The sequence below is a fragment of the Cebidichthys violaceus genome, unplaced genomic scaffold, assembly GCF_023349555.1.
Source record: "Cebidichthys violaceus isolate CVI_PGR_0920_01 unplaced genomic scaffold, fCebVio1.0.p SCAF_13, whole genome shotgun sequence".
NCBI classification, from domain to species: domain Eukaryota; kingdom Metazoa; phylum Chordata; class Actinopteri; order Perciformes; family Stichaeidae; genus Cebidichthys; species Cebidichthys violaceus.
The window spans coordinates 10,806,944-10,879,032 of NW_027176296.1; the positions used below are offsets into that span (position 1 = coordinate 10,806,944).

General features: G+C 39.7%; 3 protein-coding genes across 3 annotated transcripts in view; 1 reads left to right on the forward strand and 2 right to left on the reverse strand.

Annotated features, from left to right (window-relative positions):
• Positions 1-3,462, reverse strand: part of LOC137870602 (inactive N-acetylated-alpha-linked acidic dipeptidase-like protein 2) — a 344,795-nt gene extending 341,333 nt beyond the window's left edge. Inside the window, exon 1 of the mRNA XM_068708006.1 lies at positions 3,294-3,462. Coding sequence (XP_068564107.1) covers positions 3,294-3,462 — 169 coding nt within the window. The remainder of the gene's footprint in view (positions 1-3,293) is intronic.
• Positions 3,463-33,281: 29,819 nt separating this feature from the next.
• Positions 33,282-36,914, forward strand: LOC137870604 (G2/M phase-specific E3 ubiquitin-protein ligase-like). The gene is made up of 8 exons (XM_068708007.1): positions 33,282-33,303; positions 34,050-34,150; positions 34,668-34,862; positions 35,046-35,132; positions 35,237-35,490; positions 35,571-35,696; positions 36,501-36,641; positions 36,783-36,914. Exons 4-8 carry the CDS (start codon positions 35,072-35,074, stop codon positions 36,912-36,914), a joined length of 714 nt encoding a protein of 237 aa, XP_068564108.1. The 5' UTR covers positions 33,282-33,303; positions 34,050-34,150; positions 34,668-34,862; positions 35,046-35,071.
• Positions 36,915-37,295: 381 nt separating this feature from the next.
• LOC137870451 (uncharacterized) lies at positions 37,296-40,045 on the reverse strand. The gene is made up of 6 exons (XM_068707741.1): positions 39,661-40,045; positions 39,419-39,552; positions 38,758-38,905; positions 38,406-38,654; positions 38,023-38,293; positions 37,296-37,696 (listed from the first exon to the last, which is right to left on the reverse strand). The coding sequence occupies exons 1-6, from the start codon at positions 39,678-39,680 to the stop codon at positions 37,496-37,498; spliced, it is 1,023 nt and encodes a 340-aa protein (XP_068563842.1). The 5' UTR covers positions 39,681-40,045; the 3' UTR covers positions 37,296-37,495.
• Between the last annotated feature and the right edge of the window lie 32,044 nt (positions 40,046-72,089).

Consider the following 72,089-nt stretch of genomic DNA (forward strand, 5'->3'; position numbering starts at 1 on the left):
TAAAAGACTACCAAAATCCCAGTCTTCTAGTGATAAGAGATTGAATAAGATTGAATTTTATACTTTTACTTTGTAACTGTCCCATGCAGGTTATAATCCCTTTCTTCAACTAGTCATCAAAATCTTGATGTATCATCAAAATAAATAAAAACACCATTTAAATACAATGAGTACAAACGTTTTAGAACATTTTACACCTCTTATACTAAATCTAAATTTTGCACTACAGTTTATTTTAGCTTAGGTAATGATACCATTCTATTTCATTGTATACACTACTGTGCATTTTTTTTTAAAAATATATTTTATATTTTTACTCTATTTTTATTGTATATATTGTGCATTTTTATACTTTAAACTTTTATTTTTTTTACTCTGTTACTTTAATTGCTTTAGTATATTTTCTGCTGCTGTAACAAACACATTTCCCCTTCCAGGATGAATAAAGTATCTACTATCTACTATCTAAACTCTCAAGATAACATGATGAGCTGAGCCTCTACATTAAATAATATAAATATCACTGTATTCAAATTAGTTGTTAACTGGCATTAAGGAATGTAAAAGAACTGCAGCGATAAATATTTGTGTTTTATTAAGTTATTATTTTAGGAATTCCAATACAATACGTTATGATGTATCACAGCAGGGATTTATCAGAATAGACTAAGTAGCATCATTCATCTGTAGATTTCAGGATTTTAAGACTAGACTTAAAGTAACGGTCAGTGGAAACAAAGCAAAGAAATATGGAATGTTATTGTATTAATTCAACATGGTACACAAAAGAGTGCACAGTTTTTTGTATTTTAAAGAAAATGTATTGTTTGCTAACAACTCATCAAGCACCTAAGTAATGGCGATGGAAGGCAGATCTCCAGCACCATGGCACACATTCCACGGTACGGGGGGGTGTGGCCTAAGAGGTTCAATGTGTTTTCTGTATTTTTGTGCAATAATAATTGTGTTTCCTAATAATTGATGCATGAGAAACCATGGCAACCAAATAACATAGAACCAAAAACCAGCAACCATCAGATTAAAGAAACGATTTGTAATTTAACTAAACAGCAAATAACATGTGATATGAATACACTAAATTGATTTAAATTGGCCCTAGACATGCTGTTAGAAAAGAAGGAAAAAGGCCAATCCTGCAACATGTGACTTGTTTTCAATGCCTGATTGTTTTCCTCCCTTAGATGAGTAGTACTTTAATAGTGACATTTCTGTGTAATACTTATGTTTATTATTACAGCTTGTTATCTGAGAAATATGATCTCATAAAACAGCTAGTGCTTTTGTTTAGTTTACCTGATAAAGTAATCGATTAAACTGACACTTGATTCTGAATGTGCATTATGGTAATATGATAGAATTTCTTACAAATCATTTAAGTTGTTTGATTATTGTTTGTTATGAAACTCACTGATATGTTGTCTTATGATACTGTTCAACAGAGAGGTCCAGTGTCTGTGTTTCACCTCATCTCAGGAGACTTATCTTCCCATGTTCATGTTAACATTCCCTAGCTTGCTACAACATAGATTTGCCTACAATTTAAAAAAAACAAACAGCTAATGCCTTAACCTTATTGATTAATGATGTGCATATATAAACCATTTTGAGTATTATGTGTTGATGTTTTGATATGCCCCTGATTGACGACAGGCTACAACGAAAGCTGTGTTTTCAACACCTTAATTATTCTGTCTACATGTCAGTCAACTTCTCTAGTCTCGCCTGCCAATGTTAACCAAACTAACTAGTGAAATATCCAGATGATGGTACGTGTCAATCCGTCTGTTAGACTGTCCTTTAGTGCGAACCATCAACAAATCAGTGTCCCATCCACTCCTCCTGTATTCCCATGAGCACTCTGTTCTAACGACTGCACAATTAGACACTTTTCCCAACTATGATAAAGATTTTGTTTCCTCCACAGGCTTGGTGGTTTCACTACTAATGATGCCCTTAACTAAAATCGTTATGAAATATTATTGACTTATGTTCTCACTTCTAGCAGAGAATATATACTATTGTAGTGATCTAATGTAATGATCAAGGGGAGGATTGTAATGGTAATTTTTTACGTAGTATATATTTCTACTCAGTGTATTGTATTCATGCATAAGTCATTTTGCTCTGGACTTTGTTGAACTTCACCGTGTCTCTGTTGTGCAAAAGAATAATTCTCCCTTGCCTGTTCACATAGATAACTAACTGTGTTGTATGAGAATGTTCCATGCCAAGGCCTTTGGGCCGCTTGTTTTGGTTGCTGGCCGTTTGTTTTCACTTGTTGTTCCAATCAGTCTGAGACCAAAAGTCTGAGACCGAAACGTCTGTAACATCGGCCATCGGCCCCCACCTTTGCTCATTCTGTATAAAGAAAGCTTGTTCACTTTTTTCGAGGTTCTTCCTCACTGAGACTGTACGCATTCTGTTGTGATGATTGAACCTTCTCTGCGCAGAGAATAAATACTTAAAAGACAACCTGGTTTTTGGTATTATGCATTTCAGCATTAGAAGACTCACGCAAAGCGGGTATAGGATTTTTTTTCCACCACAAGGGTTTCTGAAGTTCTGTGCAAAACAAAATCAAAAGCAAGAGATACATATTTGTTGAAAAACACTTAAGTCATACATGTATCAGAAAAAGTCAAACATGTGCATGATAAATCCAGCATGAAAAGGTTGTTTCCCTTTTACATCACAGCACAAAACGTCATATTACAAACATACACAACATAAATCAGATTTAGCATTGTCAACCAACTGATTTGAGTACTAATTTACTCCTCAAACTGTAATTAGTTTGACAGTTATAAGCTGTTGGATTCTCATTAATGCGGCAACATGTGGTATAAATAATTCACAAACTTATCATGTTAACTGTCCTGACACCAATTAGACAGTATTCATTTACATTGAATATGAGCTATAATTGTCATGTTAGTAGAGCAAACTAAGCACCTCCTCAAAAACACATTGTATTGCTTTAAGTTAGATCAGCGACATGCCACTACATACAATATGCATCTTCATGTATCATGAGTTGTAGAATACTGCTTTTACAACTCATAATACATGATCACTTGTTCACAGGGTTTTGGGAATAAATCTGTGAATTGATTATGTTTCGCTGCATGACCAGTTAATGTGCAATTTGGGCTCTGCAGGTCACTGTGGCTACACTGTTAGAGGTATTTCCTTAATTTTATTACAAAATTGTTTCGAAAAAATATATGGGTTATAGGGAATTGTGAGTGTATACCAGTTAAAGCAAACCCTACCTGATCTCTGGCAGTCTACGTGTTGCAACTGCATGCGGTCCATGCTGGGTCCTGGTTCCTGAAGCTCCTCTTTGTCTAGGTCCCAGTCAAGATCCAGACCCCCAGAGCAGTGCATAACCTCACTGACCATTGGTCCACCTTGGGCGTCACACACCTTCCTGTATGCCATGTTGTTACCTGGATTTCAAATAAATCAAATTTTAAGACGATAATATGGCCAACGCCGTGGTAGCGACCTATATGAATGAATGGGTGTGTGAATGGATTAATGTTGACATGCAGCGTACAGCGCTTTGTGTGGTAGCAAGACTAGGAAAGCACTATATAAATGCAAGTCCATTTACCATCACCACAATGTAGCTTTGCCCTAAAGCATACCCTGCTTCATGGTCTCCTGTGGTTTATTTGCAACCAAAGTAGTTGCCCCCTGGCTAGTAGAAAGAAGGACATTTTGAGGCACTTCTGCATCGGTTTCACTTCTCAGACCGGGAGGTTGCCCCTTGGCCAATTCCAAAACTACAAACATTGTCTCTACTCCCGTCCATATACATAAGGAGGTGCATAAGTTAAAAATAAGGCTTCAATGAAATTGTATCCTTTTGTTGGGAGCGAAAAGGAGCGTGTTTGAGTTATGAGCATATAAGAAAACTAAATTATTGATATCAATATAATTATTAATGTCAGTAAGATTATTAACGATTATTAATAATAACGGGGCACCACCCTGCAAACAGGGACCAATAACCAAACTATAAACTAAGTCTCATAATTAGTATTCACTCACAATGTCAATAATCAAAGTACTATTCCACATTCAGAGTGAAAGTGAAGGTGTTGAGTACGGGCACAGATCACATATCCAGCTATTATCACAATGCATGCACAAAGTAATCACAGACAGCTGCTCTTTAAAGTATAATAGAGTTTATTAAGTTCCAATAATAATGATCTAATCAACTAATATCTAAACTAACAACAAAACTATACATTCATGAGCACGCTATCTAAAATCAACAAACTATGGTAAGGGGAGAGTGTGTGTGTGTGTGTGTGTGTGTGTGTGTGTGTGTGTGTGTGTGTGTGTGTGTGCATGCAGTGTGTGTGTAAGGGGGAGGGGCGAGAGAACAGCTCAGACAACATATGATGTAATCTGAAACATGGCGACGTCTCTCACGAGACCACAAGATGACACGAGACTCTACAATGGCGATAGACATTAGAGCTCTCGTTTTACATGTGCCTGAAGCTGTTAGCGCAACCCCGGAGCTACATTAGCTGAAAGCTATATGCGTGTGTGGGTTAGTAAAAGAAGAGAGAAAGCAAACAAAACAAAAGGGGTCCTCCAAAAACCTACAAACGGACTATTCCTTATCAATATAATGCATGTTGACATTCACAATCCTTATGAAGACCTCTCTGTACCGAACCCAGGCAGTGTGTGCAGAAAGCCCGGTATCAGCCACCTTGGTCAGTTAAGCCTGCTCATTTGATTCAAAGTAATAGATGATGCATTAGTGCTGGATATAGAAGAAAAAAGAAGATACGTTTTGTTAATAGCGACTTGGGCTAAGTGACTGACCAGGGCCTTTCAGCACACAATTATGAAGACTGAAAGCGCCACAGGGTGCTGTGATACATTCACACACTTTAATGTGACTGACAGGACAAAAGTTAGGGCAAGCCATAGAGTTAAGTACTGGACCTGAGTGTGTGTGAGTGTGTATTTATGTGTTTGTCTCTGTGTATAGCTTCAGGGATGTGGTGAGAATGTGTTAACTGGGAGATGGTAAATGTGTGTGTGTGAAACCAGCTCTGGGTTCAATACAGCACCTAAACAGCATCATTAAACCTCACCAGGGCTGCAATCACATGCGTGAAGACTTTGTGTTTGTGCGTGTCACATCTGACTGGAGATCAGCTTAATAAAACCTCCCAGCTTGTGCCTTGGTATGTCATCAAGTTTAACAGTCCTTTTTACTTGCTCCATCATCAAAGTCCACCATGAATGGGCAAATGAAATGCGCAATCAATAACCACTTGGGTTAAAAAAAGAAAAGAAACACTACTAAATAAAATGAAATGCACCAAATGTGCAGCCTAATGTGTAGGCCATTATTCAGTGAAAACTTGTCACTTTACACCAACAATCAGTTGGTTGAAACCAACTGGAGTCAAAGCAAGAGGTAGGAAAAAACAAGCGTCAGCAGAAACTGTTCCCTAGCTTTGATTACACCATCTATCTATTCTCTTCCTCTTATTCTTAGCCGGGGAGTGGGAGCAGCAGGCTTTTACAGATGTCTCTCTCCACAGCAACAATTTCCAGCTCCTCCAGGGGGACCCTGAAGCGTTCCCAGACCAGGTGAGATATCAACCATAAATAAACTGTACTTGTATAGTGCTTTTCTAGTCTTCCGACCAACCAAAGCTCTTTAACACTACATGTCATCATTCATCCATTCACACACATTCATACACTGATGGCAGGGCTACCATGCCCAGGGCAACCCCCTTCGGGAGCAAGACCTAGGAGGGGAGCTAACTAGCGAGCGTCTGTTGGCTGGGATTTGAAACATGGGGCTTGTTCAAGCATAGTTCAAAAAATCTACAGTTGTGGTCAAAAGTTTACATACACTTGTAAAGAACATAATGTCATGGCTCTCTTGAGTTTCCAGTTATTTCTACAACTCTGATTTTTCTCTGATAGAGTGATTGGAACAGATACTTCTTTGTCACAAAAAACATTCATGAAGTTTGGTTCTTTCATGACTTTATTATGGGTTAACAGAAAAAGTGACAAAATCTGCTGGGTCAAAAATATACATACAGCAACATGAATTAGCAATTTTGGTGACTTAGAAAGTTGTGTCAATGAAATGAGCTTCATAGCATGGCCTCTTAACTTCTTGTGAGCGATTATGAGTGACTACAGCTGGTGACTTCTCTGAGGCCATTTAAATAGGGCTCATTGGATACAAACACCCACAAACGCTACAATGGGAAAGTCAAAGGAGCTCAGCATGGATCTGAAAAAGCGAATCATTGACTTGAACAAGTCAGGAAAGTCACTTGGAGCCATTTCAAAGCAGCTGCAGGTCCCAAGAGCAACAGTGCAAACAATTGTTTGTAAGTATAAAGTGCATGGCACTGTTTTGTCACTGCAACGATCAGGAAGAAAACGCAAGCTATCACCTGCTGCTGAGAGAAAATTGGTCAGGAGGGTGAAGAGTCAACCGAGAACCACCAAAAAGCAGATCTGCCAAGAATTAGAAGCTGCTGGAACACAGGTGTCAGTGTCCACAGTCAAGCGTGTTTTGCATCTCCATGGACTGAGAGGCTGCCGTGCAAGAAGGAAGCCCTTGCTCCAAAAGCGGCACCTTAAGGCTCGACTGAAGTTTGCTGCTGATCACATGGACAAAGATAAGACCTTCTGGAGGAAAGTTCTGTGGTCAGACGAAACAAAAATTGAGCTGTTTGGCCACAATGCCCAGCAATATGTTTGGAGGAGAAAAGGTGAGGCCTTTAACCCCAAGAACACCATGCCTACCGTCAAGCACGGTGGTGGTATTATTATGCTGTGGGGCTGTTTTGCTGCCAATGGAACTGGTGCTTTACAGAGAGTAAATGGGATAATGAAGGAGGAGGATTACCTTCAAATTCTTCAAGATAACCTAAAATCATCAGCCCGAAGGTTGGGTCTTGGGCGCAGTTGGGTGTTCCAACAGGACAATGACCCCAAACACACATCAAAAGTGGTAATGGAATGGCTAAATCAGGCTAGAATTACGGTTTTAGAATGGCCTTCCCAAAGTCCTGACTTAAAATCCCATTGAGAACATGTGGACAATGCTGAAGAAACAAGTCCATGTCAGAAAGTCATCAAATTTAACTGAACTGCACCAATTCTGTCAAGAGGAGTGGTCAAAGATTCAACGAGAAGCTTGCCAGAAGCTTGTGGATGTCTACCAAAAGTGCCTAATTGAAGTGAAAATGGCCAAGGGACATGTAACCAAATATTAGCACTGCTGTATGTATATTTTTGACCCAGCAGATTTGATCACTTTTTCTGTTAACCCATAATAAAGTCATGAAAGAACCAAACTTTATGAATGTTTTTTGTGACAAAGAAGTATCTGTTCCAATCACTCTATCAGAGAAAAATCAGAGTTGTAGAAATAACGGGGAAACTCAAGAGAGCCATGACATTATGTTCTTTACAAGTGTATGTAAACTTTTGACCACAACTGTACATAGAGCTGACACACTGTGGGCCCACCACTCGTATGGATATGCATTGACTTATACACAAGTCTCGAAATGCCTAAAAAGCACCGTCTCCAAATCCTTCCAATAACAAAGTTAAAGCTTTCCAATTGAAAATGGTAACATTATTTTCCTACGTCTGTGTTAGGTTTTAACAATATACAGATGCTAGCCTTGGTTTTTGGGGTAAAACATAAATTGTGTCAAGGAACTATGAGGGCTTTTTACAAGTATGACATGAGCAAAATAAAATTGATCGTCAAAAAGTGCCCTTATTGTGTTGTAGGCAAACATAACTGAGGCTGAATTATTTTTCGTTCAAACTGTAATTCGTAATGGTAATTACAAAGACAGATATTGATACTGCATGACTGTACTATATGATTGTTCAGTATGCTTAACATTATATGGATATGACTGTTTAAGATCATAACAGTAGTATTTACAGCATTAATTACTGAATGCAATTGGTCCTGTGCTTGCGTATGTACAGTTGTGGTCAAAAGTTTATACACTTGTAAAGAACATAATGTCATGGCTCTCTTGAGTTTCCCCGTTATTTCTACAACTCTGATTTTTCTCTGATAGTGATTGGAACAGATACTTCTTTGTCACAAAAAACATTCATGAAGTTTGGTTCTTTCATGACTTTATTATGGGTTAACAGAAAAAGTGACAAAATCTGCTGGGTCAAAAATATACATACAGCAGTGCTAATATTTGGTTACATGTCCCTTGGCCATTTTCACTTCAATTAGGCGCTTTTGGTAGCCATCCACAAGCTTCTGGCAAGCTTCTCGTTGAATCTTTGACCACTCCTCTTGACAGAATTGGTGCAGTTCAGTTAAATTTGATGGCTTTCTGACATGGACTTGTTTCTTCAGCATTGTCCACATGTTCTCAATGGGATTTTAAGTCAGGACTTTGGGAAGGCCATTCTAAAACCCTAATTCTAGCCTGATTTAGCCATTCCATTACCACTTTTGATGTGTGTTTGGGGTCATTGTCCTGTTGGAACACCCAACTGCGCCCAAGACCCAACCTTCAGGCTGATGATTTTAGGTTATCTTGAAGAATTTGAAGGTAATCTTCCTTCTTCATTATCCCATTTACTCTCTGTAAAGCACCAGTTCCATTGGCAGCAAAACAAAATAATACTACCACCACCGAGCTTGACGGTAGGCATGGTGTTCTTGGGGTTAAAGGCCTCACCTTTTCTCCTCCAAACATATTGCTGGGCATTGTGGCCAAACAGCTCGATTTTTGTTTCGTCTGACCACAGAACTTTCCTCCAGAAGGTCTTATCTTTGTCCATGTGATCAGCAGCAAACTTCAGTCGAGCCTTAAGGTGCCGCTTTTGGAGCAAGGGCTTCCTTCTTGCACGGCAGCCTCTCAGTCCATGGAGATGCAAAACACACTTGACTGTGGACACTGACACCTGTGTTCCAGCAGCTTCTAATTCTTGGCAGATCTGCTTTTTGGTGGTTCTCGGTTGACTCTTCACCCTCCTGACCAATTTTCTCTCAGCAGCAGGTGATAGCTTGCGTTTTCTTCCTGATCGTGGCAGTGACAAAACAGTGCCATGCACTTTATACTTACAAACAATTGTTTGCACTGTTGCTCTTGGGACCTGCAGCTGCTTTGAAATGGCTCCAAGTGACTTTCCTGACTTGTTCAAGTCAATGATTCGCTTTTTCAGATCCATGCTGAGCTCCTTTGACTTTCCCATTGTAGCGTTTGTGGGCGTTTGTATCCAGTGAGCCCTATTTAAATGGCCTCAGAGAAGTCACCAGTTGTAGTCACTCATAATCACTCACAAGAAGTTAAGAGGCCATGCTATGAAGCTCATTTCATTGACACAACTTTCTAAGTCACCAAAATTGCTAATTCATGTTGCTGTATGTATATTTTTGACCCAGCAGATTTTGTCACTTTTTCTGTTAACCCATAATAAAGTCATGAAAGAACCAAACTTCATGAATGTTTTTTGTGACAAAGAAGTATCTGTTCCAATCACTCTATCAGAGAAAAATCAGAGTTGTAGAAATAACTGGAAACTCAAGAGAGCCATGACATTATGTTCTTTACAAGTGTATGTAAACTTTTGACCACAACTGTATCTGTCTTCCCACAGCTAATCTCACATACTGCTGAACCCGTCAGCCTGATTATTTTTCTACACATTTGAGACTGTACGCTCTCCTCGTGGTTGCAGTGATTCACAACTTTGAAAAAAAACTATTTTTCATTGACCAATGTTTTATACCATTTATATCATTGACTGCTGACTCCTCACTACTCCTAAACGGTCGGTAAGGGTCGCAAGCGCTTCTGTATGGAATCTTGTTTCCAGTACGGATTACAAATTATTCCGGTTTCCAATTTGCACGGCAAGTTAAGACAGCTGGTTTGTAATCATTGAATCAAAATGTACAACAGTAGTCATTTAAGACAGGGCTCGATAATAGTATTGCCTTGTTGTCTCTGGAACAATAGAACATGTGTTTGGGATGCACAGAGATCTTCCTTGAGACAAAGTGATTTTTCTATGTGTATATGTATAACTATTGCTTAACAAATGGCAAACTGAACTGAGCCTTGATTAATGGAGTGTACTGTTACTATAGTTACTATCACTGGGAGGAGCGCTAGTTAGCTGTTAGCTTTTAGCAGCAGAGTCCAGCAGTATGTTTGGCTCACAGAGCTAACAGCTAACAAAGCTAAACACAGCATAACTGAGAGTTTCTGTTCAGAGGAACATGATGCGTTACACAGTGAACTGCAGTGTAATATAAATAAATAAATACATTTACTCCTGTTCTGTACTAATGTACACTGCTGACATACTGTACTTTGAATACAAACAAATGTATGTAGATGCTATTGATTACAAAGTGCTTCAGGAACTAAATATAAAACATTGAAAACAGCAGTTAACTCTGATATATTCTGGAATATGTTCAAATCAATCCTGTTAATCCTGTATCTTTTAGTGTGACATTTATTTTGCTAGCCCTATAGAAAAAAAGTTAATAACTTATTTCCTCAACCTTTTAATGCCGTTTGATAATGCCACTAACAACTGTAGATGATAATAACAAAGCCCTGCCCCAGACACATCTGACCCAGATCTACACTCCATGTAGTGCTCTTTTCGAAAATAATGTAGCAACAGCTGAGCAACTTTTCTTGCACAATTGTTTGTCGGTCATTACACCATTGTATTTGAAATCGTTCCAGTCTCCCTCCCCAAACCCATACAATTACACAAAAATATAATTATTACTGGTGATACTGATGACTGTTTATCAGACATTTTCCAATTCCAGATCAATTTAGCTCTGAATAGGTAAATGGTACAATGACATGCATTTATGCAGCATCTTGCCATGTCAACATTCATCCATTCACACACATATTCAAACACTGATGGCAGGGGATTGAAACATTGATCTACTGATTACTGGACGACCTGCTCGATCCCCTGAGCCGCAGCCGCCCAGGTAACAGATGTCTGAGCAATTGCTGAATTCTCCTAGTTTAGACAGAGGAGACACTTGTTTAACAAAGCAAATTCAAGAAGAAATTGAGATAGAAAGAGAGGGCTACACAGAGCAAGACAATGAGAGGAAGAGTCCTAGAGAGAAGGGACGATGGACACAGTGATGAGAAAAAAGACAGAGGTAGTGGCAGAGCCACAAAGCAAAACTGTTGGAAAAAAGAAGACAGGAAAGAATGTTTAAAGATGAAGGAGAATGGGTAAAAAGCAGAGGGAAGAGGTCCGGGAGTTCCCTGGCATCAATCTTCAATGCTCCACCACACTTTCATTACTTCAAGCTCAATGCAGATGAAGAATCCTCTCAGTAAAATGGAACAAAAGTTAATTTAACTGCTGACCTCCTGTTACAGCCACACACACTACATATACAGTGGCTTGCAAAAGTATTCATACCCCTTGAACTTTTCCACATTTTGTCACATTACACGCCACAAACATAAATATATTTTATTGGAATTTTATGTGAAAGACCAACACAAAGTGTCACACAATTGTGAAGTACAAAGAAAATTATACATGATTTTAAATTTTTTTCACAAATAAAAAACTGAAAAGTGCAGTGTGCAAAAGTATTCAGCCCCCTGAGTCAATACTTTGTGGAACCGCCTTTTGCTGCAATTACAGCTGCAAGTCTTTTGGGGTATGTCTCTACCAGCTTTGCATATCTAGAGACTGAGATTTTTGCCCATTCTTCTTTGCAAAACAGCTCAAGCTCAGTCAGATTAGATGGAGAGCGTTTGTGAACGGCGGTTTTCAGATCTTGCCACAGATTCTCGATGGGATTTAGGTCTGGACTTTGACTGGGCCATTCTAACACATGAATATGTTTTGTTTTAAACCATTCCATTGTAGCCCTGGCTTTATGTTTATGGTCGTTGTCCTGCTGGAAGGTGAACCTCCGCCCCAGTCTCAAGTCTTTTGCAGACTCCAACAGGTTTTCTTCCAAGATTGCCCTGTATTTGGCTCCATCCATCTTCCCATCAACTCTGACCAACTTCCCTGTTCCTGCTGAAGAGAAGCACCCCCAGAGCATAATGCTACCACCACCATGTTTGACAGTGGGGATGGTGTGTTCAGGGTGATGTGCAGTGTTAGGTTTCCGCCACACATAACGTTTTGCATTTAGGCCCAAAAAGTTCAATTTTGGTCTCATCTGACCAGAGCACCTTCTTCCACATGTTTGCTGTGTCCCCCACATGGTTTCTGGCAAACTGCAAACGGGACTTCTTATGGTTTTCTCTTTACAATGGCTTTCTTCTTGCCACTCTTCCATAAAAGGCCAGATTTTTGGAGTGCACGCCCAATAGTTGTCCTGTGGACAGATTCCTCCACCTGAGCTGTGGATCTCTGCAGTTCGTCCAGAGTCACCATGGGCCTCTTGGCTGCATCTCTTGTCTGTGCTCTCCTTGTTCGGCCTGTAAGTTTAGGTGGACGGCCGTGTCTTGGTAGGTTTGCAGTTGTGCCATACTCTTTCCATTTCCGGATAATGGATTGAACAGTGCTCCGTGAGATGTTCAAAGCTTGAGAAATCTTTTTGTAGCCTAACCCTGCTTTAAACTTCTCCACAACTTTATCTCTGACCTGTCTGGTGTGTTCCTTGGACTTCATGGTCCTGTTTGCTCCCCAATATTCTCTTAACAAACCTCTGAGGCCGTCACAGAACAGCTGTATTTGTACTGAGATTAGATTACACACAGGTGGACTCTATTTAGTCATTAGGTCAACATTCAATCATTCAGCAGTCATCAGGCAACTTCTGAAGGCAATTGGTTGCACTCAGAGAAAAGGGGGCTGAATAATTTTGCACACTGCACTTTTCAGTTTTTTATTTGTGTGAAATTTTTTTAAATCATGTATAATTTTCTTTGTACTTCACAATTGTGTGACACTTTGTGTTGGTCTTTCACATAAAATTCCAATAAAATATATTTATGTTTGTGGCGTGTAATGTGACAAAATGTGGAAAAGTTCAAGGGGTATGAATACTTTTGCAAGCCACTGTATATTGATGAACAGTGGGAGCTGCATTACATGCTCTGACTGTCATGAAAACAGAAGACAGACATCTTGCTGAAATGTGCGCGGAACATTTTATTCATGTTGCACAGCAGTGGAACGTTTCAAATAAAGTCATCACACTTAGCACAGATAGTGCAAGAAATATGACTGCTACTGTGTAAAGGGAATACTGCTGTTAAAAAGCACCTTATTTGTTTAAAGTGTTTTTTGCTAATATAGCAGTACTTTTAAAATAAAAGTGCGCAATACACTACGTTTTAATTCATTATTGAAGTTTGCGCATAACAATGCAATTAATCACAATTAAAAATTGTAATCGTTGCCGAGCACGATATAAAATATATAATTCTTTGGAGCATTCTTGTGCAGATAGAGTAAGGAATCAGCATAGTGTATAGAACTACATTTGAACGCAGCTTTCTAACCATGGAGTGACACCAGAGCAGCAAATCAACCCAAATGTCTCACATGAAGTCCCTGGACTAGTTCTAAACTAAGGTATTTGTTAGTACTCCTCTGACTGCTGCTCCACTGCCTCCTTGTCATTTCTGGTTAGATGATGATGATGGCTGATGGCTGTGACCCACACATCACCATACTTTAAAGCTCTTTTTCACTAAATCATGTAGTGAGGGGCGACTTGTGCCTGTAATCTCAGCTGGATGGGTCACTGAATTTTTCGCATCCTGATTTTAGGATATATACAAAATGTTGCTCCTTGAGCTCATAGCTCCATTCCAAAGTGTAACAACATTTGACAGTGCTGTTGTACTGCTATCTGTGCACTTTTTGTGTCTTGAGTAAGGTGACAGTCCCATCATCACTGGAGGACTGTGGTAGAGCCGCTGCAAATCTGCTGCAACTCAGAGCATCTGTGTTAAAATGTTCATTTTAAATACAATACAAGTACAGTAATTGTTAAGCTGTTTGCACAATTATGAATATAATTAATTAAGATTTTTAATACGTATCACTTTTATCCTAGGTTCTACAAGGAACCAAAAAGGGTATTCAAAATTTGATACTTCATCAAAAAACACTTTATCCTACATTTCTCATTTAAAACTTTACCCTAAATAAACTGTTTGCAAAAATCAGATTCTGGAAAAAAAAATCACTTAATTCACCTCCTTCCACTGTAAGTTAAATAAGGTGACCAAGCTTTTTTGTAGATCCTGACATCCAGGAAATTTGAATTTGCAGGAAGTCAAAGAAAGCATAGCTAGCTAGCTACCTGTAGGCTGTGGTAAGTATAACGTGTATTAATCGTGATTGAGCATAAGAACCACTGATGCTACGCGCTTTAGTTATTGTATTGTGTTAGCGGAGGGGTTATGCTCAGGATGCTGTGCATCATCAAACCATGGTTTGAGGCATTTATATTCAATTGCAGATCAAAGCATATTTCTCTTTTTAAAAGCAGTCATTTACAGAGCCAGACTTAAGAACAAATGCTGCATGAGAAATAAAATGGCTGGTATAACAGCAGCTCTGTTTGACCTTCACCGCTTTCTATTATTATTATTATTATTATTATCTCTCTGGCTTTGAAGAGGTGAGGAACAACAGCATTGGTGAGCCAACAAAGTCGCCCTTCAAATAATTTCTGTGATATCAAATACTCCAAACGGATTGACAGGTCATCTGATGCCTCTGCTATCTTTCACGACTCTACAGTAGATTCACCTCTCATTCATAAATGAATGCAACGCTGGCCCACTGGTGAGACTGTCGAACACATTTTGTCTGATCAGGACAGAAAAAAAAGAGCGAGAGAGGGGTAATATTTCACCAAACACTTCTCCTTACCAATCATTTCATTTGACACAACCTTGTCAGCTGCTGTAGTTATAGAACATGAAACAAGCTGTCAATCAAGGCTTTTCCTCTCTCCCTACAACAGAGAATTACCGGGATGGTAGAGATGCAAGGACCACAAGTTATTCATAATCCCATATATAAATTATACATTAAAACAACCTCAAAGTTACCATCCTTTGTATATTTTCACACCCATGAATAAAACACATGCTGATTATACAATAACTCCCCGATGAGTCTCTCGCTGGTATTCTAAGATAATGGAAGAAACGCTATGAATCACGGGGGAGAAATAGGAAAAGCAACCAGCAGTGTAATGAAATGATTGAGTGTCTCTGTAGAGACTGTGTTCATATTTTGGGTGTGTGATACAAGTCAGTATTAACACAAAAAAATGTAAAATGCATTTGCTAAAATTATGAATTATACTGCTATAACAAGATACAGTACATACCATCACAAATATGACATAATATTATATATAATTATATATATTATTATATACAAATAGTTTCAGACTTTAATATTTCAAAAGTAAAGCTGATATTATGAGTACATGCAACCCTCAGACAAAGCCCTCTAATAGAGTGGAATAGAATGCATTAAGGCCTTCCTAGTTCAGTCAGCTGTGCTATCTAACTGGCAGTCTGTTCATTTGCTATCTGGCTGTCATGTGTCTGTCTGTTTGCAGAGAGACAGAATCAACATGCAGCTTATTGGAATCAGCAGCCAAAGTTAGACTCATGTTCATTTTCTCATAAACTATAACCTGGGTCTCACAAGCCAATATCCATCTGTAACCACAACGTCAACATCTGCCCACTGCCATGCTGCTGTGAGAGTTTGTTACAGGCTGCAGGGCCTTCACAAAAAACCTTTATTTTTATAGTGTTCATGAATTAAAGATGGCTTCCCCTGGGGTGTAGAGGTAGAGTTGAGGCTTTATGGATCTCTCTCTCACTCCTCTGCATTAAATCTCCTGAATACCACAGGCATCGTATCAGGATGTTAGACACGGAAAACAATAACAGCAAAACATTCTTATCTAGCTTTTTGTTTGTATTTCTTCCTTTCAATATCCATTTCTTGTTTTCTCCCTTGCTTCTCGCTGCTTTCTGGAAGTTCAAGTCAGTCCATTAAAAACTGCATTACCCACAAGTCAACAGGTTATGTAGTCCATTACGGCTGAAGGTCAGGTTTTCATGTTCTGTGGCTGATGGATTTGGGGATGTGGATGGCATAATGGACAAGATCTGCTTCAGGAAGCATCAAAACACAATCTGAATTTCCAACTTGAAAATAGTCAGGATCTTGATGTTTTATTTTCACCTGTGAAAAACAACATGTATAGATTTAAATAGAAGTGGATTAGAAGTTGATTGATGTTGATTTCTGTTTTCATATCAGACAGATTTCAGGAAAGATTGGGAGTTGAAAAATAAAAAAAGCAGGGATCTGAACAAGAGAGTGAATAAAAGTGGGAAAGCTGCCTGAGAACAAAACCTGTTAGAACATGAACTGGAGAGGGCTCAAAGGTCATCAACCAGGATTCCGTGGATGAGCGGGGAGAGGTCAAACAACAGAGACCTCCGGGAGCAGAGGCAGGGATCCCCTACACGTACCGTTTGACCACCTGTTATCACATGACTGAACCATCTCCATGACAACTCATTTCATGGAGATGGTTCAGTCATGTGATAACAGGTGGTCAAAGACAACTCATTTCATTCATCAACAGATGAAGACCGTAAGATGTGGTTGAAAGCTTAGGGAAAATGAAGTGGACTCTGATTTAGGATGTAGGTTGACGTTATTGTTTCCATGTATGAAGTGCAATTTCACGCTCAAGAAACATATTGAAAAATGATTTTAGAGAATGTCACCTTTTTAGGGGAACCACGCCTATTTGTAAAATGTATACATGCTATTCCTATGTTTTAAGACAGTCCAAAAATATGAGTGAACATGATCAACTCTCTCTCAAATCTAAAAACTAGAGAGCTAAAATTTGTCATCAAGTTCAAAGTGTGGAACTGTTATAGATGGCTCTAAAAGCATTCAGGGAAATGTTCTGAGTATGTTGGTCAAGTTTCTGTTTCACAACTGGCAAAACTACAAAAAATTGGACAATGAATGTTTATTTTCTTTTTTATACCCAAAAAACAAAATAAACATTCATTGTCCAATTTTTTAATACAGAATAAGATTAAAGAACACTTACTTTACAAAAAAAGAAGAAAATACAGGAGAATATATATATATATATATATATATATATATATATATATATATGTAAAAACAAAATCAATGAGAGTTATTAGGGAAAAAGGTTCCATATTTCTCCAATATGGTTTTTCCTTCTTTTTTATTGTTTAGTAAACTAGTAAACTTTGATTTGAAGAGAAATGGTAAACACTTAAGGAGAGAATTAGAGAATGTCTGTTTATGACTGAAAAATGTGGCATACATTTTGGCAATAATAAATTTAATCAAATTGCCATCATCGGGTGGAGACTTGATACTTGGTAGCATTTTTTTTTTGCCTCTCAATGGCTCTTAACATGGAGACGGCTGAATCCGCAGCTAGCAGATAACGGTGGTAACAGTGCAAACAACGGCTAAAATGCTGTCAGGGCTAACAGTGAGGGGGGACCCGAGGGTGGATGCTATGCTTCTGCGATGACACTGTCGTGCACTGAAAACACAGCTGGCCCGGATATGTCAACAGAGTAAGGAGAAGCTCTGATAACAACACATACAGAGGGAACAGACTTCATTCTCTGTTCAGTTAGGCATTACTCCACTATAAGTTTTAATATGAATTAATGTTCTGAATATTGTATTTAGCACCTTTACCTCTCTGGTCACTGGCTTTAAAACAGAGTAGCACATTTTACAACTATTATTCCAAGGCCATGAAAATTACATATTGTAATTCTTAAATTAGGTTGTGTTCCCCTTTAAAGTTTGATCTAGTCTTGCACAATCAACATGTATGGTATTAGCTAGCTAAACATCTTATGCTATTGGTGTCATCTTGCTAATGATTACCATTACTTCAAGCTGCAGAACAACCTGTAGCTCATGGTAAAGGTTGTTGGACAGGATTGGACAGTAGCTGTGGTGGTAGAGTTGCAGCAGTAGCAGCTCACTGTCTAAAACCACTTTCATGGTGTTCTGAGTCTCATTACGATCTTTATGGCAAGGTTTGCCATTGCTGTAGATGAAAAGCTGTAGTTCAAAGAAATCCATTTGTTAGAACACACTAACAAAAAAAAGTTAATAGTTAAGAGGCCTAGTTAATTTACCACTACAATAAACCATAAACTCCAAATGTGTCACCCTTGTTTTCCTGTTCATATGTTGACAACTTCACATCCTTCTAACCTTCTCAACTTATTGGTTTTGCAGCAATAGTGTCTGCTTCAAATACACCTCTTTTAATCAAATGTGAAGTTATCAATTTTCTACTTGGGGTCTTTATGCTAAGAAATAAGGTTTTAAATGTGCCAAGTGTACCTTGAAAGCGTTGTAAACTACCCATCCTCCTGGCTAATCATCCAGAACACTGAATGCTTTACAGTCTGTTTGAAGGCTGTGATTCACACTGACAGAAGACAACAGGTAAACAAATAGTCTGATGCTCTCTCTTGGTCACTGCAGTCTGATCTAATATCCGTCAAACAATACAAATTTACATAAAGCAAGTGAAATTCAATGTTAACATCCATCAATTCTAAACATTTCTGCGTGAGTAAGAAACATCTTTATCACCCTAGTTAGTCCATTGCAATGGTGCTACCTGCTAGAAGGTGTGTGTAACCCCGGCTGTAACTAGTTACTAACTCTGTTATTTTTGCTGCTTGTAGGCTACTCTTACTCCCTGCCGCTAACAAAGCTCTGCTAATTTGGCAATGAACATTTAATTTCCCAATAATTATTCACAATGAAAGTCTCCAGTTTTATTATGAAGCAGCAAAATCAGGAAATGTTGGGTTTTCATCAGCAGTAACTTACACTACTTCTATACCGCTGAAAGCGAAACAGTAGATGTCTGAAAGTACAAACAGGGATGCTGAAGAGAAAATAAATTTCAGAGAAGCAATCCCCACAATCCATAATAAATAATCCATGGAAAAATATTGTCTCATTTTCGAAAAAAAAAAAAAGTAATTTTAGAGAGAAGCTGACAGAAGGGTCTAAAATAAGTGTTTGAAGGATATATCCAGATGTCAAACTGAATCATCAGTGAACGCTGGTTAAACACATAACGATAGAAACTAAAGTGTTAAAGTGAACCCCCACATCACCTGGTGATCGAGAACAAAACTGACGAGGTCTTTCTTCAATGTTACAATCTTTAAGAAGCAAAAGCAGCAAGTGCAGACATTCAGTATAGCTTCAGTAGCTAGCATAGCATAGAAGTGCTAATGCTAATTTATGATGCTCTATCATACTCTGCTAATGTTTTAGAAATGTATATCTCCTTCCAACCTCTCCGAGTAACGAGTACACAACGTTTAACCACGACGAGCTCCAAACCCACAAAACCAGCCTGAAAATGAAGATAATCTGAAACAATTTCAGTCTATGGAGCACAGCCAGAGAGTTGTCGGAACCTGGTCAGCGCTGGCCAATGCTACACTATGATTGGACAGTCTACAGTTGAGGGTGGGTCTTAACGAAGAGTCAACTTAATGTGGACTAATCACATCTCACAAGCTACTCTCATTCACAGTTCGTACATATACCTACAAAAATGTTTTCATTGAAATTAGTATGTGACCCACATAGTCATGAGTCAGAAGGTGCATGGCTGTCTCTGAGGAAGTCAGATGACGTAGTATAAAGAGAGACAAAGTCCGCACAGGGAGAAGGTTGGGAGGTGGAAAGATGCATGGGTCAAGCAAACACAGATATTCACCCAGGAGGCCACCGTGGCTTTCACTTACTTTCCACTTCGTTTAGCTTAATAAATTGGAAGTATAATGCAAGATATGTGATAAACTATAAACAAAATCCTATGTGTCTGTTGAGTGACTGTTTCAAAAGGCGGAGCCTCTCATGATGCAATCCAAATAAAAACACATTCTCTTTCCTCTTGAGACTTTTTAGCTGTCAATGAAATGTATCCCAAGGGCCACAGTACAGTAATTACAAACTTGTGTGCATCCCTAAAATATACACACACACACACACACACACACACACACACACACACACACACACCGTTTATGACAGCTGCCATCAGCCCCCTCTGCTACCAATCCTTTTATCTGACAACAGCATCATGCATGGCCAGGGGGAGAGCTACACTCACAAGCACATACACATTCTCCAGTGCAAACACGTCCATCTCCCCATCCCTCCAACTCCGCACACCTCTACTGTTTGATCTCTCCCATCCATTCCCCTGTTTAATCCATGTTTCTCCCCCGGCCTCCACTAAATGAAATGCAAATAGCTCGACATAACCTCGGGCATCATTTATCTAAATTAGAGCGACGAGTGTGGATCCCCATGGGGCACCCATATGCTAGCGCAGTTAGCGTCATTAGCTTCATTAGCCCATGTCAGACCATTAATTACACATCAAGCCTATCAGTTAGCTGGGGCTTGGGGTTCTCATTCACTCTGGACTTCAGTGGGCAGGAAGGAAAGAGAGACAACCCTTTATCACTGGGAGAGCTGGAAATATACTGTGTCTCAGCATCTTTTGGCCCTACACTTTAAACCAGGGGTATTCGATTAAAAATTCCAAAAGGTCCAGATTGAGAAAATCTCCTCGTGCAAAGGTCCGGAACATTACAATAATATCTAACTTGCGCTATTTAGTGCCATATATATATGTATATTCAAGAAGCCTAGTAGTATTAACAACGTCTCTGTGTCGTAACAATGTCAAATCAAATAAAGAAAGTACACATCAATTATATTTCAACAATTATTATTCTCAGTTTTCAAATATAACTGGATGGATTATAAATAATACATAGAAATACATAAACAAATGTTCTCATTTCAAGTAAAATAAGGGCTGGATTAAAGAATAACTGACATAACAGAAAGCTTTTGAAAAATGTGCATCTTAAAATAAAGTACTTAATATTAGAAAAATGTATTTTACTGAATTGCCCTGCAGCTTTAAATTCAGTTCATTCAGGTGTGAAGTGATGTCAACCAAAAAAGCCACAATATTATTGTGAGGATTTATGTCTACCCTGGTGTGTCCATCTGTTTTCCCCGGTCACCTCTCTTCATGTGGGCTGTCGTTCCCCTGTCTGTTTGTTATTGTTTTGCCACGTGCTTGTGTTTTGTTCTGTGTCCCTCAGTAGTGTCCTCCTCAAAGTCCCGCCCACTGCCGCGCCTCTCTCCGTAGGCACAGCTGTGCCTCATCTCTGTGATCATCTCCAGCCAACATAAATACTCCGGTCATTCTCGTCCCAGCTGTCAGTCCGTCCGTTATCCTACCTGGTATTCCGTCCCGTAAGTCTGATCGGTTCACTCTGTGAAGTTCTGGTGCTAACTCCCCGTTTTTGTCTGCAACTTACCTGCCGTCCAGTGTCGAGCCTTGTGTTTCACCTGGTCGAAGAGAACTCCAGTTCGTTCCACGGAGATCAGCTGTTGAGTCTTGCCTAATCCTGTGTCGAGCTTCGGGTGTCACACAGTCGATCCTGCCTGCCTGCCAGCAAGCCACGTATGCGGCATAGCCACTTTCCGGTTCAGACCAAAGCGGAGCGAGCGGACGCGCCTCCGCTTTCACGTGACTGTATACTGACATTTTTTTCTGTCACTCAGGGCGGGAGCGGCATTCTCTCACTCTGGGATTCGGAGGTGAGAGAGAGGATTCGTCAGCCCATAACCACTTCCGGTCGCTGGTCTCCAGTTCCACCTCGTCACCGCAGCCCAGGCCACCAGCACTCACCCGCTCTGGCCTCTCCTGAGGAGGAGGATCAGGATCGGGATGAACCCATGCAGTTGGGACGGTTCCACCTGTCTCAGGGAGAGAGGGAGCGACGAATCCGTTCCGGAGTCTGCCTCTACTGCGGCGAGCTGGGGCACCGTATCCCTGTCTGTCCGGTTCGACCAAAAGAGAGGGCTTGCCAGTAAGAGTGGGAATACCGGCGAGCGACACCACCCGATCCCCCTGTCCCAAGCCCCGTCTCACACTTCCAGCTACGTTATGCCGGTCCTCTTACCGGTCTTGGCACTCATTGACTCCGGATCGGAACAGAGCATTTTGGACTCCTCCTTGGCCTTCACTCATGGGATCCCCTTGGAGGAGTTGGAATGCCCCCTTCGGGCAAACACTCTGGATGGAAGTCCCTTGACCAATATCACTAACCGGACTCGCCCTATTCCCCTGCTCGTGTCAGGAAACCACCGACACAAGATCCGTTTATACATCTTCCCTATGCCCCAGACACCTCTGGTTCTGGGCCACCCCTGGCTCCGGGTTCACAACCCACAGATCGACTGGGCAAGAAACAGGATCATCGGTTGGAGCCCTACTTGTCTCTCAAGGTGTCTCAAGTCCGCCATTCCCCGGCAGACCTCTTCTTTCAGCACCCCGACTACCAGAACCGATCTCACCTCGGTCCTCTTGGAATATGCAGATCTTAGCGAGGCATTCAGCAAGGAACGAGCCCTATCCCTGCCTCCCCACCGACCCTACTATTGCGCCATCAAACTATTCCCTGGGGCCACCCTGCCCTCCAGTCTACTATACAACCTTTCCCGACTGGAACGTGAGGCAATGGAGACCTATATCACTGACTCCCTCGCATCACTGAGTCCGTCTGTTACCCTACCTGGTATTCCGTCCCGTTAGTATGATTGGTTCACTCTGTGAAGTTCCAGTGCCAACTCCTCGTTTTTGTCTGGACGGCAGATAAGTTGCAGTGTCAAGCCTCGGGTTTCACCTGGTCGAAGAAGAACTCCAGTTCGTTCCACGGAGATCAGCTGTAGAGTCTTGCCTAATCCTGTGTCGAGCCTCGGGTGTCACACAGTCGATCCTGCCATCCTGCCTGCCTGCCTGCCTGCCTGCCTGCCAGCAAGCCACGTACGCGGCATAGCCACTTTCCAGCTCAGACCAAAGCGAAGCCTCCGCTTTCACGTGACTGTATCCTGCTGGTATTTCTGTCACTCAGAGTGGGAGCGGCACTCTCTCGCTCTGGGATTTGGAGGTGAGAGAGAGGAGGTACAATTCGCCACTATAGGCGCCTGGCCGCCTCAGAACGTTCTCTTTAATTTGTTTCCTGTTTTTTACCTGCCTGAGATAATTAAAACACCCTGTTTTGAGAAAGAACTCTGCTGTCCTGTGTCTGCATTTAGGTCTGTGTACACACCACATCATAACAATTATATTTTTCTCATCTTCTAACAAGAGCAATTTGTGTGCAGGGACTTTATCTGTGGTTATTAAAACCACTTGTATCAGCTCTATTCCTTTCTGTTAACATGATTGTTTAGAAGTGAATGAATGTTAGGATTCTGATCATATTGGGTTTATTTTTCTGTGCCTTCATTTCAGATGTGAGTGGGTACATTGCTCAAAAGAGTTGTGCTTTGTCTCGTAGTGGGGCTTCATATTACCGCTTTTAATAATCATCACGGTCTCTAAACATATGAGACACACTGGTTTTAAACTGCCCGTGGGAAGAATTCATCGATAAGAGTCTGTTCATTATTGGTTAAAGACTCTGGTCTCTCTGAACACTTTTCTCTCTTTGGACAAGGTCATGTGAAATAGTTCTCCTGCTCTTCGTTCTCTTTCCTCATCTCTCCCCTGTTGTGTGTACATCACACTCGAGTCAGGAAACTTGTCAGAATACCCATATTTGATTGGCTGAGCTGCACCACGTGATGTGATTTATAACGCATTGGTCGGTGTGTTTCCTGTACCACTGAACAAGTGCCGTAAAGGCTGAAAAAGCTGCGGCGGTGAAAAATAGAAGTGGTCTGTCAAAATAAAATCGGTTTTAGGTCCTGGGTCCAGATACGGACCGCGGCCTGCCTATTAGTGACCCCTGCTTTAAACTATGATGCTTTACCTGTGGTGGGCCATCAGGGCCAGCAAAGCCTTCTCTGTTGGTCTAGACAGAATCACAAAGTTATAGCTGTTTTATAATTTAATAATTTTTCATAAATACACTACATGTATTCTAATTATTTTTCCCATTTGCTTTTCTCATTGCACAGCTACTGTTTTCCTCAGTTGCTCTGCTTCCAACGCTGCAGCACTGCTTGAAGTAGAGCTTTTATCCAATCAAATTTCGCCCCTAATTCTCTAGGTAAGAGGAGAAGCCCGAGGCCTGCAGGAAAACTTAGCAGTTCAAGTAAATGGGGACGATATTGTTGATTGTCATAGTCTTCAACCAATCGGATATTTAGTTTGACATGTTGGGCATATTCTTTGATGTGCCAGAGTATTCTAGGTAGCCTACAAGTACTTCAGCATTAATGTGCAGCTCAGCATTAACGTGTGCCGTGATTGGTCAGTGGGCTAGCGTGGCTGTTGTGAAACTGAAGCTAGCTAGCAGAACTTATTAATAGTAATAAGAGTTCAAGTTGAAAGATATTTAAGAAGTTATGACATTGACATGACATTTTTAGCATTTGCTTGGTGTAGCTGTTTTTTTAACACTCAATGGCTTAAGGAGGAGGAGAAATGGATTTGGGAGTTACTCGCAACTTCTTTCTGGAGAAGGACATTTAAAGAAAATTGGACATCATAAGAAAGGGTCAGCCAACCCCACAGCTAGCAGCCCTGACCCAGCCAGGAAAAGGATTCGTACGAACGGTATTCCTGGCTAACAGCGTCAAAGAAGCACTGCACATTTTATGACTAAGAATGCGTTTTATTTGTGACTGAGCATCTTGGTGTTTGGAGCTAAATTGGATTTGCTAACCTGAGTTGGCTAACCAAGGCAACAACAAGACACCATAGCACGGCAGGACACTTACAAGCTACAGTGCTTTTGAAAACTTTTGCTGAGACCCAAGTGGATCTACAACTCAACAAACACGTTCACAGGAGGACCTCTTACTGGAACTGAACCGCACAGATATACTGTACCACCGCAGTATCAAACTCTTTGTAATCAAAGAAAGGAGGATATACTTTGTCTTTAAATAGTGAACAGCAGCTTTGGTAAGTGAACTGCTATTGTGTTTTCACATCTGCAGTAGCGTTACTACTGTGTTCATTTGTCTATCGTGTCGTTTTTATGATATGGTTAATATTGTTCCCTCTGATGTGACTAATATTTGAATGGTCCGTGCTCTTGTGTGGAGGAATGCATGTTTTAGCTCCACAGTTTTGCTGGATTGATTCGTCATACTTTGTCATAAATATATGTGACTGGTTCTTGTGAGTTTGTTCTTGACATTGTGTTAATTACATTGATTTTGACTATGAGGAAGCATCCCGTCATGCACGTATTCATGTATCTGCACACTGCAGTTAGTGTATTTGTAGGTGTTGAGCTTCATTTTACACAAAACAAATAACCTGTAGGGATTAGGGTTGATTCTGTTTGGGCTATTGTTTTCTTTAACAAAGCAAGAATTATGATCTGGAGAAATGAGGATTGTGTGGTGATTGCTTTAGCCCTGTTTCTCCGCTGCGGGGAGAGTTTTCAGCGTGTGTGCTGCTGTTGGTTTTCCTGCTAAGCTAGTTTAGTATAGCGCGCCTCCCAGAACACACAAGCCTCACCAGGTTACAATGTTGTTCCTCTGTGGTCAGACAGCTGTCTGTTACGTCATGTAGGTTGCCAGGTTGAGCGCAGTGGCTCCACCAAGAGAAAATTATATTTCCCACAATTTAAGCTTCTGCATTTTCCAAATGCACTAACATTATTCAAACGTATTGTTCAGTTCGTAAGCCTCGTACTGAATGGTTTTATACAAATACGTGTATTGTTACACCCCTAGAAACAAATAATAACCTGTAGTTGTGGTGTCACAATGAAGTTATTAGGAGGTGGTTCAACTGTAGTCGGACAGCACTGAAGGGCCAGGTATAAAACACACGGCCCGCCACTGCGCTCTACGTACCCGTCCAGTAGTAGTAGTAGTAGTTTTGCACATGTCAGTTTCTGCTCGTTAAATGCATTTACTGACTTTTCATAATACATTTCTGTGAGCACAGGAAACAACTTTGGTTTAGTTTTTGGAAACAAAGTATGTTTATTATGTAGTTAAGTACAATATACGTATATGTGACGTTAAAAGAATAATGTGTGCATGGTCAATGTATTACAGTTGACTGTGTTCGGCACGCCCCCAGTTTGGAGACACAGACAGGATTAACAGCAAAAGCAATAAACTGATAACATTAGCCACCATAAAACAGTTGTCATACCAAACCAAGTAAAGCAGTAAAGTGTGTTCAATTAATGATAATTAGTTATGAATTAAAATTTCAAAGTTCTTACAATCAAGAGTTGTAAAGAAGGGTGCCTGGCATTTTGAACACTAACTGTAGAAGAACCAAAATATCATGCACATTGTCAATCACTCAAGTACTCATTTTGTAAAAATAAGTAGTGAGAAGTGATCAGGTAAAATTAATGCTCAACAAACAGCAGCGGTACCATTTATATGTAAATGTAAAAAGCCTGAGCTTTCAAAATTAAAATATTTTTCTTTCCCAAAAACCTTAATTTCTTCTTTATTCTGGCCAACAGGTAGAATGACTGAGCGTTAGGAGCAAGCTGTATGGCAGACAGGCCCTTTTTATGGAGGACATTTTGACATGTCTCAGTGGGAGAAGCCCAGGTGAAAATAATAAAGTTAATAATGGCTGGATTCCATGTCGCTGCATCAGTGCCAGGGTCCTGGTATTGTTCATGATGGCTCACTGTCACACTTTCATGGCTTAGTTGGACACTTAAATGAGACAGAGCAATGATTCATCTTATTAGTAACATCTGTGCTTTCCCTGTTGTGAAGGCCAATTGGCTTATGATGTAGCTTCAAATCTTTGCAGCATGTTTTTCTGAATGGCTGGCTGGTAATGTAGTTAACAGATGAATATTCTCGAACGACCAGCTCACTGCATGACTATTTAGCTGCGTGTGATACTGAAGTTCTTTGCCCTGAGGTGAGCCTTTTAGACAGCACTTAGGGCGCTTTCAAGCTGACAACAGCCCTCTGGCAAAACAACACAAGGGTCTGCATCAGTGTTGGCATGTTGCTACAGGGTACTGATGAGAGCATAAAACATGAACCAGGAAGTCCAATTTAAAGGCAGACGCAGAGACACCACATTGGGGCTTGATAACCCTGTGAGTCAGGTTTGAACAACTCTGGAAAGTATGGAGCAGTTCAAATTATGTCTTGGTGTTTGTGAGGTAAACAACAAAATGTGTGCAAGTTACATGCAACAAGGACAAGCACTGAGCTGTAGTGGCCGCACTTGGTATTGTGACTTCAGTTAGTTTGTAACTTCAAAAGACTAGCAAGGACCTCACCATCAAATAGATTGGGATGTGAGGCCTGAACTTCATGTAGATTGTCAGCTTAGCCAAATGCGAAGTGGCACGGTCGAGGAGTGATGCTTCTCCTGAAATTCTGCTTGGTAACTCAGATTCTCTAGCAAGGACCACATTATCAAATAGAAGTGTTTTACAGATGGAAAATATGATTGAGAAGCAAGGCTTGAATTTTATCTAGATCTTCTGCTTAGCCGAATGCGTTTTGGGGAGCTCTGCCCAGGTGGAAAAAAAAATATATAAAAAGTATACAAAAGTCACGCTTTCACCTATTTTCAAAATTTAACTTTTAATACACTTTAAAATAATTGTACTGTAGTATACTTTCAAGAAATATTATATATATATATATATATATATATATATATATAAATATACTTTAACTGAAAGTTCTGTGTAATTACTTAAATGTACTTCTTTGAACTTTGTTTTTAAACATATTTTTTTGTATATTTCAAAATGTATGCTCTAAATTATCATTGAAACAATGTATTTAAAGCACATTTTATAAATACAGATTTTAAATATACCTAATTTGTTGTATATTTTAAGTAATATTTGAGTGTAATTAGTAAGTAAACGTATTCATGCTATTATTTAAATATATTAATTGTACTATTCTTTTGGAATGTGTTAAAATGTATTACTGTGAAAATGCACCGATTGCACATTTTAAAAATATATATTTTGATATCTTGCCGTATTAGTACATCTTATTCATGCTTATATTTCAGTACATTTTGTGTATATTTCTTGAGGAAAATGTTAATTATTATTGATTATGTGTATTAGAAGAATGATGCACCGAAAGCCCCTTTATAACCTTTCCAATTGTTTATACAATTTTGATAATTTAAAGTACACAAATAGCTACACTCATAAAAACGATTATTAGCCCTCATAAACAGTCTTTTTTTTTTTGTTGACTTGGCATTTTGATCAGATTCTGACCGGCCGAGCAGGACCAAGTTATAAGGTAAGTCCAATCATTTGCCATCTTAAGTAACATGTTATTTTAGAAGTATTTGTTTTACGAAGACGGATATGGTTCTTTTGGTAATTATATTTGAGAGGTTGGTGAATTTAGGTTAGCACATATACGAGAATGCTGAATGGCCTGCTATGTGATTTAGCACGAGCTAGTGGCTTTGGCGCCGGTTAGTATAGTTGCGCTGATTGTGAAATATGTCTGGCTTTGTCGCGACGTTGCTTCCAAAGCAGAGGACTTTCGGTAGAGAACACTCTGCTCACCAAGCTGCTGCCGCTCAGGCTGCGTGCGTCAATAGCTAAGTTCCACCACGTGGCTAGTGACATCATGGTTCGCTAGCACTTGCTATCTAGCTCAGCACTAGCTAGAAACACAGCGTGAAAGGTAACAACACTGGTTGTAGTGCACTGCGGGGCTTGTCGCAACCCGCGCCTGATACTAGGCTTCGTTTCACAATGCCCCGAGGCGGAACGCCCTTCTGCTACTAATGGTTATCTAGGCTACCGCCGGTTATGCTAATGCCGCTCAGGCTGCGTCATTTGCTAACACAGGCTACCTACATCTTAACCGGCTGGCACCTGCTGCTCGAGCTCGGCACTAGCTAAACTGCAGAGAGGTTTACACAGTTGGTTGACATTACAGTATAACTGGCTCGTTATACTGCGGTGGCCTGAAAATATAAATAAAATAAATCCGATTTATTGCCAATTAATGTTAGGGTTTCATATGCAGAGAATGTGATTTGGTGTATTGACAACACATGACAAAGAAATATGGAATAATATACAATAAAATATGTACAATGCAAGATCAGATAGACACACCTCTGCAGCTGGTTATTTGTCATTCTGGTTGAAAACTAACGTTGTAATATTTTCCATTACTTTCAGGTACAACACTACGGGGCCGAATTAACAAAGTAGCTCACAGCTTGTATAGGTAACCTCTCAATTTAGGTGAGTAACATATGATGGCAGTGATAAGTTCTATATTAACTAAGCCATAGTTTTCTGCAGAAATGTTGGCTCTATCTTGACCTTGTTATTTTTTTTTTTTCAGTTTTAGGTAGAATATGTGAATGAGTGTATGGGAATGTAAGGTGTGTGGAAAATCAGTAGAAAGTAGGTATGAATTGCTTAAACATTGCAAGCTAAAACAATACAAAATTTCTTTCACTGTTTCTTTCAGGCAAATGCAGAATTCATGCGTGTAACCACTTTGCCGCTTCAAGCCACGTTCCTGGCACAGCTTGACAAATACACAGCCAACATAATAATGGTCGTCAGCAATAGAGGAGCTGCTGGAAGGAAGATCCGGCTCGTCGTATTCATATGTCAATAACGTCTATCAATTCCGAATAGGTAGGTAGAGATCTTCCAACTGTATATTAATGTGTTCCATTGATTCTCTTATATACAGCGCTCCTTGGCTGGCAGCACAGTGACAGTTTCAAAGAGGGCCTTCCTTCGGCTTAATCGATCATGCATGACCCTTTTTTGCCAGGAGCTGGCTGCCCTGATGTTCACAAAGAGGTCCTTGCACTGTCCACCCTGACTGGGAAGTCTGGGAAAGTGGGACCTCCTAAAAGACAACTGGACATTGCCAAAGTGCAGGCCAAAAAAGGTAGGTAATCGTCTTGAGTCGTATGTAGACAATTTAAGGCTTCTGTGACTTATAAAGCAGCAGGATCACGTTTGTGGTAAACACACCACTAGTGATGAAATATGTTTGACCTGCACTGGTAGGAATATTGGTATCATATTGCTATAGTTCCTCAATGTTAATCTTGATTTACTGTTCAAAAAATAATATTGGTTCAACAGAATTTCCTGTGTAGTCAAAACAGAAAAAAATGTTGTATAAATATGCTGTGTGACATCATCTCTCGTCTCTTCTCTTAACAGATGCTGTTATTCAAGAGTTTCCGCAGACGAGTGCCTCGGAAGTGCGAGCGGCCATCAGACGGAAGTGTAACAACGAGCAGTTCAATCAAAAGAAAGGAACATAATGTGGAGCATGTTTGTGTTTCTATTTAGTGAGCGACAGTCTGCAGCGGTGCAATTTTTCTGATGGTTCAGTGTTGTTTTAATATGAAACATGGTCATTTTGTTTTGTTTAGTAATACATGTACCATGTAAACTTAAATCAGAAAATGTTTTGCTCTGTTCGAAAATGCACTATATTACAATTATTTGAAAGTGTGTTGAAAGTTTTAATTTGCAAATTGTTAGATGTACGATGTTAGTTAATTGTACATATATATATATATATATATATATAATAGTACAATTTTTGGCAGTGTATTTGCAATGTGCTATTATAAATATAATATATTAAGAATATATTTGAAATTCAATAAAGTGTTTTTGATAACTATCTGGGAAGTTCATTCAGCATTTAGGATACTGGTAATACATTTGTAATGTATTATATAATAGTATGTAGTGTACAAAGTAATATAGCATAGTAAGAAAAAGTGTGCTTTCTTAGTATTTGGAATAAGCCAAAAGTATAACTTTTGGTATACTATTACCACAATATAAATATATTAATATTTTAATGTTTACATATTTGTAAAAGACTCATAACATATTTTAAATATACTTAAAACACAAATTTTAAGTTAGCTATTGGCACGTATATTAGTACATACACAGTCATATACTTAAATTGTACTAAGTATACATACAGAAGTTGTTCCAATTTAGCACAAAAAAATTACTAAATACACTTCAAATTGTGCATAACTACTATTTAATCACAACTAAAATATATTAAGTACAAAATAGGTTGTTCCAAATTAGCACTCTTTAAGTATACTGATGATTAGTAGGGCTTCAAGTATACTCGAGTATACTCAAGTATTCTAAGTTAAATATACTTAGCATATTTATTTTTCACCTGGGTGATAAGGAATCCCCCGTAACAATCAGGCTTGACGAACACCTAATACCCCAGATTACTTAAAACTAGATTGAACGGATTTCAGATCTGAGCGAATATAGTGGAGGTAACCATTTGTACAAACTGTACGATGAGGGGATAAGTGGTGGTATGAGGCAGAGAACTCGGAACATCTGAGGCAACAGAAGTATGGAGGACTAAAAGTGCCAAAATGAAATAAATAAATACACCATTAAATAATTACTTAAATGTGTCATTAAATAATTAAAATACCAATTATTTCAATATTTATATTTACAATTCACGATTTACATTTACATTTCACGATTTACATTTACATTTCATGGTCCTTTGTTGCAGTGCTTCATGAATTGTCAAACTGTCAAACTCGCCCATCAAAGTTGGTAGGCGGATGCTAACGCCTGATTGGTTACCCTGCGCATCAAGTCAAGACAAATCAATTCCAGATAATGGATCGATGCAGAGCTACTTCCAATACACTGGGTGGCGCTGTTCGCCTCTACGTTGGTTTAGATAACTATTAAACTAAACTTTACCGCCAAGTTGGTCCTGCTAACCTCAAACGTTGAGACCGCCAGGACAAAATGTCTAAAAGTTGCCCGGAGCTGCTGCGAGAAGCAGCTAATTTAATAGAAGAAGCTCTGAGCAAAACTCCTCCGGCTCCGGCGGCTCAGTCGCAGCAGAACCCTGCCGCTTCATCGCGTACACCTGTCCAAGGTAAGCTAAGTAATTTCATGTTAGCCGGGTGTGCTACTCATCACAGCAAGGGCTAGCTCGATTCGTGGCAGCGTCAGCTAGTAGTGGCACTTCCCGGTGAGGCTGCCAGGCAACTGTTGCTGTTATCGACATTTGTTTTTATTTTTTATTTCATAAAACAGTCGTCAGTGTTGTATTTGACGCGCTGGAAGTAGCATTTCCATTACGTGATTTCTGCATTCATCTGCGAGGTTTTCTTAATTAATCTCTCAACCGCTGCCGGTGTCTGAGGCAGCGGCCACTGACCTGCCGCGGCAGCTGCCGGTGCCCTTTCTCACTAATGAATGACTCGGGACAAAGGTGTGGGTTAAATTAGATCTAATCGAAAATGTTTTTGGAGGCGGTAGGCTCATTATGCTTCGTGTGTAATACGTTCATTGTTAATGGTGGAGTATAAAACTAGCCAGCTTGAGGTGCTGGTTTGAGCATCCCAAGATAGAAGTTGAGGCATTGAGCTGTGACGTTTATCTGTATCTTTGTTGCAGCCGAGGTTGCAAGGCTCTTTGCGCCGTATAACGGTGGATCCAGAAGGAATATGATGAGAAGACCAGCTCAAGTCCAAATTAGCCGAAGAAGCTACACACACACTGTCTGTTGTTTTGCTGACCACAAGGCGAATGTAGTCCCAAGCGTATTGGTTAGAGCGGACCTTCTTTCTTCAGGACTTGGAGAGCAAAAAGTGACATTTTCAGGTCAGTGCTAAACTAGGCATTTACCAAAACCCAAAAAAGTTTGTACTGCCTGTGGCTCGTTGAAATTATTTGCAGTTCTACTCGGCATTTCTTTTTATAGTCATAAATATTGTTAAATGTATATAAATGTTCATATTTGACTCAAACTTAATTGCTTTTCATAGTGTGAATAATATGCCTAGTTATCACAGGCTTATTTGCTTAGTTTTAGGTGAGTCAATATGAGTTATGATTTATTTTTATTTTTTTCTCCAGGGAATGACAATGATCCCATGGTCATACAAATAAATTGATGGAAGTGTTTCCAAAGCTCCAAGAAGGGGGAGGCTTCGAATTTTTTAAAATTGTTGGATCTACACGCAGTTGACATCTGGCATTGATTCAGTGTCCCAGCACTGGATACACAATTGGCCATCTGAAGGATCCATCGACGATGATTGGACAAGCTGCAATTTACATAAGGCCACTTCAGCAGGATCTACCCTTAGCTTGTGTAGGACTACATAAATTTACCTAGTACCTAGTTTAACACTTGTGCTCCCTTCAAATAAAAAGAACAGGTAATACCTTTGGTGCAAAAACAGTTTTTTTCTAAAAAGTGTTGTAAAAATATATTTTTCACTTTCACTGCATTAAATCTTTTGACCAACTTTAGTCCTAATCATAACTATCAAATGTACATGTATTTCTTAAATCATTTTAACCCTTTAATGCCTGATGATAAAAACACAAAATGATATTTTCTATACAGTAAGTGCACACTGGAATTTTTTAGGGGGGATTATTACACCCTTGGATATGTCATTAATGGACAACAACATTGATTTTTAATGCATTATTATTTTTTGAGCAGTGTCAGTTTATTAAAAAATAAGCCATTTTGGGAATATGAACTCATATTTTAAATGATAAAAACACAAAAGATGAATCATCATGAATATCATGAGTTCTATTGCCAAGCAATAGTCAGAAATGCTACAGAAAAAGGCCTCAATAAAACAGTATGGAATGGAGCACTGGAATTTTAAAATTTGATAAAAAACTGAAAACCTTTGAAAGTTTTGTCTCACTACAATTAACACAGGCAAAATTATCGATTTTCTTTTTTTTTTTTTTTTTTTTTTTTAATTGAAAAGTACATAAAATGTACCAAGGGGAGCACAAGGGTTAATACATAATCAAAACAAAGCTTACTGGTGACTTTTAATCATTAATTAAAAGCCATTTTTTTGTTGTTAGGAGAGCTCACGTCCTCCCTCTGGTCCAGTCATCCCCTGCATCACTTGTAAGACGGAAGTTCCCTTTTCGGAGATGAGGCTGCACAGAGTGAGCTGCAATGGGTATGTACCTCCTAAAACAATGTAAGGGTAGCATATTCTTTTTTTTTTTTGGAAAATGTCTTTCTTAGAGTGTTGTGCACACAAGTAAGGGAGTATGACCATAATTTTAATTTTGTTAACTTCAAGGACACCGGTGCAGGAATCAGAAAGAGAAGAGGGAGGTCAAAGTGAACAAAATGATACTGAGACAGCTGTAGTCAGTGACAGTCCAGTGAGGCCTGGAGCATCAGCTGAGGGTGCAGTAGTACCAGCAGTGATGGTCAACGAGCAGTTGGATTACAACGAAGCAGACAAAGGCAAACTGTTAATGTATTTAGATTTTGTTCAGAATGCTGTTTTTATGTCAACTCAGCTTTGTGACAGATTCTGAAGATGTTGGGTCTCACGTTTTGTCAGTGACATGGACAGAATTTTCCTCCTTTTCTGTAAACTCAGAGGATATCTGTATCTGCAGGTAACATGCCAACTCACAACATGTTCTCTGAAATAGATAACTTTATTGTTGTTGTTTGTTTAGAATGGAAGCTTATTAAAGAACCAGCTCAAGCTGCCAAAGCTTTCAAAGAGGAGCTACTAAAGGAACATGAAACAGGGAAACCACTTAGAATGAAGATGGATGTGAGGGACTCTGAAGAGGACAGGGAATGAGATCTTCTTTCATTCTACAAACAGCAGCAAGAATGGGCATGTCCACTTCATTGCACTCTTGCTGGTAAGTAATATAAAGTTTGTAAAATAAATGTATCAGTAAAGTTTTGTACCACTCAAGTATCTTATATGGAATTGTTAAATGGGAGAATGGAATCCCTTTCTTGCTTGTTAAATGTTACCTAATCCAGTTACCTGTATTAGTCAGCGACTGTTTTTCCACTGTGTTATCAGTATTTTATTTCAGGTGATGTTGCTGTCGGAGAGGGAGTGATGCGCTACTTCATGACAACAGTGATATCCAAACTCCAGTTTGGATTCAGTCTAGACCTTGGTAAGTCTCTTACTATTTTGAAGGTTAATATGATGCACTTTTAAAAATGTATTTAAGTGGTTAATTGTTGTGACTTTATCCCCTGCTCTCTTGGTACTTTACAGGAGGAATGGGCCGAACACTGCTATTTGAGGGTGAACCTGACCATCTTGTTCCAGCAGCATCAGAGGCACTCATTGAAAGCAACCTCTTCCAGGTTGCAGGAAGGATGTTGACCCACAGCTTTCTGCATGACGGTCCCCATGTCACAGGATTAAGTCCTGCTGTAATTCATGTACTGTTCAATGGGGACCCTGAAATGGCAACTGTTGTTACAGAAGACTGCCCTGATCTGCACATCAGGAGTATCATAAAACTGGTATGTATCATAAAAGAAACTTTGTCTTGCAAAAATTATTGTTTGGGCAAATATAAAAACTTGTATGGTCTCGATTCTAGCTTGAACAAGAAGAACTTACACCGGAACAGAAGGACACAGTTTCAGATCTTTCCATGTCTTGGGATCTTCCGGCAGTCACCAAAACAAATCGGAGATGGCTTCATAACAAACTTCTACTCCATGCAGTGAGTTTCTGCTGGTTAAGTGACAGAATTCATTGCTGTAGTTATTGAAATGATATAGTTATAATTATAAGTGTTGTGAACCCTGGCTTGTTATGTTAGCACTGGCAGAGATGGAAAAGGTCAAATTTTAGTGGTGAAATTCATGCTATGAATACTTAATGATATTTAATCTTTGCCCATAGCCATGTTAAAGTTAAGAAAAAAGATCATAAAAAACAAAATGTAATCCTTTACAAAAAAAAAAAAATCACACTACAGTACATTGAGAGCACCTTAACAACACACGTCTGGTTATGTGAATTTGCTTTTTGATAACCTACTGTGAAAAGCTGATACAGTAAAGAGTTCACCACTGTTAATTTCTTTCATTTACAGTTTTTAAACATTCGAGCAACAGACACCAGTTGCTGAAATTTAGAAAGTGGGATTTCCCCATTCATCCATTAGCTATGTCTTAAGCAGAACGGTGTTGTCAAGTGTGCATGAAGCACCCCATATTCTCAATCACAGGCAAACTGGGACTGTAGACAGGACAACTAGCACTATCTTTAACTTGTTATCCAGGTAGAATGTGATTTGTTGCAAAATGAAGGGAAATCCCGGGAAAACACACATCTAAATAGCGGCATACATTATTTTATGTGTAAATGTCTTGTAAAGGGTTGATATATTCTGTATTAGAATTTGAATGGATTTTATAAAGTACTTTATTGTGCTTTTATGAACATATTCCCTACTGTGCCAACTTTTGTAAAATTTGAGTTGAGGATTTGGGCTGTAATATGGGTCGGGTCTGTCTCTTAGGTCATTGGGAGGACCATGCGCCAAATTAAACAGTTGAGAAAGGGACTGAAAGATGTGAAGGTATGGCCCCTGCTGACATCTAGGTCAGATGTTGTCCCACTTCTTTTCCCCAGAATGGCTGAAATGCAGTTCACACCCCAGGTAAGTCAGTAATTTAGTTATACTTGTGACTTAATTTGATGAGTTGCGTGTATTTTCCATTTACCAAGAATGTGATCTGCATATTCCTTCACCAAAATAAGTTCTCCCTTTAAAATAATTACAATTTTTGTGTTCTTTAAGATGCTCCTTCAAAAAATCACATGGCCAGCTGAGGACAGTGACGATGAAGACTTTGACTTACAGTCCACGTGCCGCATCACTGGCTTTCTAAGGATGTTCATTGAAACAGTTATAAACACCTTATTTGGCTAATGTATTGCTCTCTTTACAAATGCTTCTATGTCTCGTGGATACATTTTTTTTATTTTTTTTTTATTTGATGACTTTTAGCTTCATCAGGTACCCTGGCCCAGCTGCTGACATTCTGGGTTGGCTGGGAGATGCTTCCTCCTGAACTGAGAGTGGAGATTTCTGGGGGAACCCTTCCTACATCCTCCACATGCTTCGAAACACTAAAGCTGCCAGCTCATTTCAAAACCTACATGGACTTTGAAAGAGCACTTGTCTCTGCCATAAATAGTGCACAGACTGGATTTGGACTTGTTTGAGTTTTTTCAGACAGATGTCATTGCATGCACTGTTCAGTAGGTCAGGTCAATTGACACGAGTTCAGTGTCTTTGAACACATTGTGCAGTAGTTGACTTTTGTTTTATTTTACATATTTTTTCCATTTACTGAACCAAACAGTTCTGCACCTTCAATGTAAACAGTACAGCATTCATGTTATTCATTCTGTGGACAATGAGACAGGAAGTTTTTTTAAAAGGAAAGCAAACTTTTTCAGTTTATCCTTGCTTGTTCTAACACGCTAAATAAAAGCATGGGTTGGACATCAGTCTGCTATGATTCTTGATAAAACTTGCACAGTCTCTACATATAATCTAAGTGCATCGGTTACAGAAACTCCTGGAGCTGGCAAAATGGCAACCTCTTCATCTGAGAGCTCACAGGCCAGCTGAACCTTGGGGACTGACACAGTGCCTCCATGAAGACTGTGAGGTCCGTTCCAGTCGATCCCATACTCCTCAGGAACCTGAATGGAGGACAAGCATGATCAATCTTGTACTTAAAACTAGTTTGACATGTCATTACACAAGGTAGTTAAGATTGTTATTTTTGGTCACCAAGTCGTGAGAAATTAAATGTTGCCTATTCAATTCAGTTTTGTAAAATAATACAGTTGTGCATAGTATGCACTGTAGAAACTACAGCACAGAGGTTGATCTTTGAAAGCTCAGGAGACTTTGAAGAGACTATAACCTGTTTCATTTAAAGTAGCACATTTAGCACAATATTTTGTCCCATAATTCCTTTGGGGAAACAGACAGTTAAAGTGTTTAAAGTTGATCATTCTTTAACCTCAGTAGGATCCTCCATAGGTCCTTGCTCTCTGTATCTTCTCCAGAGTTGCTGTGGTGACTGATTCCTTTCAGTCCTCAGACCATGAAAGTTCCAAGCATCTCGGAAGGAGTCGAGGCTTTGCTGAATTAGTGGAAGGAAGATCCGGTGCAGTGCGAAAAGATGGACTTCATTGTCTGGATTCAGTGTTCCCTGATCTTCCAATGAAGTGAAGATCTGATAGAAGAGGTCCAGGGCATGTTCATAAACATCTCTCCACATCCTCTCTATTCTGAGTTTAGGATAAAATTGACAAATTGTTAATTTACGTGACATATGCTGAAGAAGTACATTCAACTGGTATGTTTGTTGTGTGAGCCTAGTTGCCAAACATTTTTATTTACCGCTGATTGTGGACACTTCTGCCTGTGATGTGTGAATTCCTGTCTGTACCTCTGCTTCTGATCATGAATTCTGCCACATCTGCATTCTCTCCCCCTTTATCAGACCGTACCCTTGATGGCAGCCCATACTGCTCAACAGCAGCGATAAAGCTCTGTAAGACCGTATGAGCTCTATTATTGCCAGCCACAGTCAGGTAGACCACTAAACGACTGAATCCATCCACCCCACCATGGACAACAAATCTCCACCTGTCAGCCAATTGTAAACACATGAAAAAGAACAACTTTATTGTAAAACAATTCCAATGAAACATCTAGAAAGATGCATTGTTTATCTGCTAATATCACTGACCTGATGAGCTTATGGTTGCCATCTATATGCCACAAAGAGTTTGGGCCAGGAACAGAATACTGCCGTCGTCTTAATACACGCAGCCTTAGACGTCTCATGTAGACTCCCTCTGCATCGACTCTGCGTAAAGACTCTTGCAGTCTTGAGACTGAGGGGAGGAAAATAAAATGAATAACCACACACTCACTAGCTACTTATTTTGAGGAAATGGTAAAAGACATGTGTGTTAGACAGTAAACTATTACAGAACCACCACAGCCTCAAAAATGTACTGTAGTGTCAGATATTGTCCCTCTATTAATATATAAAAGATCCCACATGCTCAAACTTTACACTGTTGACTTGTATCGTCAGAACACACGACACACACTTTTCTATGATTATATTATACCCTTTACAGTGGGGGTGGGGGCACATCCGGATGCTGAGAACATTACTGTCAGTTATTGTTCCACCTCTATTAAATAGGAGGCTAAAAATCACAGGACATGTCTGTTCTGATGATACAAGTCAGCGGTCCTGAAATGTGTTTATCTTCCATAATATACATTCTGCATCTCAGGGGCGACGTCTTTTCACAAGCGGGCTTCCTTAACCTTTCAAAAGGGCGGAGCTCCGCATTAAAAATAAATGTAAATAATGCCCATATTATTATACTCACTTGGAACACGCACACCTCTTGCATTCAGATGACCACGCATTAGCTTGTAGCCAGTGTTTGGATGTCTTCTGTGAATTTCACTCACAATACGGTCTAACTCCTCATCATTCACAGCTGAATAGAGGTCTGTCTTTCTGCACAAACAAAAACATCAAGTAATGTTACCTTAAACGTAATATCCTTTCTGAGTGGATGAGACCGGCAATTCATAAACTGAAAAATCATGAATTAAGTCCAAATACCTTAAACTGTTTTGTTTCATGCGCCTCCTGATGGTCCTCTTTGACACTCCGAAAATCGCTGCAATTTGGCCAGCGGGTAATCCACAAAGAACTTGATGCTCCAGAACTGCACTCGGTATGTCATACGCCAAACGCCCCGGTTCCCGTGTGTGTTGGGCCTGGTGCACCCTGGTACCAGAGAAGCGGTGGACTACTTCTTCTAAATTTGCAGTCACTCTGTGGTCAATATCTTGGTCGGAAAGTGCGGAAATAACTCCAAGAACTTCAATAAGTTCCTCTGCTTTACTCGCTACATGCTCTGGGTCAGCAGATCCTGCTTCCACATCCTCTGCTAACTCTAAAACTTCTCTCACCAACTCCCTAGAAAGTTCATGAAGATCCTCCATTTTTTCTATCCAGGTCCTCTACTTCAGACCAAAGCAATGGATCAGACTAGATTAGCATTAGCCCCATCCACTGACTGTGATGGGCGAGTTTGACAGTTTGACAATTCATGAAGCACTGCAACACAGGACCATGAAATGTAAATGTAAATCATGAAATGTAAATGTAAATCGTGAAATGTAAATGTAAATATTGAAATAATTGGTATTTTAATTATTTAATGACACATTTAAGTAATTATTTAATGGTGTATTTATTTATTTCATTTTGGCACTTTTAGTCCTCCATACAGAAGAAGGTGGGTGAGTATGTTGTCCCTAAAGTTTGTGCAATGTGAGGATTATTGTTTTCGGAGCAGATGATGTGGGTACATGCTGACAGCGAGTTAGCAGTAAAGATAGCAGCTAGGATTTTGCCTAGAAGACCTTTAAGAGGTGTTTTTAAGAGGTTAGATAGTTATAGTCTTGGGCTACCACATACAAATTTGATGAGAAGCTTATTCTACTAAACTAAATTAGATGGTATGAGTTTTTGATGGCTATCAGAGAATGGACAAAGGTAACGAAAACAGGTCATGGGACGAGATTGAACGACCGGTAGGTTATGATGTACTGATCCCGTTGAGGAAGTAGTGGAAACTCTTCCAAGTTGACCAGTTGAACAAAACGGTTGAAGGAGAAAGGTGATCGACGATGGAGTACTGTTAATTAATGATCGGCAAAGGGACAGGATTTACAAGTTAAACGATAGCATTGAATATGGAGGAATTAATGTTGGATGGGTGTCTGCAAGAAAGCCAAATTCCTGAACTTCCGGATTGAGATATGAGAAAGTGATACTGTGGCTTGGATATGTACTGCGTGGAGAACGTACTGAACATGACGGATCATGCGGGAATTGCATGATGGATGGGGCGTTGTTGATTACACTAATTAAGGCAAGCAGAAGAAGTTTCATACAGAAAAAGTACTTTAAAATATTTTTTCTAGATTTTCAAACTTTGAAACGGGTCAATTTGACCCGCAACATAACAGCAGGTTTAAGTGACAGATGGGTCTCTAGCTGCTAGCTGTCTACTCTGCTGTGTCACCTGGGCCCGCCTATGTACCACGGGCGTAGAGTGTGTCGTCCCTGCGAAGTCACCCACTTTGAGCTTCACAACGGCTCTTCAGAAACCAATAGGTGACCTTATGGAGAGTACGTCCATAAGAAGTTCCAGTCCGTACACTGACCCACTAATCAATTAGTGATATTTAGTTTGTCAAGTGAGGTGATTTAGGGTTACGGTTTGTTTAGCAAAGAACACAGCTTCTTGTACGCAGTCTGACAGAAAGGAATACTTGAAAAGTCTCCTTAGGGAAAAAAAAACTTGTTGGTCTTACAGGCTGACATTGATTGGCTGACAGTATTTTGGTTAGTTGGCTGGCTTGACATCTGTGGGAGCCAAAAGTGAAAACTAAGATGGAAACATAATCCATCCATAAAATCATGTGTATGCAGAAATCATACTCAAATCAATCTGTAATCAAATGATGTCCTGTACTCAGACAGTATAGTCAACACCCATATATCTAAGAAAACACAATTTTCTGTACAAGGTTTCTGTTTTCATTGGTCCATTTTGGCAAGTAGATTTTAAGCACAGCTCTAAAAGGCAAAGTGGCATGCGTAAAATACCTCTCTTTATCCACTATTATACACTCTTGCTTTGAATTCTGTGGCAGTTTAATGTGACAGAAGTGGCTGCACTTAAGTGTGAGAAAAAGCTAATTCACTATGGCAGCCAAGTGTAGTTTGGAAAAAATAGTCTCATAATATCATGAGCAATATAAAGACACCTTTCCTAGTTATATAAAAGATACTCTGATATTGTTACCTGAGAAAGCTTTCCATTCCCTAGACTTGTTATTCCTAATAGTGAGTTTCACATCAACGCTGTAATATATTCTATATTGTGCTTAGATATCCTGCAAGTAACACCCATATTTTTCACACAAAGAGTCATGAGGGAATCAGAGAGACAAATTGGGTTGTTTTGCTTACAAACCCAGTAACTCACACAGGATGAACTTCTACTTTGTTGAAAATTGCACCTTCTCTAAAGCCCTCTGTACACGAAAACACAATTACCTCTAAATATAACCCAGATCATGCTGCTGAACGACTAATTCACATCACTCAATATTGCCTGCCACTGTCACAACACACACACACACACACACACACACACACACACACACACACACACACACACACACACACACACACACACACACACACACACACACACACACAGAGTGTCCCCTTCCCCCTCCCTTGTAAGTTATATTGAGTCACACTGACTGTGTTGACAGTGGCATGCATGTATATACAGGGACTGTCATATAGATCAAATATTTAAAACATATGTAGGTCAAGCACATTAACATTAACAGTTAACATTAACAGTGAGAAGAAGGTTATGATGATGAATGAACTGATTTTTAAAAGAAATAAAAATAAAAAAATCCCAGTGAAACGGAAGTTAGAACATCTGTAGCTTCTGTACTGTGACATTTCACAGTGAAATGGAATATTTAACCGGTGTACGGTTACAAGAGAGAATTTAATCAAATCCTTCGCATTCGATTGGACTGTTAAAGTGTGGGAGGACTTGAGTCTGTTGGCTCCACACATACAGCTCCCTCACCTGTTGTTAGATCAGGAGGACGAGGAAGAGATTAAAAATAAATTTAATTTGATGTTCAACTCGCTCTGTGTCATAGCAGTGCGGACAGTACATGTAGATGAACGGTGCACGGTCTCCCTCCATGCCACCAGCCCCGAGCTCCCTGCTCACCTGCCGGCAAAACTCCGCCGGTTGTTTTCTGTTTTCTGTCATCCGTCATCTTCTCTTCTGCTGTACTGCCTGAGCTGCACTGACATACGTTTAAAATCTGCAAATTTCCATAATCATTACAGTGACAGGCCCAACAGCTGAACAATGAGCTGTAACCAGCTCCAAAGCTCCATGAAAATGAGGGGAGCTGCAGTTTCAAAAGATAATTGGAGTAACCCGTTTAGCATTGTCACATTGTTATTACATGGTCATTTAATTTAAAGTCTTAAGAATATTGATTGCTGCTTTAAACACTAAGTCATTATAATCTGTAGAGTTAGGGATGCAGATTTCCAAATGTAAATTGTCATTCACTGTGGTAAAGTTCAATATAGACAAATTCCCCAGTATGATGGGTTTTTCATGCCTGTCTGAATCTCCACTATCAAATATCTAGTGAATGATAAAGAAAAGAAAATCCTGATCCTGGATCAGAGCAGCTACTGTGGCTGTAGACTAATGCTGCCTTCAAATGTAACTTGTGAGCTTTATGACTTGGAAAATCATGTACACGATATGCTTGGCATTGAAGTAGTTAAGTTGTGAGAGCAACGGTAATAGAATGCAGTAAATGCAAAGGCATAATGACAGTGGAAAAAGTTGAGGCCGTTGGTAATATCTAAATTTTTTAAATTACAAGAAAAAACTTATGTAACTAACTTATCACCCACTGAAAAAACTCAAGGCCATTGCTGAAACATAAAACACCAAACTTGTCACAACTTTCCACAGGTTCTGAATACCACAAGAGGGGGGCGTTCATATGGACTCTTTTCTTGTGAACATGGTGAACAGAACCCCATGGGAAGGCAAAAAAATTTGCCATGTTTTCGTTTTAAAAAACGACCCTGTTGACTATGACTACATTTCAGTCACCTACTGTTGCTAAGGTTTGAGGATATGGTGATTTCATTAGAATGGAGTCCAACAGGGTAATGAACATGAGTTGTCATGCAGACCAATAGTAAACAAGTCCACAGTGAAACCATATATCTCCAATCAGGTAGTTAACACGTGCCAGTAGATCTGACTGTGCAGATGATATTGTGGCTGATCTTAATCTCATTACTCTACAATTTTCTTTCAAAAAGGTGAAGTAATTATATTTAATTCATTCATTCATTCAATTCCTACCATAAGCGCCATAAGCCTAACAGCAATAGTGGGTATAATGGACTTCCCACTAATTGGTTAATAATCCACTGTTGTACGGGTCACATGGGGCACATATCTGCGTTATTAGCAGACTTAACAGCCTTATGAAGTCATTGTCAGATCTGAGATCAGAATCAGATACCCATGATAGATCAATAACAGCAGTGTAACCACACCTCCTTCCTCCCTGCCCTGTCATTGCTCAGAATTCTCTCCTTAATCTCTTCTATGCTGGGGGTCCTTGTAAGGAATTTTCTGGCAAAGTTATGTACTCACTGAGAGTATTCTCAGGCTCTTTGTAAGTGTGGCCGCAGGGCTGGGTGGGAAGGTATCAGCGGGGAGAGCTCATAACATAAAGGGGATGACCAGAGGGATGGTTTTTTTTCATGCTCTTTTCAACTACATTGATCTTTAAACTGTCATGCCTCCATTCCCAATTTTACCTCTTCTGTTTTTTCATCATAAAGTTTCCTGTCAATGTTTTTGTATCTTGTCTTATTTTACACTGTAGACATCAGCGCAGAACTTTGACTGATGCTAGTAGTAATAGGGTAACCGTTCTCGATATCTTCAATCACACACACTCACTCTGACTCAATCACGTCAACTTATCCTTAAACAATGGTTTGTGCAGTGGCGGGCCATGCATTTTAAACCTGGGCCTTCTGTGCTGTCCTACTACAGTTGAACTACCTCCTAATAACCACATTATTATGCCACAGCTACGGGTTATTATTTGTTTTGTGTAACAGCCACATATTCACATAACACTGCAACATTTGACAAGTGAAATAAAATGTTACATGAAGCTCAACATCTACAAAACACGAACTGCAGAGTGCAAATACATGAATCCGTGCATGATGGGACGCTGCGTTAACGGTCAATACATATAGTCAAAATCAATTTAATTAACACAATGACAAGAACAAACTCATAAGAACCAGTCACATATATTTATATGACAACAAAAGCATGACACATCAATCCAGCAAACTTGCATCGGATCCACGCATTCCACCACACAAGAGCACGAGCCATTAAAATATTATTCATAAAAACGACACAATAGACAAATGAACAGTAGTCACGTTACTGCAGATGTAAACAAACAAACGCAGTTTGTCACTTACCGAATGCTGTTCACTTAAAGACAAAGTCCATCCTCCTTTCTTTGATTACAAAGAGTTTAATTCCACGGTTGTACAGTACATTGTTTCAGTTCCAGTAAGAAGTCCTTTTCGATTCATGGACGCCAGTGATGACAGTCGAGCCTCCCCAGTTGCGCCCATCAGCCGGCCGGCGCAGACCGCCCGCCCGTGGACCGTGGTGCTCCGATCCACTCGGGTTTCTCCAAAAGTTTTCAAAAGCACCATAGTGTCCTGCCGTGCTATGGCGTCCTCAGGTTAGCGTAGCGTAGCTCCAAACACCAAGACGCTCAGTTAAAATGAAACACATTCCCAGCCATAAAATGTGAGACGCTGTCAGCCAGGAACACCCGAGACTAAACCTGTTTCTCCTCCTTCAGCCAATGAGTGTTAAAAAACAAAGTTAGGTAAAAAATAAATAAACTGCACCAAGCAAAACCCTAACAATTTCATAATTCCTTCCATATCTTTCAATTTGAACTCCTCTACTCAAATTAACTTCTACCAGCTTCCTTAAATTTCGCATTAGTCACGTGCTCGCCCACTGACCAATCACGGCGCACGTTAATGCAGACATACTTAGGAGGCTACCTCGCTGGCACGTCAAAGAATACGCCCAACATGTCAAACTAAAGATCTGATTGGTTGAAGACTATGTCAATCAACAATATCGCCCCCATTTACTTAAACTGCAAAGGCTCTCTAGCGGGCATCGGGCCTCTCTTCTTACATAGAGACAGCATAGAGGCTAAATCTGATTAAATAAAAGCTCTACTTAAAACAAGCTGTGCTGGAAGCAGCGCTGCAGGCTGGAAGCAGAGCAACAGAGGAAGACAGTAGCTGTGCAATGAGAAAATAAGCTAATGGGAAAAAAAAATTATAATACATGTAGTATATGTAGTACATGTGTATTTGTGAAAAAATATTAAATTATAAAATGGCTATAACTTTGTGATTCTGTTTAGGCCAGCAGAGAAGGCTTAGCTGGCCTTTTTGTGATATCTCACAAAAGGTCCTCAGTTTTCGTGCATTTTCCTACAAAAGCCAGCAACACATTTTTAATTCCCGCTTGTTGGATGCATACATCCATTGATTATCTTTAACCGCTTATCCTGTTCATGGTTGCGGGGGGGCTGGAACCAAGCTGAACCTGGGCCCCTGCTAGCTAGCCACTACACCACCGTGCATCCCAAACTACATGCATACAGTCTTTTCAAAATAAACTTCAGTGTTCACAGGAAACTACTTGTTACTACTATGTGGTTTGGGTTAAAATTCTTACTGAAGTATGCAAGTTACGTGACAAATAAACCAACATTGACGTCTCGTTTCGCATAGGGAACTGCGGTCTCCTGTCTGAAAGAACGCTGTTTGTTGGACACATCCACCACCCCTCCCGTCCACCTGTGTGTGCGCTTTTGCGGTCTTTATACTTCCTCATTCATGATTACATGGACAGCATAGGAAATAATTTTGTGGATCTACAAATTATGGTGCATTATTTCCGTAGGTATAGCTATGAATGCTAGATGGGAGCAGCCTGATCCTGTACTTGCAGTGCCACTAACATACACACAAGATTGTCAGATTACTTTTTCTCATTCACTTTGCCTCAAATCTTGAATGAACTTTTTTAAACAATGAGTTAAAATCTCTGAACGATAGGTTTCTTTTGTTCATCAAAGGTTTGAATTCCTAATTGAGTGAAGCAACTTGCACGTGATGCTGATCAAAACTGATCAGTTGATTCTCAGTGAAACTGTAATACAGTTCACAACTTCTACACGTTCCTCCATTGTTTGAGCCATCACATGCAAAATTATCCATTGCATTATCAAAAATTGTCAGACATACATGTATATACCATGAATATCTCCGAAAAGGTGTTACATAGTACGACGAGATAAAATTTATTGTTTTTCACTGAAACAGCTTTTTTCATTGTTGATGGTTCTTTTCTTTGCATGTATGTCATTTTATGGCACATTTTCTGTTCATTGTCTTTGACCTTACATGAAAGATCAAAGGTGACTTTTCTGGTTAGGTAGTGGCCTAAGGGAACATTGGGCTGAAGGACCATAGGGCTGGGTTAGGTTGAGCCATACACACACTGGCAGTCTTTGTCACTGGAGTCACATAGTGACCTCCGTAGTGCACTCTTACGCCTCGCTTCCTCAATATAGTGGAGTAACTGTACATTTTTGTGTTAACATGTAAAAAGTCCTGTTAGCAGGTTGTTTGGCCACATCCACCATTCATGTATGTAACTACATACATGAACATAACGTCACCTCATTGGTGACGCCTCACAAAGGAGAAGACAGCACACACTTGTTACTCTGTTTTCCTTGTCTACAATTCAACATTTAAAACAGGGAGACCTCTGTTTACAAAAAAGCTAAACTCACAAAAATACCCATGTACGTATGGACTAAGCCTATAGCACAATACTTTGACATCTTACTGCAGTCTAAATCTTCCTGGCAACCCTTCTGGTTGTGTGTGTTGGCCTGTGTATGAGTGTGTGTGTGTGTGTGTGTGTGTCTACCTGGCAGAGTCCTCGGCCAGCCTCAGTGAACAGATGGTCCTCCAGCAGGTAATAATGACCCAAGACAAACTCTTGATTATGCCTTTGAGACGGCAGGGACACAAAGTATCACTGTCACAGAACGAGAGAGAGAAACAGAGAGATACAGCAAGTCTCAATCCAAGTATGTGATGTATTCATTTTGAAATGACAATGGTATTAATGCTCAAGAAAAAAGTTTCTTCAAGATTGTAACATTGTTGAGCTCACTGGACAAAGATTTGTTTTGGTATGCTGGGCACGAATCACCAAGGTCATTTCTTTGGTTCCATCTCATGAAATTCAACAATCAATAACTGGTTTTAAAAGATAATTATGATTTATTTCAATGTGGGTATTATTATCATATTCATTTCTAATGTGAAATTGTTCAAACTACAGTCATGAGATTTTGGGAACAAAGTAATATCAGTAAAAAGGTGTCTGACAGGGCAAGAAACACAAGCAGGTAGATTATCAGACAGGTTGTAAAACAAGCCAATTTTTTTTGGAAACCCTGATGAAGTCTCCTGTGACCCACCGGTGGTTCACGCAGTTTTTAGGAATGACTAGATGATCGAAACCACCTTATAGCCGTTTGATTCATCAGCATATAGTTAGTTGGGTCGGGGGCATTGTCTCATGTATCATTCAACAATAACAAAGTTATTTTGCATCCTGACTCAGATCAGCAAAAGCTTGCTTTGTTTCAAACTTTTTTTTCTGAGATTTTCCAATTTGTCTCTAATTTCCTCAGTGCACTATTGAAGCAACTATTCCCTCTTCGGCTCCTCTGAGTTCTGATATAAATATTTTCACTTTCCTCAAAAGCTTTGCTCCACAGAGCAACCTTCCCTTCTGCAAACAACTATTTAACAGTGGAGGTGTCTGTATTTATTCATATGTAGTGTTTGTTTAAACTGCCATTACCCCCTTGCTTCAACCAGTCAAGTTAAAAATCAACTAATCAACTTTATTTGGAGGTAAAACTGAAAGTGAGCGCTCCCAAACTATCAGTTATAATCCCTTGTTGCACAGGTAAACGTGACAAGGACATTATTACTGCTCTGAAACAATGGCCAAACCTACATATAACATCCAAGTGGTAATAAACCAGAATTATTCTCAAAAGTCAAATTAAAACTTAATATTAATATAATAATATTTAAACTAATAGGCACTTGGAACAGCAGATTTACCAGATTTTTTTGTAGGTGCATGATTGTAGTTTGACATTCAAAAATCTGCTGGAAACGGGGATTTATTGTCTGTGAAATTTCAAACATCTATGCAAAAATAGCTTGACAGCTGGATGGAAAACATTGTTGCCCACAGCAAGAGAGAGAAACAAGGACTGAGGGATTTTGAGAGAGAGAGAAAAATTAAGTAAAAGCAAGGCTGATAGTCAGAGCAACTGAAAGAGAGAGATTGCTGAACATCAAAATCTCAATCAACCTTGAAGCAATGGGTAATTTAGATATGAGCATTTTCCCTGAAGGATTCCTAGCCAAATAAGGCACACACACACACACACACAGTAGGCAGAATGAGTTTACTGCAGGGCTTAGTAGTCGCAGTGTGTGCAGTGCCTAGGCTTAGTAGTCATATCATGGCCAATGGCTTACTAAAGAAGCTGAGATGATGCATACTGACAAATTTACAACTTTATAAATGAGCACCAAACGTAACAATGTGAAGATAAAACCATTTTTTGGGCAATGTGGACTTAAGAAGTTATGATATTAAAATTCATGGAGAGTACCTTAGTTACCTATTTTATATCCATTTTATATTATTATTGGTATAGCCCTCTAAGAACTGTTGCTATTGGGTACTGCGTGCCCAGTCCTGAAGATTTCTTTTTTTGTCCTACACCGGTCTCTCTTACGTCTGCACTTGGGATATATAACAGCCGTGCAACCATACTTCTGCTCCCAATTTAATCCAGCATTTCTTCAGTTGGTGTAGGTGGCCAGAGTGGCCAACAGCTTAGAGGACTACGCCTATATATGTCCACAAGCAGACAACATACATCAGTTGTCCCCACCGTAGATGCCACATGTAATAAGGCAGGGAGGCACTGACTTTGCCATGGTTAACGTTTTAAAATGATGTTAAACTCTCTGCACACAGCACTGCTGTTGCAGAAGAGTGGGGATATCAGTTCTGTACCTAATGGTCCCCATGCCATCCCGCTAATCCAAGATGGTCACATTAGAGGCGGACCATTTCATGAGTATAAAAGTTCCTGATTGGTAGCATTTGAACTGCTGTCTAGCACATTTAAAACTAAATGAGTCAGGGATTCCGATCCATCTCGCAGATAGAACAAATGACAGGGCATGCAGAAGCATAGGATGCCACAGTGCAGATGTCTGCCACTGTAATCCCTCTGAGGAGGGCCTTAGATGAAGATACAACTCTTGTGGTGTGTGCCCAAAATCCCTCTGAACTGTTGGCTTGTTTGATGGTGTCACACAGCCAGAGAGACAAACTGTTCTGGCAGAGACACACCTTGTGAGTGCCCTCTGTAATGAATAAACAGCATCTGCATTCTTATGTTTTCTTATGTGTAACATGCGTACATCATACTGAGACAAAGCTCGCCCTGGGCAGAGTCGGTGAGACACTTCATCTTCCCCATACTCTGAGCCATGGTCAGTGAGAGAATGCATCCATTCTGAGTAGAGGGTGGTTTTGTGTGTTCATGGAGAATCACGGTGCACATTGTACATTCTCTCATTATTCAACTTTGCCTTCCCAAACCTGTCCCACAACATCTGAACAATGTGGGACTCAATTTCCACTTGTTTTGGTACGGACCCTGTAGTAAGGGTGGGATGGTCAGCATTCGCCTTTTGTGGCAAACTGGATCAAGGCGGAGGCGACCAAACTACCTACAGATTTTTCTCATGTGGAAGAGTACCAAGGCTACCACTACATGGCTTGTAGACATCGGACATAGCAGGCACATTGCTGACAGCACCGTCTTCCCCATGCGGGTCGTGATGTGTGACAGTTTAGCACTGCCATCGTATAGCCTTCCTGATGTCGGCGGCTAGTTCTGGATAGAGAGTCCCGTGCTTAGTGGCCATGACGGAGAACATCAACGGGATGTGATTGTTTTCTGCAGCCACCTGAGCGGCACACTGATGCAAGCGGTCAGTGAAGTGAGCAAAAACCTGGTCCCAAGGAGATGGCGTTGTGGGTTTACGCCTGCCAATAACAGCAGCCTTCCAGGGCAGGACAGTGGGAAACCCTTTTTTCTGTTTTTCCGTGGGCTTCAGTGAAGGGCTCGAAGCAAGATTCTGACACTCTTAGTTTTTTCGCATAGGCCTCCATGAAGGGCCAGTACTGTGGGAAGCAAAGCAGAAGTCGTTTGGACAGCGGCTCCTGCTGTTGGATGTCACCGCCTAAGTGGCAGTGAGCAAGTGCAGGTTGTGCCGGTATCATGATGTCTCTCAGATATGCCGCCATTTTTATGATGCCTGGCTTGTGCTGACAAAGTGCCCTATCGGAGGGCAAATGATGCGGAGAAGGAGAAAGCTGCTGCTAGAGGGCTCCTGGCAGAAGTGGGGACAGAAAGATGAAAATGTGGGACTTTGTATCCCTCATTGTCATCAGCCCCCAGTGCTCCAGATTGGGTGGAGAGTGAGACAGGAAGAGATCCCGCTGTGGAGGGAGCTGTGCCAGCAGACTCAAGCCCACCACAACATTCCTCATCCTGTATGTCCAGGAAGTTGCAGGTCAAGATGTTAATCTCTTCAGCCGTCAAGGTATCCTAATGGTCTTTCCAACTGCTGTCCATGTCTTCAACATGAAGTGCCACGAAGGCCTCCACTCGTTGCCGCAGCACCTACATAGACAAGCGAAAACAGAAATGGTAAGCGCTACCCCAGCGGGGATAGAGCTGAGGCAGCTTTCGCAGCTGGGACGGATGTCCAATGGGAGGATGTAGCCGATACACTGCTAGACTACTGAATCTTCTTTACTTGTTGAAGAAAAAATGGGAGCAGATCTATGGTTGCATAGCTGTTATATGTCGCAAGTGTGGACTTAAGACAGGCTCATGCAGGGCACAAGGGTGTGAGTAAATGAACCCCGTAGCGACAGCTCTTAGAGGGCAAAGCTTGGAGGATGAAGGAGATGAAAGCTCACCGTACGTCACTGTTGTAGTTTTGACTTGACGTTGGCTATGCTTGATGTTGAATGGTAAATGGTAAGTGAGCTGTACTTGTATAGTTCTTTTCTAGTCTTCCGGCCACTCAAAGCGCTTTAACACTACATGTCATCATTTCCCCATTCATACACTGATGAGAGGGGCTACCATGCAAGGTGCCACCTACCCACCAGGACTCGAACTAACCATTCACACCCATTCATACACCACAGGAACAGCCTGCAAGAGCAATTTGAGGTTAAGTGACCAGCGGAGCCTAGGATCAAACCTCTGATTGAAAGACGACCCTGCTCAATCACTGAGCCATTCCTCCCTCTCTATTCAGGAAGTTGAAGTGGTTAAGTCGTGAGAATGCTGCTGCTAGGCAACGGCAATATGGATGCTACTATTGTCGTCTATAAGCCACCGAGGCTAACAATTTAGCAAGCTAGCAAGCAGGTAACAGAATGCAAGAAATGCAAGGCATACGACAGTGGAAAAGTGCAGAAAAACTCTATACAACTGAAAAATTACAATATATTAACTGAACACCCACTAAAAATAAACTCCCATGGCCTTTACCATTTCTGAAGACGTCAGCAAACAACGTGCTCTCTGAGTTTCCCGAAAATAGCACAAGAAGGGGGTGTTTATATGGACTCTTCTCGTGAACACGGTGAAAACATTAGCCTTATTTTAGTTTTAGACATTGGCCCTATTGATTAGGACAACATTTCAGTCACCTACTATTGCTAAGATTTGAGGACATGGTGACTTAATTAGAAGTGGAGTCCAACAGGGTGCCAAGTGCCAGCAGATCAGACTGTGCAGATGATCTTTTTGTATCTTGTCTTATTTCACACTTTAGATGTCAGCGCAGAACTCTGGCTCATGCTAGTAGTAATAGGGTAACCGTTCTTCATATCTTTAATCACACGCACTCACTCTGACTCAATCCTGTGCATGCAGTGTCACTAACATTCACACAAGATTGTCAGATTTTTTGTTCTTTTATTCGCTGTGGCTTAATTCTTGAATGAGATTTTTGATGAGTTTAAATTTCTGAACAATTAGTTTGTTGTTCACAACAGATTTGAATTGTCATTCATTCATATCATGCATATCTTTTTTCTGTGCACTACAGTATTATTAGGTCTATATTATGTATTGAGGCGGCTGTGGCTCAGAGGTAGGGCGGGTCATCTTCTAATTGGAAGAACGGCGTTTTGATTTCCAGCTCCTCCAGTCTGCATGTCAAACTATCCTTGGGCAAGACACTGGACCCCAGGTTGCGTTGTGCCATCGATGTATAAATGTGCATGAACGTAAGTTAGTTTAGGGTCAAACAATTCCAGGATAAACTGTCATGAACTGCTCACATAATGACAAAACAATTCATTTTGGTGGTGTTGGCCAATTTACTAACACACTAACTAGGCATTTGAAAGACAATTGACATGATTTGGGTGAGTTACTAGCTTTTGCATACATGCAATAGAGTTGTAATGTCCCATGGAACTATTTTAAAAACATTAGAAAAGCTGGGAAATGCATTGGTTGTGCGCAATCATGCAAGCAAAGACTCAGACATACAGGGATATGTAATATTTTCTTTAGATTCCCAGAGAGCACTAAATTGCTTTGGCTCATTTTCTACTGCATGTCTGCAAAAGATCACCCAAAAACTAGTGTTGTAATGGCCCATTGTTGATCTGTGATCCGTACAGACCCCTCCCAAGCTCAGCGCACATGTGAACCACAGATTAATTACACAGTTTAACGTTAACCATCACAGAGTGAAATAAAGTTTTACTGACAATCATTATCCGCCAATATTCAGTAAAATATGGGATCAGGATATCTGCATTTAGCGTTTTCTAGTCGTCGATCTCTCATAATGTTACATTGTAAACAACCAATCCGTTTTTCAATTGAGAAGACTTGTAACAGCTATCATGATGTGTTTACATGTAATATAGTAAAATTAAGTTTTGGTAAGAAACATAGTTGATTGAAGGAGACAACATACATAGATATTAGAGATGAATTATGACCTGTTTACATTAGCTCTAATAATGCATCATTAAAACTAATTATAAGATTTATTTTAATCAATACAAATCTTTTATTTCCTTATCATTGAATTGTGTGTTTTTATGAAGAAACATCATAAATGACTATAACATAGTAAAAGATTAACATTTAGAGCTGTTTGTAGATCAGCTGCTATAATCAAACAACAAAGGGCTCTGTATCTGCCAATATGGGTCATCAATGATCTTCAATTAGTATCGGCGGCAAAAACATGATCAGGGATCTAAAAATTACATTTGCTCCCTTTTTTCTTTTTTGCTGACTCCGATCCGTGTTTCGATCCGAAACGTGAGTTTTATGAACCGTTGCACCACTAGCTAAAACATTCTTGCTCCAAAACCTAGTTACTGTGACAGTAAATCAGCCAACACCACAAAAATGAAAAGTTGTTTTGTCATGTGAGCAGTGCTCACTCATTTCAAAAATAATGAGTTCATATATATATATATATATATATATATATATATATATATATAATTCTTAATCAACAATTGAGACAAATTCAATGAGAAAAAAATGTAATATGAGCACAGCTTGACAAGAGAAGGGTTACACAACCAAAGGCTCTCTCACAGCAGGAGATGTGACCTTTCACATTCATGCATGCAAATACACATGCACACACACTACCAACTAAATCACATTTATAAACACATATCTCTCACAGCCATTTATCCAACATCATGACAGTGATGTGTTTTAAGAGGATCTAACATCAGCAAGAAAATTCCACAACCAGTTCCATCTTTCTTTGTTACCACACACACACACACACACACACACACACACATACACACACACACACACACACAAATCTCATCCAGTATTAATGCATTTGACAATGCAGATTTTTTTTTTTATTAACTAACGTGTGAATGAATACAGAAGCAGAAATTGTTGGAGGTAGCTAGCCATTAACTGGGATAAATAAATATACATATAGAAAGAGAGAGAGAGAAAAGGAGAGAGGGAGGGAAGGAGGGAGGGACAACATATTTCAGCTATATCTAAAACCACTCATTTGTCAGAAAACAGATCTAGTTATCAGTGTGAGTTTCAGGGTTTTGGAGGAAATATGAGTTGATGATGAGTGGGAGAGTGGAGGATTTGAGCTGTGGGTTCAGAGAGATGTGGGATGCTAGGAGTGCAAGTTTTGAGGTTCAAGGACTATGCATCCACAGGCCCTCATTACAGGATCCAAAAGGCCAGACTCATAAATTTCTCTGCAAACTTTCTTTGAATAGAAGCAGTAGATCCGCATTTATCCCAGACTGGTTCCTGGCAGAGTGGAAAGACCTCTGAAGCAGCAGACAAAACTCTCCACTGAAACCAATACTAATGTGATTCTCTGATACAGCATCTCTACCACATAACTCTAAACTGTCCACTGAAACCAGGAAAAATGAAATTGTATGAATCACATTTAAACTGTACGGCACTACTGCTGCCCACTGAAACCGATACTAATGAAATCCTCTGAAACAGTATTTGGACCAATAACACTCTCTATTGCAGTGCCAGTTCTTCTGGACAGCATAGCTCTCTCTGTCTGCTCAGCTGGATACACTGCAGCATTACTTCTTTAAATTTAAGGATTCTGATAAGAAAAAATAATGTAAAGTGACGGCATGTCAACAACCAACCTGTACCCGCTTACCAAGAATTACCAAAGTGACAATTGTAGTTTTGTTGCCTAAACATAACCAAGTACTTTTGTTTGTATTTCGTAGTAATTTTAGGCCAAACCATGATGTATTTTACTAAACCTAACTTAGTATTTTTGTAGCTTTGTTTGTTAAACACATCTTTGAAATGGTTTAAAGACGGTGACTATTTGGTCCATTTCCCCCGAAATGTAACAGAGCGAAGTTAAGTTGTATGAGAACGTGATTTTGTGGTAGACAGGGTTCCACAGCAGAAAGCTTGTCTCATCTGAACAACCCGTGTGGAGCTCAGTATCAAGTATCACTTCTGTTTGTGATTGTGTTTTTTAAATTACATACTTACATATTGTCAGTTGTGTTTAAATAGAGAGCGAAAGAGAGACGAGCACACACACACACACACACACACACACACACACACACACACAGTTACAGCCGTTGGTAATCCTCTACTCGTAAGACCTCTAATTCTCTGGTTCCTCCTGTCCCCATGTTGAAGTGTCCTTGGGTAAGATGCTGAACCCTAAATTGCAACCGAAGACTATACCATCGGTGTGCGAGAGCGTGTGAATGTGAATTAGTTTAGATCCTGATCTGATGGGCACCTTGCATGGCTGCCTCTGTCATTAGTGTATGGATGTGCGTGTGATTGTTGACATGTAGTGTTCCGTGCTTTAAATGGTCGGGAGACTAGAAAGAGGCTGTATGAATAAAAGTCTGTCAACCATACAAAGAGCAGAGGAGCAGAATCACTTGGTGGAGAAATAGCTTCGAACTCTGAGATTCGTCACTGGATAAGCTGATACTGCTTCCAATCATTGGGGATCGGCCCCAAAACTCCCGATAGGAGCACCCTTTTTTCAATCCAATTCTGCATTTGACTGCTGAAAACAATTGTGCATCTACAGTATGAGTTTCTATCAGTCTAACAAAAGAACACATGATGTGTGAAGATACAAGCAGCGTCAAAGTGTGACCGTAATTGTTTTGGTCTGACCCATTTCCCAGACTGAAGAGAGCTGGCATCCACAGCCAGCCTGCTGAGCTCTGGGGCAGTTGGCTGCTGGGGAGACGGCTCTGTCTGGTAATGTGTTGGCTGGGCTACTGTTAACTTGGGCTGGGATCTGTCTCCGTGGCCATCTGGACTGCTGGTCCATCTAGTTCCACCACTTTGATCTCTTCATCTCCATCTGTCTCACTGACTTGACCCAATGATTCACTTTGTATGCGTCTGTCCGACTGACTTTAGATCTGTCTGTCAATCTGACCGAGTGATTCTTCTATTTGACTGACTAAAGAAATGGTATCTTTTAAAAACTAATGTTTTATCACCTGCTATTATGAGAGCGTCTTCTGCATGAAGTAAAGCCAGCTACCACATGTACACTATTAAAATCCATCAGTATTTACACGGTATGATGACGGCTTTTGATGTGACCAATAAAGGTTATATTACTATGAAATGTAACATATGAAACAATGCAGTTGCCATGCATTTGTTCCTCAAAATGAATGACCAAAAGAGGAAGACGTGTAAATGTTTTCCAAATACATACATCTATGTCCCACAATCCAAAAATCTGGACCTCCCCACTGTTAAAGACCTAGTTTGCCCAAATCCACAACTCATCAGGTTTGCAATATGTCTCAAATACACATTCTGTGGACTACCCGAGAATCTACTTGGGGAGCAGATTCAATCCTAACTGTATGTGACTCAGAAATATGATTAACTTTCTCACCTCTGTTAAGAAAAAGAAGCACCGCAGAATTCAGTTTGAGGACTGTGCTTTTAATCAGTGCATGTTTCTGATTGGCTACCGTCGTGTTTCTCTACTTCTCAGTTTTCATGACCCTGACTGTTTTTCAACAATGCAGAGGGTTGACCACAGAGCTACAGGACGTGGGGTAGAATAATCATAATAATACTGAAGATCTCTCTTTTCACATTGGTGTCATTAATTCTCCATGGCCTTAATTAACTGTGACAAACTGTAATTTATATGTATGTGCCCAATCACTGGTGGGGAGGAAGGAAAGGACGGGGGAAGGAGGGGGATAGTAGAGGAGAGAGCGATGAGAGGCGACAGGAATGGTGTCGGGTTGGTGGTAAACAGCACGGCAGAAGCACGTGTGACCAAGGACTTTTTTCTTTTAAAAATTCCATAATGAATTACTCAACCCCCACTCTTGAGTGTCATAAATTTGGCCTGGACCCTGTGATTAATCACTGACTTTAGAGAACCAAATACAGTAAATTAGATTATAGTGCAGAGAAGTTTGCTTCCTCCCTCCCATGCTTTATTGGCTGGCCATAATAAACCATTAAGCAGTAACAAGGAAACAAAATATGACGCGACAAGAAAATCCATTTAAATTGATGAACAAATTAGTAAATGTTAGAGGGAAGTGGGTGTTGGCACTTTGTTTCATGTAGCAACACGGTTGTTTGGTTAATTAGCAGCTCCACTGTAATTACCGTGGGAATGATAAACAGTAATCCTTGTATATTACAAATTAACAGGCTATTTAAAATGTGGCCAGAGAACATGCCACTCAGATTAATGAATGCACACGCATGTCACTGATCATCAGCATCATCCATTTTATGTGTGCTGATAATGTGGGTCTCCTCTTGTTCGTCTGAGTGGCATAGCTAATGTTCTGTTGATTCAATCTTTAAAACAACAACTTGCAAAAAGAATCAATTCAGAAGGTGAAATCATTTTATGTTTACATCCTTAATTTGTTGTTTAGCCCTTCATCATCTCTCTGTAAGATAATTAAGAGCACTGTGACCTTATGCCATTACTTCCTGTTTACCATCTCCCATCATCCCTTAGGCTTTCATTATGACAGATGAGTATGAGAAATACCTTTAGCCTTTTATCTATGCCTTTTTATCATAGCAGCAGAAATCCACTGAGAGTCATTGATTGGATGGTCTGCAATTCATCTTGGTGGTAATTGGAACAAACACCGTTTAATGGCAGTGAGGACCAAGTGGTTGGCAGAGCAGAAAGTTCCTCTCTCCAGAAGTCTCCAAAGAAGTGCAATAAGATTCATACAATTGGTTTTTGGATTGGTTAAAAGGGCACTATGACACTGTACAGGAAAAATGTGATCCATGTCATGTTAAAGACAGAAACCAGTAATAACCAAAATAAGTTGTAAAAGTGAGCATGTCCTTATTAACTTACAATAAAGGATACTGCCGAGGAATATATGGTCCTCAAACCAGTTCTTTACTGAATGACTTAAAACTTAAGGTGATGCAATAAGAAACATCCTTTTTTAATAAATACAGAAACCCAATACCTTAAAAGGGGACTTATCCTGAACAAGTCACTTCTTCAGTGCTTGTGCTCACACATTTAGGCATCTGGAGGGCCTACCAACCCACAAACTGTGAACTAAGACCAACCAGTCAGCTGTCTAGATCCAAAAATGCCAATTCTTATCAATAACAAACAACATAACAACACAGCCATGTGGATTATGTAACTTCATAGGGGTTCCAAACTGATTATTGTTTCTCAAATTTTATACCTTATTAGACCCACAATACAAAATACATATTTCAAAGAAAGAATGGAGCAGCTCATTGCAATGCAGTGTTGAGAGACCTTGTACAATTACAGTATTGTTTCTCTTCACCCACCCAGGCCCTGCTGGCTATTGAGCAATCGATCACACGGATCACGACCCTGACTTTACCACCAAGGCCTTAAAGCAGCAGTCTGTGTGTGTGTGTGTGTGTGTGTGTGTGTGTGTGTGTGTGTGTGTGTGTGTGTGTGTGTGTGTGTGTGTGTGTGTGTGTGTGTGTGTGTGTGTGCGTGCGTGCGTGTGTGTACATGTAAGCAAATCAAAGTGGGTGTTGACCTAGCTTAACCCTGTTATATTTAACACTCCCTTGTTCATCAGAACGCCGAGCAGAGAACAGGCAGATTGACAAAGGAGGAAAAAAAGTCAATGTGGTTACATCTGCACACACATCATCCTCATTGGATTTAGATAACATTAAAACAAATTCAAATGTTCTTAACTTAAAAATATGGGTAAAGATTGATAAATGCAGCTTATTGGAACCCAATGACCACAGAAAGGCTTATTAGTAGTTGACTGTGCACCAGTGTTCTCCATCATACTAACATAAATCACTAGCAGCCCAACAAGAATGTAGTGCTGTACATTATGCTGTATATGTACAAATGTCCATGACAGGCATTCCATATTGATGCATTTCCCTCTAAGACAGAGGTCTTCAACAGGGGGTCCGCGACCCCTAGGGGGTCCACGGAGGTACTGCAGGGGGTCCGCGAAATGTTTGGTTGATTACACAATTTTTTTTTTTAAATTTCACAAATTGAAATGTCTTTAAATACACATCAACATGAATCCAACAAATGGATAAATGGAGGCAAAAGATGTTATCTTTCAGTCAGAAATGCACACATTCAGCGACACACAGGAGCTCTCTCAAGCTGGGCGCCGGTTCACTCACAGCGCGAGACTAGCCTGGACCTGTCCCTCCAAGCCTCCTGCACACAAAGAGGAGGACCCGCCCCTATCATGAGGCCGCATGTTACATGCTGGGTCTGTCAGGTTCCCCGTGATTGACCGAGAGCCTATTCAGTCCTCAGCTCACTAAGATCCCAGACACAAGGACGCATGCTGCAATATTATTTTAAAAGAAGATACCTTTGTAAAAATGATTTTTTTTTTTTATGAAAAAACAACATTTACTTCAACCACGAATCCTTGTGCAATAATTTTTGCAAGATATTCCTGGCTAAAACACTGCAGCTCCTATCCACAACAGCCAACTACTGAGGCCAGTATATTATTATGCCAAGACATTGTTATGAGCGAAAATGGATCGTTTTGTAACTCAACCAAAAAACATGAATCTGTCCATTATTTTAATAGTTCAGTATTGTATGCAAGATAACAGGTATATTTATGCATGGCAGTGGCACTAATAGGCCATCACTCATTTTTTGTTTCCACATTTATGTTTAAAATAAAAATGTCAATTTGAACAGCTTGTATGCATGATTATCATGCAATTGACAGACAATGTTGATATTAGCATTGGTATCAGTTGACAAGGTATGTTTTTAAATGGCAGTGGCACGGCCACCCTACTCACTGTACCTTGCACATGTTTAAAATTTAAACATGAATATATGAACCTGTGTATTATTTGAATAGCTTGGTATTGAATGCACAATAACAAGGTATGTTTATACATGGCACTAGGCCCAGTTTAATACAAAACACAATTTTATACAATATATATATATATATACAGTTGTGGTCAAAAGTTTACATACACTTGTAAAGAACATAATGTCATGGCTCTCTTGAGTTTCCAGTTATTTCTACAACTCTGATTTTTCTCTGATAGAGTGATTGGAACAGATACTTCTTTGTCACAAAAAACATTCATGAAGTTTGGTTCTTTCATGACTTTATTATGGGTTAACAGAAAAAGTGACAAAATCTGCTGGGTCAAAAATATACATACAGCAACATGAATTAGCAATTTTGGTGACTTAGAAAGTTGTGTCAATGAAATGAGCTTCATAGCATGGCCTCTTAACTTTTTGTGAGTGATTATGAGTGACTACAACTGGTGACTTCTCTGAGGCCATTTAAATAGGGCTCATTAGATACAAACAATAGGGCTCATTAGATACAAACGCCCACAAACGCTACAATGGGAAAGTCAAAGGAGCTCAGCATGGATCTGAAAAAGCGAATCATTGACTTGAACAAGTCAGGAAAGTCACTTGGAGCCATTTCAAAGCAGCTGCAGGTCCCAAGAGCAACAGTGCAAACAATTGTTTGTAAGTATAAAGTGCATGGCACTGTTTTGTCACTGCCACGATCAGGAAGAAAACGCAAGCTATCACCTGCTGCTGAGAGAAAATTGGTCAGGAGGGTGAAGAGTCAACCGAGAACCACCAAAAAGCAGATCTGCCAAGAATTAGAAGCTGCTGGAACACAGGTGTCAGTGTCCACAGTCAAGCGTGTTTTGCATCTCCATGGACTGAGAGGCTGCCGTGCAAGAAGGAAGCCCTTGCTCCAAAAGCGGCACCTTAAGGCTCGACTGAAGTTTGCTGCTGATCACATGGACAAAGATAAGACCTTCTGGAGGAAAGTTCTGTGGTCAGACGAAACAAAAATCGAGCTGTTTGGCCACAATGCCCAGCAATATGTTTGGAGGAGAAAAGGTGAGGCCTTTAACCCCAAGAACACCATGCCTACCGTCAAGCTCGGTGGTGGTAGTATTATGCTGTGGGGCTGTTTTGCTGCCAATGGAACTGGTGCTTTACAGAGAGTAAATGGGATAATGAAGAAGGAAGATTACCTTCAAATTCTTCAAGATAACCTAAAATCATCAGCCCGAAGGTTGGGTCTTGGGCGCAGTTGGGTGTTCCAACAGGACAATGACCCCAAACACACATCAAAAGTGGTAATGGAATGGTTAAATCAGGCTAGAATTAGGGTTTTAGAATGGCCTTCCCAAAGTCCTGACTTAAAATCCCATTGAGAACATGTGGACAATGCTGAAGAAACAAGTCCATGTCAGAAAGCCATCAAATTTAACTGAACTGCACCAATTCTGTCAAGAGGAGTGGTCAAAGATTCAACAAGAAGCTTGCCAGAAGCTTGTGGATGGCTACCAAAAGCGCCTAATTGAAGTGAAAATGGCCAAGGGACATGTAACCAAATATTAGCACTGCTGTATGTATATTTTTGACCCAGCAGATTTTGTCACTTTTTCTGTTAACCCATAATAAAGTCATGAAAGAACCAAACTTCATGAATGTTTTTTGTGACAAAGAAGTATCTGTTCCAATCACTCTATCAGAGAAAAATCAGAGTTGTAGAAATAACTGGAAACTCAAGAGAGCCATGACATTATGTTCTTTACAAGTGTATGTAAACTTTTGACCACAACTGTATATATATAGCAGGGGGTCCCTGCTCCATCTCTCTATCAGTTTGGGGGTCCTTGGCCTGAAAAACATTGAAGACCCCTGCTCTAAGACGGTATGTAGTTTAAAAAAAATGACATAACAAAATGATGGCTGTTAAAAAATACACGGAGATCCACATCGGGTTAAACATAGGTCAGTAATTGTACAAGTACCGAACCTTGCTCTGTATTTTGAAGGCATAAATAAGGCATAAACAAACGAGCCAGCGGATGTTTAATGTGGCTACACTGGGACTTTTCCTGTGATAAATGGGCTTTGAATAATGCATGCAGGTACAGCGGAGGGGCTACAACCTTCAGGTTTGCCATCTGGTGTCCCACACTAGACACTGAGCAACAAACACAGGAGCAGAATTCATTGTCACCTCCGTCAAATGGTGAAGGTATGTGAACTAACTGTTTATCCTACACACAAGATGAATGAAACAACGTGTTATTCACAATTATACCTAACTGAAGCAATTTTATTGGTAAGTGGATGAACCATGTTGAATCTGAATCTTTAAAAAAAACTAAAAAAGTCAATCCTTTGATAGTTTTTTCAATGTTAAAGCTAGAGTTGGGAAGTTGGTCAAATGTAAATCAAGATTATATTGCTGTATTACCTATTTCTTACCTCAAATGTCTGCAGAATATTTATTATATCTAATATTTTCCATCAGATTGAGCCATTTTCTCATGTTGGCCTTATACATGCTATTTTCCTGTTTTCCACTAGGGGCGTTCCTGCTGTAATATGGAGCGCTGCAGTGTTTGATGCAATGCATCAACAGAGGCATCTAAAGAATTATGGTAAGGGCTGAAGTAGGTGAAAATATTTAACTGCGGGGAAGTAGAAATTAATAATAATATTTTTTTATGGCAGGTTTCAGAGCTACTTTTTTAAAGGGATGCACATGGGTTTGGCCTCTAGTTTGATTCATATGACCAGGTGATCCAAAAGCCAGTTGAACTGTGGGTCAAGTAACTGCCCTGAGACGCCTGGAAACATGTTGTGGACTTCAATTTTAAAATGTGATAGAAGAACATAATTAGACAGTAAAAGCTTTTGTTGAAATGTGTGGCACAATATGATTACTTCCTGTTGAAGGGAACTGAATATATAACAATTTACAGACACAACAAGATAATTAAGTCATCATCACACTATCAGTGTGTGTATATTGATTTTTACATGTAATTTGTTTGTAATTATATAACTTAATATTATACAACATTGCATTCAATACATTCTGTATTGTGATTGATAAATATATGCCTTTTAATTACTGGAACAAATGGCTATTACCACTATTTGGTAACCAGTGTAGTGTGAGATTATGCTGCCATTGGAGAGAGAGTGTGCTCCATCATCCCCATTTCTGCAATTCATCTTGTTGAGACTACAAAGATACACAAAAGCCACATGTTTCTTAGAAGGAGATTAGTTTGATACAGTCAGGAGGAGGCTACAAATGCAGACTCTTTGCCCCACCTTAGACTGTGGCTTTTTTAGTACAGGTGAAAACACTTTTGCACTCAGATGCAATTAGACAACATGTCATATGACCTAGTCTGTTTAAAGCAGAGTGAGCATATATATTCTGACACAAATTATTGAAATGTGCATGCACAAGACTTTCAACTTTAAAAGAAATGTATTCAACTTAAGTCTTCTTCTGAATCTAGTTGAGCTCCGTCTAACAAGATTTATTCCCGAAAACCTTTATGACCACTATGGCGATCTGGTACTTAAAGCAACCGCTGTGGTTCAGACATTTACAGGTCCACTTATGCTGGCACAGTCCAAGCCACCTCATAACTAGAGCCAGGCCAATGGCCTGGTCAATACTTGGACTACAATGGTCTACAAATGGACACCAGAATGCATTTTATGGCAAAATCTCATCCTGTTGCCTACAAATTCTGCATTCATATGCAGATATCTGTTTGTATATTACGGCAACAATGTGTCTAAATTACCTCAATTTACACACTCGTATATGTATATTTTTACTCAAAAGCTACAGTTTAAAATTTAAAATCTCTAACTGACCACCACTATATCAAAAACCACTTCTTTTGTATTTCCCCATGTCATTCAAATAGAAAAAGAGCACGATATAAATAATAAAAAGGCACCACACTGCTACCTCTGTCACAAGCAGCCTGCACTGTGGACAGTGAATTAGCTGCTCTCACCACACCCCAAACCTGACATGTTCTAATCCTGTGAATGCACAAGGAAAATGAAGGACCCATTTTGATTTTGCAGGGGGTCAATATGGATCATGCACTGGCTGCTGTTCTTGTCAGCACTAAGCCTGCAGCCAAAACATATTTCTCAAATCTTCTGTATTTGCAAGGAAAACCTGCGGGGGTTCTCAACCTAACACCTTGACATAGCATTGATGGGGAGGAAATGGCTTATCTACCTGTGCACCACACAGAACCCTGGATTTGCCCTCAAAATACACTTTTACAGGCAATCTGCTTTCCACAAAAAGGGGTCAAGACAGGCGGAGAGATAAATAAATTGCTTTGCTACTGCGGCTGTATATTCTGGCTTGTTCCAACCAGGTCATAGAAAGCATATGCCTCCCCACACACATGGAGCAAAGGAAACAAACAGCCATAGAGGACTTGAGAAAGTTGAGCGGAGGAGAGAAAATAAGAAAAATAGGTAGAGAAGAGCCTAAAATCAAAGAAGGAAGGGCAAAGAGAGAAGTGTGGAGAAATGAAAGAAGGAAGAAAAGAAGAGAAGATCAGAGGACAGGGTTGGATAAAAACTATAACAAGACCATAACATCATGGTAAATTCTGGAGAGCAGATTCTGATCTGAGGATAGTGGGTTGGAACAGCAGAGTGTGATAAGAACAGCTTGCAAGTGGAGTTTTCACGCCTATATGCTTGCAGCAGCCATTACTCAACTACATGGAAAAAAACATCTTTTTTTAAGAAAAACGAGAAGAGGCATGCTGGATGTTATATATGCTGCCTGATTTTTCAGATATTTTGTTGCTATCACAGTGTTCCTCTCAATTCATTTTGTGCATCCGTTTGCACCGCTTTGTATTACTCATAAGCGTGTGAACATCTAACCCTGTACTTTGATAAATGCCATTACTGCATAATCCTTTGTAATGGATTCATATTAAACAGGGGTGTGGTTAGAGACTAGGAGAGATGGCTGCAGCTGATTCCATTTGCATTGTGGAAAGAGCAGCAGTAGATGACTGAATGAGGATTAGGAGTAGAAATGATGGGATTTTGATGGTGAAAAGCCCAGCTGAGAAGCAGCGCAGCATGAGACCATGAAGCGTAGCGGGAGAGCAGACGCAGGCTGGGTTTCAGTGCCTTGAGCAGACACTGTCACATCTCCCACACAAAACAGCAGCATTGATTAGTGCAGAATATGGAGCTAGGAGCCCTGTCTTTCTTCTATACAATGCTGGAATGAGTCATGCTGTCTAGTAATACCTGGTTAATGTCAATAAATTGATGGTCCAGGTCTTAATGCTTTTTCTTGGCACCTCTGTCATTTTACAATTCTTTTCTCACTGTAACCGTGTATCTTAAGGACAAGAAGCTTTCACAGTATGATTTCTTTTTATATATATTTCATACTGAAAAAATCTTATGCGGCCATTTCAGCGATAATCCAAACGTGTGAATAGAAAAAAATAACAACTACAAGAGCACATGGAGAGTGCAGACTCCCACCAAGACCAAATGCCGTATCTCACAATGTTAATCAAAATGAAAATGTATTCATGTATCTACCCCTGGCGGGCCAGTAGTTTATCAGTCATCCCGCTGACAAACAGAGTAACAAACCAACTAACACAAGGGCAGAGTGGGGCTCCAATGTCTCCTCAACAGCCAACAAAGCTTTAAGTTTTTAAAATACCTTCAACTCTGTGTCATGTCTCTCTGACTGGTCAGCTAAACCTTCATTCTGTGAACTCTACTCCATAGTATAACAAAACCAGGTTTTAAGATTAGTAATGCTGTTTACGCTAAATTACTACCCTATGTATGTATGTCATGTAACTCAAAAATAGTAACCTCAGACAATATTTGTAAATTGAGCAAATAGTTACAAAATTGGATGAAAGGGTGATTCTTCTTAGAGGCTGATTGGTCGACTAAAAGGACCCCTGTTTACGTTTGTGCATATAGTGCTGACAAGCAGACAGCATAGTACACATGTTGCCTGAAACATTGCACCAACAGGCAAATTGCCCATTATAGAGAAAAAGCAAAGCAAAACTTGATTTATAATGCACATTCCAGATGATACACATTGTGCCTTGCAGAAAAGCAAAGAACATTTATAGTATAAACACATGCATGCTCAGTGCACGAAAACAATCAGGTCCAATTAAAGACACAACCACAACAAAACAAAGCTAATGAAATAGTAGGATACAATGAATATTTTCTTACCGACTTTAAACAATGCCACTATTGAAGCATACCTAAGGCAATCTATAGCAGAGTATTCCAATAGCTAAGACAACACAAAACAAAAGCACCTCCACCAAGTTTGAAATAAATCATTCTAACAAGACAGGCTGATGAGGAAGGCCAAGTAGGGCTTGTAATATGTCAAATCTAGTCACTCATTGAAGAGTAACCAGAGAGACAAGGGTGGCTGCTGTATCTTCATAGATGAGATTACAGAAATACAACCAATTACTGTAGAGATGAATGCATGTATTACTTTTCTACATCAAAGGGTCTTACTTGGTTACATGAGTTACATCAAAAGAAAAAGTATTTTACCAACAGAAACCAAATGCTGTGTTGAAAGACAGCTCGTGCCCATGAAACTGCACTGCCAAGGTCTTTTAAGATGTTGCGAGTTACTTTTACTTCATCAAGATAGTCAACTGTGATTTTCCTCTCAGTACTCAACCTGAGGACTTAACAAAATTATCTGACAGCCAAACTAGCAACAGGTGGTGTGTACAGAAAGTGAATCCCTGTAATGAGTGGGGTTCAGTGGTTTACCTACGCATCTTGGCTGCTTCACTCAGTGTGGTGCGTGCGGTAAATGTTGTGTAATATGAGGGGGCTGCAGATGGTGGAGCCGTCTGCTGTTATAACTCACTTAGTAGATAAGGACACTCACCATCACCTACCTTTCCTGTCACTGACTGTTGCCATAGTGATACAAGGAAATGGGAATTTGCTGGGTGTGTGAGCAAACAGGAGTGTTCATCTTTGAGAACAAGCCAGACACAGCTCTGTAACCACTTAGATCCACTTAACCAAAGTGAGACGTGTCACAGTCAGTAAAAAGAGTTCTCTAACACTTTCCAGAGGAGAATTTTATTCTTTCAAATGTATTTATACCCTCATGGGACACCAAATAAACCTGAAGCCAAAGCTAGTACAATTATTGTAACTTTTATATTGAACAACTATTACACTCAATCTTTGTTCAAATTTATCTCCATCAAAAGGCCAACATGGGCAGTGAAGTTTTCATTTAAAAAAAAAAAAAAAGACCTGAAACAGAACTCCGTACATCATCGTACAGTCACCTTGAGAGGTAAGTAAGAATACAAATATGGTGATCCATTTTCTGATTCTGATCTAAATTGTTTTCCCTCCTGGACTTCAGAACAGGTGAAAAGAACCAGACAATCTTTTTTTTTCTTGCCATCTGTGAAAGGTGGGAAAATACATTTTCCACATTTTTTTTCCAGGATCATTTTTCTAAGTTCACCTGTGAGTGAGACAAAAGATTTGGCAGGTGATTTAACCAAATGTTGGGTATGATGAAATACACTACACACTAAAAACAAGTTACATATGTGTGTGTAAATAAAAACTCTCCTGGAAGGAAACGTGAATGCTTTTAGTCCTTTTCAGAACATCGGGTAATGGTGCTTCAGCCTCTCATGGCCAAAATAAGTATTACAACAACAATCACTTAATCCTGGGGAAAAAAACAACCTGCCAAAACTATGATTTCATCTGTTTTCAAAGATATATAAAATATAACTTAGAAAAATCATCCTGTTAAAACTTTCATGAAAACATTATCGTGGGAAAACCTTTTGTTACACCTGTTCTTAAATCTTAAACACTGACTTTGCTGAATTAGAAACTGGATCACAAAAAATGTGTTTTCTCACCTGCATTAATTATCATTATACTTATATTGTCATACATTAGCAAACAGTTGCCAATTTATGTAGTTTCTGGCCACCAGATGAATGAAAGTCCAATGTTACTAATATGATACTACTATTGTTCTTCTCCAAAACATAATGTACATACTATAACTCCTCTGACATCGTCTTAATAAGCAACTAACATAAGTGATTGAATCATTAAACAATGTCTTGGCAACAGTATCCACTGTACAGCTTAACACAATTGTATTTTATTTTATTTCAACCAGTTTAATCTCCTAACAGGATCCAATAAAGATGCCATGTATCTGAAAAACAGCAAGTGATTTTTGAGGTTTATCTCAATAGTGGGAGCTTTGTGTTCACCGGCAGTGTCAGTAAAGTGGAAGCCTGTATTTGCTGAGAGAAGCCTGCCTCTCACAATGAGAGCATGAATAATCTACCGTAACGTCTAATGCCTGTAGAGAGGCTCTGGTTTGTCCTAATGTAATAGAATTATTCTTCAAAGATCTCTAGATGTAGAACCACAGTGGAACAAACAATTACAATTCAATGCGTGAAATCTACAATAATGCAAGATTGTTTTCGAGCCTTATTACCAGGAAATACACAGTTATGATTTACTTTGTAGTTGTCTCAGCACTAAAGATGCCTATTTACTGGGATTTATTTATTTTCTTTTATTTTTTTATTTATTTTATACACTATATTCATAGACATTTTTCTCTGCATTTGACCCATCCCTGGGTTGCCCATGACAGGCGCCCGGGGAAAGTATATTTTTTTATGTATATTTTCTATTCACAATCAAGAATGACACTGCATGTCTTAATTGTAAATGGAATATATGGCTGTTGTATGGATGGATGGGTGAATGGGAAAAACAAAGAAGAGTTTGAGGAGAAGACTGTACCACCCTCATATCTAAATATGAAGCTACATTCAGTGGCTGGTTAGCTTAGCACAAAGACTAGAAATAAGGGGAAACAGCTAGCCTCATAAGTAGCCTGGTAACAACACCCGCCTTCCAGTACCTCTAAAACTCACACATTTACACGTTATATCTCTTGTGTTTAATCCAGGGGTCTTCAATGTTTTTCAGGCCAAGGACCCCCAAACTGATAGAAAGATGGAGCAGGGCCCCCTACTAGTATATTGTATAAAATTGTGTTTTATATTAAACTGGGCCTAGTGCCATGTATAAACATACCTTGTTATTGTGCATTCAATACTAAGCTATTTAAATAATACACAGGTTCATATATTCATGTTTTTATATTAAACATGTGTAAGGTACAGTGAGTAGGGTGGCCGTGCCACTGCCATTTAGAAACATACCTTGTATAATAATCATGCATACAAGCTATTCAAATTGACGTTTTTATTTAAACATAAATGTGGAAACGAAAATGAGTGATGGCCTATTAGTGCCACTGCCATGCATAAACATACCTGTTATCTTGCATACAATACTGGACTATTAAAATAATGGACAGATTCATGTTTGAAAAAAAAAGAAAGAAAATTGTCTAACCAACCAAAAATTTCGCGGACCCCCTGCAGTTCCTCCACGGACCCCCTAGGGGTCGCGGACCCCCTATTGAAGACCTCTGGTTTAATCTGTACAAAAATTGTAGTGTAGCAAGTGCAATTCACAGTTTTACTAATAGTTATCGAGCAGATCTTTGGAGCAGTAAACCAAAACACAAGTTACTGCTGTTTCATGTAACATTCTGAAAACCAGAATACCACATTGTTATTATAAAATTATTAATTTTGAATAATAATAACGATTATAATAATAATACATTTGTATAAGTGTATAGCGCTTTCAAAAGGTACTCAAAGGCACTTTACATGAAAGAAAGATCTGTCAACATAAATTATACCTGAATAATATCCACATGGAATGGCCCCTCGCTAAAATACCTGTGGCCAGTAAGAAACTTTTGAGGCTTGGGCTTCAGTTGCTTTATGATTAATTTAAGCCCGAGGGTCCCCCAATTGGGGGACGTAGTACATAAAAACTTAGAGAGTTTTGTGTTAAAAGTAACTGGCAGAGAACCCACGAAGAACTAATATAATGATGTTATAGTTCTGCAGAAACCTCAGCGTCCTGGGAACAACATGAACTAGGTCACTTCTACATGAGACAAAGACATCTCCCATCAGCCAAGCAAACAAATAACAATATATCATAAATCATAACTCGATATGACTGGAAAAAACCGGAGAAAACAGCTGCTACTGTCCGTTAGCAACGTGCTACCTACAAACATGCAGCATGAAAAAGCATGTCCGCTTGACGGAGATAACGGGCATATCTTCCATTTCTCTCTCCGGTAAACCATCGCAGAGATATTCAGCTTCGAACACAAAAAGTCACACAGCTTTCATCGAATCATTCACTTTTGGTCGAATCACAGCGAAAAAATGAAATTTCTCCGTACTTCCACTGCTTGGTATGTCCAGCTGCATGTGTTGTGTGTGAATCCGTTCGATTCGTGTCTCTCCGACACTCCTCGGCTTCTTGGGAGGGTTGGAAGCTCAGCAAATTAGATTTCAGATCTGCCATCAGATGGGACGTTTATCATTCCCATTGGCTAATAGTGCTGTCAATCATCTAGCTTTCAATTCCAGGCAATTCTATTGGCTTCTACGGTTCGAAGGAGGTCTCAATGGTGAAAATCGGAGAAAGGGGGGCTGAGATACAGCCCTAAACAGAGAGAGTGGGCTGAATCTGAAGGAGTAAAATGACCATAAAAAGGGCTTAGAAAGAGCTTAAAACACTAAAAAAAAGCCAAATCTTCTGTCTTTTGATTCATTGAACATCAGGAGTGATAAACAGAAGTGATATAGAGTGTTTTTTAGTTTAAAAAATATTTTTTTATTCAAATATTGGAATATTTCATCAGTTTTGCAATTTTATATGCTCTATATTTTATGAATGCTTCACTGTATATATGTATAAATGTGTATAGAGAGCCTTTATCAGTTGTTATAAGAGCTGGAAATATTTTAAATCTTGGATTTCCATAATTTCCAAAAAAAAATATCCTGAAATTGCTGTTTTTCCCCAGCGAGATTTAGAATTTTCCAAGTTGTGCCATGTTCCATCTTAATCTTATGTTAACCTGTAACATATATACTGATATTTCCATGACTCAGCACATCTCAAATATCTAATCTTTTAACACAATTTTTTTTTTTTAAATAGCCCTTACAGTGCCCACGCTACACTCA

What these genes read in the sequence shown, in the direction of transcription:
- LOC137870604 (XM_068708007.1), top strand. Translation starts at nt 35,072, where the DNA reads ATGCGCTACTTCATGACAACAGTGATATCCAAACTCCAGTTTGGATTC. An exon ending in TGGATTCAGTCTAGACCTTG is followed by an intron (nt 35,133 to 35,236) that starts GTAAGTCTCTTA and finishes GGTACTTTACAG; the next exon opens with GAGGAATGGGCCGAACACTG. An exon ending in ACAAACTTCTACTCCATGCA is followed by an intron (nt 35,697 to 36,500) that starts GTGAGTTTCTGC and finishes TCTGTCTCTTAG; the next exon opens with GTCATTGGGAGGACCATGCG.
- LOC137870451 (XM_068707741.1), bottom strand. Translation starts at nt 39,680, where the DNA reads ATGAAACAAAACAGTTTAAG. An exon ending in ATGAAACAAAACAGTTTAAG is followed by an intron (nt 39,553 to 39,660) that starts GTATTTGGACTT and finishes TTGTTTGTGCAG; the next exon opens with AAAGACAGACCTCTATTCAG. An exon ending in GGCAACCATAAGCTCATCAG is followed by an intron (nt 38,655 to 38,757) that starts GTCAGTGATATT and finishes ATTGGCTGACAG; the next exon opens with GTGGAGATTTGTTGTCCATG.